Source organism: Canis lupus, chromosome 29 (genome assembly GCF_048164855.1).
Source record: "Canis lupus baileyi chromosome 29, mCanLup2.hap1, whole genome shotgun sequence".
In the NCBI taxonomy this organism is placed as follows: domain Eukaryota; kingdom Metazoa; phylum Chordata; class Mammalia; order Carnivora; family Canidae; genus Canis; species Canis lupus.
This window is the reverse complement of record NC_132866.1, coordinates 40,332-107,667: the sequence shown is the minus strand read 5'-3', so window position 1 is coordinate 107,667 and position 67,336 is coordinate 40,332. Positions and strand designations below refer to the sequence as shown.

Genomic DNA, 67,336 nt, shown 5'->3' with positions numbered 1-67,336 from the left:
ATGCCCTGCCCCGGAGGGCTGCGGTGCTCCAGCCCTTTACCATATCGGACTGCGCCTTGCAGTGAGCTTTCCCCCGGGCACCCCTCCTCTTATAGTGACTCTGGGAATCTGGAGGCTTCACTGCCCCTCCTGCAATTCTGCCTCATTTCCCAACTAAGCACTTTTCCATCAGCGCAAACTCTGGCATGGATTTTTTTAAAAAAATACTTTATTCATTTATTAATGAGAAACACATACACAGAGAGAGGCAGAGACACAGGAGAAGGAGAAGCAGGCTCCATGCAGGGAGCCCAACGTGGGATTCGATCCCGGGTTTCCAGGATCAGGCCCTGGGCTGAAGGCGGTGCCAAACTGCCGAGCCCCCCGGGCCACCCACTGGCACGGACTTTTAAAGTTCCCGCTTCCCCAGGGCTGGGCTTTCCTGCCCCGAGGCTCTCCTGCTCTGCTTTAGCCCTGCTAGTTGTGGTTCTCCTCCCCTACTTTAGTTCTTTTTTATTTTTTCCACCTTCCTACCTTGTTAGAAGTGAAACGTTTCTCTCTGGAGCATCCCAGCTGTTCTCTCTTTAAATCTTAGGTCGAATTCATAGGTGTTCAGGATGTTTTGAAAGTTATCTAGGAAAGTTTGTGGAGCCAGGTGAGTTGAGGACACCTATTCTGCCATCTTGCCTGGTCTCTGCCTCACACTTTCTTTTCAATGTGTCAACTACATTATTGAAGATAATGAAGGACCCAGTTGCTTCAGAGTCTTTGTTCTTGCTCTTCTCCTCTGCCGCCCCCCCACCCCCGCCAGTAGCTACCACAGCTGCTGGTCCTCCACAGGCATCAGGCCTTTTGGGGGACCCTTCTGTAGCCAAGCTCCCCAACTACTGGTGTGCTGGCATCTCCATTGGGGTTTTGGTGAGTTGAAGCTACACAAAAGGGCTGCTTCTTCCACCCAGAGGGGCTAATGCTTTTGCATGTCAGAAAACAGTGTTCCTTGCTCCCAGAATCTTAAACAGCAGCTCCCAGATAGAGTCAGAGCCAACTGACAGATAAGAGAACACACACGTATAGTCCCTAGTCCCCTTGATGTGGAAAGCAATCTTGGACCACGCTGGCTTGCTCTTTGGACATTGTGATGTTGTATGTTCTCTGCTTTTATTTAACTTGGAAAAGATTATTGGCTTTTGTCAAGGTCATTATTTTTAATCAAGAGTTCAAAGAGGGAGACAAACCATGAGAGACGCTTAACCATAGGAAACAAACAGGATTGCTGTAGGGGAGGGGGGTGGGGGGATAGGGTAAGTGCGTGATTGGCATGAAGGAGGATCGTGATGTGATGAGCACTGGGTGTTGTACGCAACTGATGAATTGTTAAAACTACATTTGAAACTAATGATGTACTATATGTTGGCAAGTTGAATTTAAATAAAAAAGGAATTCATTAAACATTAATTACTTATCTGCCCAAATTTCCATTTTGGTGTTCTCAATCCTTTCACCATACAAAATAAGAGGAAATTTCCAGGAGAGATTTCTTTCTGTCTCTCTCTCCCTCCCTCTCTCTTTTTAAAAGATTTTTAATTTTTATTTTTAAGTAATCTATCCACTCTGTGCAGGGCTTGAACTCATGACCCTGAGATCAAGAGTTGCATGCTCCACCAACTGAACCAGGCAGGCGCCCCTCCAGGAGACATTTCTGAAATTAACTGTCAAGCACATTTTCAACTCCATTCCTACTGCATTCCCTTCTTGCCTATCCAGAGCCTTTTGGGTGTCCTTTCTCCTCTATGGTCTAAGGATTTATGGCTACTGAGTTGCCTCTTAAAGAACTTCTGAGAGGGTGGGATCTGGGTGGCTCAGTCGGTTAAGTGACCAACTCTTGATTTTGGCTCAGGTCATAATCTCAAGGTCCTGAGATCAAGTCCTGCATTGGGCTCCATATTGAGCTCCATGTTCAGCGGGGAGTATGCTTGAAATTCTCCCTCTCTTCTCCCTCTGCCCCTCCCCTCTTGACACTGAGGCAGCCTGATAGAAGCTACTTTCCCCACAGAAATTGCCACTAAAGCAAGTGGTTTAATAGAAGGCAGTCAAGGAGCAGTACGACCTGACAAACATCTGAGAGGAGAGGCTCAGTGGGTAGTCAAAATACCTCCTCGTGGAGCCCACCCTCTCCCCATAATGCCTGGCTGAGCATAGGAGATTTTACATCACATGAACTAAAGTGGGGGTGAAGAACTGAGAGGCCTCAGGGGTACCCTGTGCAGAGGAAAGGCCATGTGAAGGGCAGCAAGAGGGCAGCGGTCTGCAAGCCAAGGAGAAACACCTCAAAAGGTGCCAGCCTGCAGGCATCATAGTCTTGGACTAGTAGCCTTTAGAACTGTGAGAAATAAATGTCTATTGTTACATCATTCAGTCTATGGTGCTTTGTTCCAGTGGCAAACTGGAAACTAATACAGATGGCATTCCTCCCCAAATCGATGTATGGATTTATTTTAAGTTCTACCAAAATATCAGTAACTGACAAAGTGAAAATTCGTATGGAAACCAAGGGACTCAGAATATCTAAAAAATATCTTCAAAAAGAACTATTTGGGGGAACTCATTTCTTGACCCAAAAACTTACTGCAAAGCTACAGTAATCCAGGCAGTGTGGCACTGGCATAAGGACAGACGTAGATTAATGGAATAGAATTTAAAATTCAGAAATAAATCCATACATCTACGGCCAATTGATTTTTGACAAGACAGTTGTCACTCTCAAGGCTTTCTCTGCTGCTGAATAGTCTTTTCAACAAGTGATGCTGGGGCAAAAGAATGAAATTGGAGACATATCTCATACCATGAAGAGCCTTACCTCAAAGTGGCTCATAGACTTTAAAGAAAACCTGACAGTAAGTCTGTGTGGCCTTAGTTTGGGAGTTGTTACTTGGATACAAACCAAAAGCACAAATGACGAAGAGAAATTAGATTAATCAGGCTTTATCAAAAGTTATACCTTCTGTGCTCAGAGAACATCACCAAGGAAGTAAAAAGCTCACAGAATGGGAAAGAATATTTGCAAATTGCATATCTGATGAGGGATTTGTATCCAGGATAAGTTACCAGGTACAACTCTTCCGAAGCACATCTTCCATCTGAGCTGTCAATGTTTGTGCTGGTTTTCCTGCGTAATATTTTCCTCTATGCCATTGGGAACATAGCAGGCAGCATTTATTTATTTATTATTTATTATTTGTTATTTATATTTGTATTTTATTTCAACTCCAATATTGTTGACATAGAGTGTAATATCAGTTTGAGGTGTACAGTGTCGTGATTTGATACGTGCACGCTTCACCCCAGCTCAAGTGCACACTTTCACCCCCCCACCTCCCCTCTGCTGACCGTCAGCGGCTTCTCTAGGGCTAACAGTCTATTTCTCGGTTTCTCTCTTTCTTTTTCCCTTTGCTCATTTTGCTTCTTAAATTCCACATATGAGTGAAACCGTATGGTGTTTGCCCTTCTCTGACTGACTTCACTTAGCATAATAGTCTCTGGCTGTATCCACATCATCGCAAATGGCAAGATCTCATTCTTCTTGATGAGTAATATCCCATTGTGTACACGGACCACATCTTCTTTGTCCATTCCTCACTTGATGGACACTTGGGCAGCTTCCAGACCTTGGCTATTATGTAATATCCACATCCTCGCCAACACTTGTTGTCTCCTGAGTTGTTGATTTTAGGCAGGCAGCCTCTTTAAAAAGAAGGCTCTGTTATTCTCCTATGACTTTATTTCAATTCCTACAGCTAATTGTGCAAGTGTTGAAGATGTGGCTCCCACCTGCAGTGAGAGGCCAGGCCAGCTTACAGGAAGTTGTTTTCAGTTAACTATAACCAAGGCACTTGTTTAATTTCCCTTTTAAGTATATTTATGAGGTTGATACACAGAATTAAGTAAGTGAAAAATAAATCTTTTTTTAAAGATTTTATTAATTTATTTGAAAGAGAGAGAGAGAGGACACGAGCAAGGGGGGCAGAAGCAGGTGGAGAAGCAGACTCCCCGCTGAGCAGAGATCCTGAGGTGGTGCTCCATCTCAGCACCCTGAGATCATGACCTGAGCCAAAGGGAGACACTCAACCACTGAGGCACCCAGTCGCCTTCAAAAGAAACATTTCACGAAATAAAGCAAAAATAAGAAATAAATAAAAGAATTGGCAACAGTTTTTCTTTCTTAATGGGGCTTAAAATAGGGAATCTACTTCTGTGGGGAGAGCCTGAGACTCTTTCTGCTTTATCCAGTTATGAATTGTTTGAATTTGTTACACAGAACATGTTTTACTTTCCTAATTAATCTTTATGAACAATTGTTTAACTTTAATAAAGCCTCTCCATATCATTTTACTAATGAGTTCTAACAACATTTCAAAGTCCAGATAATTTTATGACAGTTTAAAATATCTCAGACATGAAAAAAAGATGGAGAGCATTTCAATTGTTTCTTGAGTTAGCACAATTCTTATACAAGAACTTTTTTTTTCTTATACAAGAACTTAATAAAACATAAGAATCTGCAGCCCAATTTTATGTATGGATATAGATGCAAAACTATTAAAAATACTATTAATAGTTGAATCCATCAGCATGCGAAAAGAGAGTCAATCCACGAAAACACTGGCTGTGATGTAGGAATACGAGTGCTTTCACACGAGACCATGTCTTCATCCAGCACAATCCAACAGACCCAAGGAGAAAAGTCGTAAGATCCTCTCAGTTAAAAACCTATTTCATCATCTCAACACTCATTCTAGGTCCTCTTAGTTAACTAGAGAAACAGGAAAGCGGTTCTGGTGTGATGGAATCTTAGCCACAAACAACCAACAATAGATGTGATGGAAAGCCTGCAGAAGGACCTCACTGCTGCCAGACCAGCTCTGTCATCTCCATTTGTTAGCATTATCTTAGAAGGTCCAGGCAATTGAATAAGATGTAAGAGAAATAAAAAGGCTTTGCTTTGAAAAAGAAGTACTCAGAAATGTCGTGATATACCTATACAGGTATAAATATTATGCACATATACAGAGATGTATTCCTGTATTTAGAATCTGATGTTATTTGGGTGCCCACCAGCATTATGGGCGGAGGACCTAGAACGGTAGGGCCTGGCCCCACACCATAGTGGCACTCCTGTGAGCTCCAGGCTCACCTGCGCCTGCCCTCAGGCTCCCTCCTCAGCATGCACACCCTTGGGAAAGATGCACAGACACAGCCGTTCTTAGCCAATGGGAGCCATCAGGCCTGCTCTACCTCACACACATCCCGTCCTCAACCTCACTTGAATGAGAGCCCTTCCTCCGGCAGCAGCAACTGGGACAAGCAAAGAGGAGAAATGGTGCATAGACCCAATGTTGTCTCACCCCGGTGTGCCTGACAGGGCTGATTAAGAGGGTAAAGGATGCAGGGCAGCCCGGGGGGCTCAGCGGTTTAGCGCCGCCTTCAGCCCAGGGCCTGATCCTGGAGACCCTGGATCGAGTCCCACGTCGGGCTCCCTGCGTGAAGCCTGCTTCTCCCTCTGCCTGGGTCTCTGCCTCTCTCTCTCTGTGTCTTTATGAATAAATAAATAAAAAATCTTAAAAAAAAGACGGTAGAGGATCCAGACAGCTAAGTTTCCATCCTGAGGAGTGGACCCTGTCACCCCACACTAGCTCCTGGAAGGGAAGACAAGGTCAAGTGCAACTCATACATGGTCTACAACCCAACCAGCCTTGTGAGTTCCAGCTCAAGGGGTTCAGCACCAGATAGGAGCCAGGGCCTCCAAAACTTGTGCCAGAGAACCACATCCCTTCACAACACAGGACAGTTAACAAGTAAAACACAAGTAACATGGCAGCATTTCTAAATGTAGAACAATCAATAGATTGCCCATGTTGCTAATAATTTGAGAGAAAAAAAATGGGTTACAAATGGTATATGGGGTACAGCCTCATTTTCTTATAAATAAAAGTATAGAAGGTGGTTTTAACTTTTTCATCTTTCATTCTATTTTCCATGATACACAAAAATGTATTACTTACACGAAAGTACAAAATTACAACCTGAAATTAAGATCTTCCCTAATATCGGGCACCCGGGTAGCTCAGCGGTTTAGCGCTGCCTTCAGACCAGGGCCTGATCCTGGAGACCTGGGATCGAGTCCCATGTCGGGCTCCCTGCATGGAGCCTGCTTCTCCCTCTGCCTCTGCCTGTGTCTGTCTCTGTCTCTGTCTCTTCTCTGTCTCTCTCTCTCTCTGTCTTTCATGAATAAATAAATAAAATCTTAAAAAGATCTTCCCTAATATCACCAATTAGAAGACAGGATGAAAAACATTCTCTTCATTGTAAACACACAGAAAAAACTCTGTGAAATACCTAGAAACAACCCTAGCAGGTAGGTGGACGTTCCTGTGTGAAGGACTAACGTGAGGAGCCTGCGGAGCCTGCAGCATTTGTGGATAAATGAAGACAGGACATCACAAGAGGATAAGTCTGCTCAATTTAACTCATTGACTTAAAACAAATCCAGTAAATCCTAATGTAATTTTTAAAGAATTTGACAAAAATGATTCTAAAGAATAAGTATCCCCTAATTTTCTCCAACAAAATGTACCTCTTTGTCATAGTAGCATTTTCAGGGTTGGTTAACTTTTTTCTTTCTTTTCTTTCTTGCTCTGAATTTGCCAGTTGCTTTGACAAAGTGGAGTAGACTTCAGATGCCAGATCACCCTGTTCTGGCCCTATGGGTTTGGCTGCTGGTGATCAAGGCATCACCTGATCAGATGTCAAGAGACTTGCGCCACAAGATCCAGCACTGTGCCACGGAGATACTCATCAGCGCGTAATCGATGCTGCCGTATATAGATTCTGCCCCCAAACCACACCTGTAAACATAGCCTGAATCCTCCTGCCCAACCAATGTCTGTGTTCTGTGTTCTGACCTGTTGGTGATAGTCCCCTAGATGCTGTGTTTGCTGACTGGCATAGGTGCCAGCATCCAGTGTTGACAGACCCGGGCATCATAAAGTGTGCGATGGGATGGGGCTTCTCAGATGCAACCACTATAGGAACCAGCCTTTGAAATGAATGCCAACAGTGGCTAATAATAAACCAGTGTCTTGGGCCAGAGGAAAAGGAAGGCGGCATTGGTTGACTGGTCACCCTCCTTCCTGAAGGTGCATTATAAAAAGCTTTGCCTTTCTTTGGAGCATCCTCACAAGTCAGCAGTGACTCCAAAGACACCATGGCCGCCTTGGGCATCACAGTGGCCCTGCTGGTGTGGATGGCCACCTTAATGCTTATCTCTATCTGGAAGCAGATCTACAGCCGCTGGAAACTGCCCCCTGGCCCTTTTCCACTGCCCATCATTGGGAATATTCTGCAGGTGGATATCAAGAATGTTCCCAAATCTCTCGCCAAGGTAGGAGACATACTGTTGATTAGGGGAGGAGAATTCAGGGACTAGACATGGTTTGGGTGCATTTAATTCACTGTCAGACAAGTTGTTATTCAATATCGGCCTGTTATGAATGAACTGACTTAACAGTAGCATCCAAGAGTGATCTTAATGATATTTAGTAGTTGATACAGTGTGGGCATGGAGCCCCTGGCGGGGGGCGGGGGCATTGGCCATGGCTGACCTGGAAGCCTCTGCTTGAGCCACAGGTTAACTGCTCTGTCACTGGATGGCTTGGCGAGGCCACTGCAACGCAAGGAGGGCCATGCGTTCACAGCAGGCGCACACTGTAGATGCCAAAGGGCGGGATGAAAAGTGGTGTCAACCGACCTGTGTAGTCCCTCTGTCTACAATTGTTGTGAATAGCGAATGAACTACCAAATCTAAAAACTGAATGAATCACTAAATCTGTTACATGAGCAAAGAATGCCATCGGGCGCCCAGCAGGCATGGGAAGTGTTTGAGGTACAGGAGGTGCTGACAGTGCTTCACGCACCCTGGAGGATGGGCTCATGGAGGTCAGGACGGTGCTGGCTCAGTGTCCTCCTATAGCACCCTGGGGTCTGGGACTTTGCCTGCGGACGGCAGCAGGTGGGAGTGATGGGGCAGATATGGGCAGAGGGTTCTCAAGGGAGGGACAGGAGTCAGCCCACCAAGCTGTGTCCAGGAGCCCAGGTATGCTGGAGCCTCACTCCCTGCAGAAGGAAGTCTCTATGGGAAGGGTCTTCCCAAGTCGAGCTGGACAAAGATTATCTCTCCCCAGTTGCTTCTGAGTTCTCTCGGCCAACAACCGCTTTGGGGATCAGTGTAAAGCCTGGCCCACATCCTCCCTAAGTTCCCAGTGGTCTCACTTGTCTGCTTGCTGGTCTCTGCAGCTGGCAGAGCAGTACGGGCCAGTGTTCACCTTGTACCTGGGCTCCCAGCGCACAGTGGTCCTGCATGGCTACAAGGCGGTGAAGGAAGTTCTGCTTGACCACAAGAATGACCTTTCTGGCAGAGGAGAAGTCTTCGCATTCCAGTCGCACAAGGACAGAGGTGAGCCAGCTTTTCAGAGGACTCCTAGGATGGGGTCGGAGCCCAGGCCTGAAATACCAGGGGGTGGTAACCACTTAGTGCAACAAGACAGAAGGGTAGAGACACCCTCAACAATCCAGGTGCTCAGTACCCACTTTCCTGAAAGTTGCTATGGGTGTACCCGCACCCCCACTCTGACCAGCAGCACAGATGTGCGTGTAGAGAAATGCCACAGGGGCAGGTGAGCTGTGCTTTCTCCTGAAGACCTTCCAGCCTCCCGGGGCCTCCGTCTGGGGAGCTCTCCCCACCTCCAACCTCTCCTGCTCCTGGGTGTGGGTGCTCCGTGCTCTGAGGCCCCTCACCTAACATGCTGGGCCATCTGCTTGTCTGTGGGGCTTAGGTCAGCTGCACTTCTCATTCTACAACCAGGAGACCTCTATACTGGGATGGGTGGGGTGTTCAGACCAGGAAGGGGTGCCGGGCACAGCAGCCCCGCTCACAAGGGACTTCTACATGCTCTGGTCTGGCCAGTCTCGTCTCTCTCCTGCAGCCCATGCCTCCAGAGCCCTGGGTTCCCATATGGAGAGTATGCACTGTTACCTTATATTAGTGTTCACGTGGGTCTCTGAGCGTCGCCCAGACTCCCGACTCCAGCACCCACCTCCTGCATCTCCTGGGACATCCTGGAGCCCGTGGGGCACCTGCTCATAGCTCCTCCGGCTCAAAGCCCTGGGAGCTCACTGCTCACACTGCCTGCCCTCCGCCCTCATGTGCCTATTCTCCTCTACTGACTTACTATTGTTTTAGTGAGATTCCAAATCACGTTAGAAATAAAGCAGGGAAAAAAAAAAAGAAATAAAGCAGGGTCCCCCCTGCTCTAAAAAAAACCAGAAGCCTCTAGTTTTTTCTGAATTAACTTGGGTAAAAAAAATCTCTGGAAAATCTGTATCCAATGATGCAGAATTTTCAAATTGATGGGATTACAGCTGGGTCCACTGTTCTTACGGTGCTGTCCCCGTATTCCCGTCTACAGTCACAAGGTCATACCCCGTCATTATCAATGACATTGGATTTTCTTTCTTGGGCATTGTAAGTTTTTTTTACTTGTTTGGGGTTGCCAAGAGCAAAGTTAACTACCTCAGTCTTTGTCATTAACACAAGAGCAGGGGTTATGGGGTCAAGGAGCTCCAGCTGCTTCCAGGGAGCCCTTAACTGCCACGTCTGGTCCAAGCCACAGGCCCCTGAGGGCAGCTGGGCAGGGCCCACATTCACATTACATGCGTTGGACTCAAGGGGGCTTTATCCCCTCCTGCCTCTGGCTCCCAACTCCTATTTTCACACGTCCCACGTGGCCCAGATCCTGTCCGTGGGACACCTCCGGTTCCCCAGGCATAATGATGCCAGTGGCAATTAGCTCAACATCAAGCACAAGGGACTTGTGGGTGGATGGGGTGGATGGGGCGGATGGGGCGGATGGGGCTGATGGGGCACGGGTGCATGGTAAGTTCAATAAATTTCATTTCAGTGAATGTTTATGAGGCTCTGACCCAGAAGCGTTACTATCTCCATTTCAGCCTATTCTGGGTCCCAAAGTCTTGGCCCCTCTGGGATCGCCCTCTCTGAATCTCATTGTCTGCCTCTCTGTCTCCCTGTCTCTGTCTCTGTCTCTCAGTCTCTGTCTCCCTGTCTCTGTCTCCCGTCTCCCTGTCTCAATCTCTGTCTTAATGTCTATCTCTGTCTCAGATTCTGTGTCTCAGTCTCTCAGTCTCCGTGTCTCTGTCTCCCTGTCTCTCAGTCTCTGTCTCCCTGTCTCAGTCTCTCTGTCTCTCTGTCTTCTCACATTCTGTGGCATCTGCCACCTTCCCTTTGCTACACAACTCTTCCCTTTACCAACTTAAAGTTGTCGGCCTCCCTGTCGGCCCCGCAGTGGCCATGCCACAGCCATGCCAGGAGGTCCGGTGGGCACTCCCTTCTCTCGCGTCCCTGCCAGCCTCTCGGGTCCTCCGGCTGCGGCTCCCAGCCCACAGCTCCGGCCTCTGGCCTCTCGGGGGTCTGCACTCTGGTCCCCCTGCTTGTCTGGATCTGCGAGTCTGCGCAGCCCCGGGAGGTGGGACGTCAGTGGCCCCCACGGACACGAGGGGGTACGGTCACATGTGCCCTGGGTTCCCCCTTTGACAGCCAGGCCATGACCCGGCGTCCACCCGGCAGGCTCCGCGGGGCCCGTAGGAACCGGGGCTTGGCCTGCGCAGCCCTGCTCCCGGGACCCCGAGGCGTCCCCGTGGTGCAGCCTGGCCGTGGCCCGTCTGAGCAGGCCCGGGGCCGCGGTGCGCTCCCGCCCCATCAGGGCCGGGACCCGTCTACTCTCCGTCTCCTCGGCCTGCTTGGCTCCAGGGTGGGACCGACACCGAGTGTGTCCCGGCGGCCGCCCCGGGTCCCTGCCGCCCGCGGTAAGCCAGCCCCGCTGTCCCGTCCCCCAGGGATCACGTTCAACAATGGGCCCGGCTGGAAGGACACGCGGCGACTCTCCCTGAGCACCCTCCGGGACTACGGCATGGGGAAGCGCGGCAACGAGGAGCGGATCCAGAGGGAGATCCCCTTCCTGCTGGAGGCGCTCAGGGGCACCCGGGGTGCGTGTGGCCCAGGTCCCAGCTCTGCCAGGGGCAGCCCTGGAGTGCAAGGCCCCAGAGCCGTCATAGGTGGTGGCTCCCCGAGGGTGGCTCGACTCCACAGAGCCCGTCTGCAGCTCGGGGTCCTCTCCACAGCCCTCGTGTTCGCCCGGAGGAGCCGGGGAGTTGGGCACCCCCCGGGAGGCCCCACAAGCCTTTTAGGGTTGCGGCCGCGGGGAGGGCCCCAGGTGCGGGGCGGCCGGGCGGTGCGGGCCGCCCTGACCGCCCCGTCTTCCAGGCCAGCCCTTCGACCCCACCTTTCTCCTGGGCTTCGCCCCCTTCAACGTCATCGCTGACATCCTCTTCCACAAGCACTTTGACTACTCGGATCAGACTGGGCTGCGGATACAGAAGCTGTTCAACGAGAACTTCCACCTGCTCAGCACCGGCTGGCTCCAGGTGAGGCCCGAGGGCAGCAGGCCCGGCGGAGCCCGAGGTCAGCCAGGGCTGGCGCAAGGCCCGAGCCGGCTGCTGCTCCTGCAGACACCGGGGCCGCGGTGCCCCCTCGCCGGCCCCAGGAGGCCGCTTTGCCCTCTAAGCGGGGCCCTGCCAACGCGAGACCCCACACACGCGACCGCTGGTTTCCGAAAGATACCGTGAGCCAAAATGTTCCGTCGTGAAACCATATGACGCATCAGTTCACGCGGAGAAACAGTGGGCCCAGGACACCAACCCTGTTGCATCTGGAAACAAGTAGGGAAATTCCCCGTCTCTCTCTTTCTAGCTTTATAACATTTTCCCAAGCTATCTGCACTACCTGCCCGGAAGCCATAGAAAAGTCTTAAGAAATGTGGCTGAACTAAAGGATTACAGCTTAGAAAGGGTGAAGGAGCACCAGGAGTCGCTGGACCCCACCTGCTCCCGGGACTTCACTGACTGCTTGCTCCAGGAGCTGCAGAAGGTACGTGCATGCACTGCTCCCCGCAGCCGGGGAAACGTGGTGCCCTGCTGGCGGGGCGCGGGGTGCTTGTGTGCTCCGGGTCCCGGGGTGGCCCTGCTAACGCCCAGACGGTCCACATGGCCCGTGCCCACGCCCGGGACCTGCTCCACGCCGGCCTCACAGGTCCACAGCTGCTCCCAGAAGTGGGGACACACGGCTGGTCTCATTTGGGGAGAAGCCCTGCACACTCCTTGCCAGCATGTAGACCCCAAATTGTATGGGACTTGAGGGGTTTCCAGGCCTGTCCAGCATCATCTACCTGACAGCCCCCAGACCCCCACCCAGATGGTGAGGCTTCCCCTCTCTCTTTTGACATCTCTCGTGCCTCTAGAACAGGATGTGAATTCTCCACCTGGTTTCCCTGGATAACTCTGGGGGCTGAGAAGCTCTTCCGTTGGTGGGACTCCTCACTGCCCCTCCCGGGTGTCTGGCTTCCTGGTGACTCCCTGCCTGCTGGGACCCAGTGGTGCTGACTGGGGCATGGAGCTCACCTTGGGCTGCTGGAGGTCACGGTTCAGGGCCAGGGAGAGCCTCGCCCCCCAGGACTAACACCACCCCTAATCTTACAACTACCCCTAGCACTATGCCGACCCTTCCCCTACAATGTGCTACCCCTACCCCACCCTTAACTCTACTCCTAACCTACCTCTACCCATAACCATAACCTAACCCTGCCCTAACCTTACCCCAAACCCTGTGACTAACACTAACCCTGACCATACCCATAACCCAAGCCCTACCCCAACACCTACCCCACCCCTAAATCTACCCATACTCTAACCATTCCCCTAATCCTACCCCCACCCTAAACGTACCACTACACCAGGCCCTACTGCTAGCTCTACCCCACCCCTAAATATACCCCTACCCCTATCCTGCCCCTACCCCTAATCCTAGCCATATCCCTAACCCCACACATACCCTATGCCTACTCCTACCTATACCCTAACCCTAAGCCTACAATACCTACACCCCTACCCCTACACCTACTTCTTTTTTTTTTTTAAAGATTTTATTTATTTATTCATGAGAGACACAGAGAGAGAGACAGAGACAGAGACCCAGGCAGAGGGAGAAGCAGGCTTCCTGCAGGGAGCCCGACGCGGGACTCGATCCCAGGTCTCCAGGATCGCACCTGGGCTGAAGGTGGTGCTACACCGCTGAGCCACCCGGGCTGCCCCTACACCTACTTCTGTAGAAGGAGCACGGTTGCACAGCCTGGGGCAGCGCACAGTCCTGCCCGTGGCCAGCTCTCTGGGAGCCTTGCTTCCCCTAACAGTACTGCGGACATGGTCATGTCCCATGGGGTAGCCTCATGCACACCTGCCCCCTCCTCCCTGTGGAGCTGGCAGGGCTTCCAGTTCCTTTCTGCTGAGGGAGACGGTTCCCTCTCGTACACCTGAAGTCTCCTCTTACAGAGTCCCTGTCTGACTCTACTGCCTGCAGGAGAGATACGGTACGGAGCCTTGGTATACCTTGGACAACATTGCCGTGACCGTGGCTGACCTGTTCTTTGCGGGCACGGAGACCACCAGCACCACCCTGAGATACGGGCTCCTGATTCTCATGAAATACCCAGAGGTCGAAGGTAGGCCAGCTAACAAACAAGGGTCCCGGGGCCATGGCTGTCACACCCTGGCCGCTAGGCTGGAGCATCTGGGCTTTAACTTTCTGTCTGCAAAGTGGAAAGTGGCACGGGGACCACCGCAACCGCATGGATTCAGCGGACATGTTCTTGTGTAGGACGGGCACCGGCACTCTGGGACACCAGCCCCCCCCACGCCCCACTGACACACCTGATTGCAGAAAAGAAGAGCCAACAGCAGTGTGGAGACACGCACGGCGTCTGTGTTCTGCTCCATAATATAACCTATTTATGACAGTGACAGTAAGGGCTATCTCTTTTTTAAAAAGATTTTATTTATTTATTCCTGAGAGACACAAAGAGAGAAGCAGAGACACAGGCAGGCAGAGAAGCAGGCTCTATGCAGGGACCCTGGGGTCACGCCCTGGGCCACAGGCAGATGCTCAACCTTTGAGCCACCCAGCAGTCCCAATAATGTCTATCTCATCCCCAAACAAGACTTGGCCTCCTAGGCAGAACAGAGAGATGAGGCAGCATGGGGCTGAGGCCCTCGTGGCATAGTTTACCCTACTGGAAGAATAGGAACCAAGAGGGAACCCCGGGGACGAGTGCTCCAGGACTGCCCGCCAGCCTGGACGCCCTTCGTTCTTCCCCCGGGGCTCCTCCTCCCAGTGCCCTGGAGGAGGAGAAGGCCCTGGTGCCGCACGTGCAGGGGGTCACGGCCCGGAAGCACCTCCCGATGGCATGGGCCAAGGACAAGCAGTGTGAGGGCGTCGCTACTCGCAGGGGGATGAGCACCAACCTCCCAGGAAGGAGGAAAGAAAGGGAGCTGCTCCCGGGAATGAAGGCTCCTCCTGGCTGGTGTCCAGGCCCAGCCTCCCCGCTCCCCTGGGCTTGGCTCTGGGGGGCCCCATCACCCTGAGGTTCGCTTCCTGCCGCTGCTGCTGCTAATCTGGCTTCTGCTCTGTGCCAGGCTGGGGCTACACCCTTGAATATCCCGTGATCTTAAGGGCAGGTGTTCTAGGGCAGGAGGTAATTTCCCTGAGGGATGTGGAGTGTGACCTGCTCAGGAACAGGATCTGCTGCTTCTGACCCCAAAGCCACTGCTTTGTCTGTCTCACAGAATTGGGGGGAAGGAGCCAGAAGTCCCTGGAGATCTCTCACAGATCTGAGAGAACTTCTGACCAGTCTGTCGGGGGAATTGTACGCTGGACAAGTGTCTTACATGATTAATTAAGAGTAATTTCCAATATAGAGAAAAAGGTAGAAGATACATATGACTGACAGCCACACCACAGCCAAACTTAGCAAGCGTGAACGTTTGCAGTGCCTGCTCGGAGCTCGGGGCAGCAGGTTGCAGAGCCCGCCGACGCCCCTGTCGGGCCCCTGCCGCCCACCCCCAGACTTCTGCTGAGTGTCGTCTCGGTGCTCAACGTCACACGTTTCACATTTATTAAGTATCAGCACACCATGCACACGGGATGTGCTTACAGTTGTACACCTGGGAACCATGTGGCACATCATTTGCACGTCCCTCAACCTGCTATGAAGGCCCAGTGACTTGTCAAAGGCTGCTGGTGACCCCACCCAAAGAGAGGGATGTCCAGACCCCGCTCCCTCATTCCTCATGCAGAAGGCCACGTGCATCTGTTTCCGTCCTGCCGTCACCTCCACCTTCCCGGGCCTGCAGTGAAGCAGCCTGGGTATAACTCATACAGAGATTTCCCTCCAACTGAAATTCCTAAGACCCTTTCGTTCTTCTCTATTCCTGGCGTAATGACGAGAGTTGGATCAGCTAGAGGCTAACACGTGCTAGAGACTTGAGGCGTCTCGCGGCGACTGGCTCTCATTGGCATTTGTGGAGCAATGACCCCAGAATCCAATGTATCCAGGACCCCCCGCAGCACCGCTGGGAATGCTCTATAAGCTTGTGCTGGGTAGATGGGCGGGGGTGCTGAGCCACCCTGGAGTCCGTCCTCTGCATCTATTCTCTTGACAGAGAAACTTCATGAAGAAATCGACAGGGTGATCGGCCCAAGCCGAGTCCCTGCCATCAAGGACAGGCTGGAGATGCCCTACATGGATGCCGTGGTGCACGAGATTCAGCGATTCATCGACCTGCTGCCCTCCAACCTGCCCCATGTAGCAAACCAGGACACGATGTTCAGAGGATATGTCATCCCCAAGGTCAGCTGTGAGCTAGCGTGGACGCCCCACCCACCCACCCACTAGCCCACCAAAGGGCAGGATCCTTTGGTAGATGTGGCTGACTAGTGGGTCTAGTGGGTCCCAGGCCAGTGCTCCTGGCCCATGGAGCGGTACCTCCCTGGCACCTGGTGACCAAGATATGGGAAAAATCTGGAAGGGGGCCCCCGGGACAGCGCCTGGGGGTTATCATACTTCCCAACCCCAGAAACCAACAACAGTACCATCTAGCCTGTGAGCTTCTCTGATGAGATGAGAGCTCTCGTCACCGTTTTGACCTGACCCCTGACTGCCTTTCATGTAGCCCGTCAGCTAACTGCTTCCACCACCGGGTCCCAGGGGGAAGCCCGTGTTCTGTTACCTTGACTGGCTGACACGGGCCTCTGCTCCTCCTAGGGCACAGTGGTAATTCCCACACTGGACTCCGTCTTGTTTGACAAACAAGAATTCCCTGATCCAGAGAAGTTCAAGCCAGAGCACTTTCTGAATGAAAACGGAAAATTCAAATATAGTGACTACTTCAAGGCATTCTCCGCAGGTAAGAGGAGAGCAGGTGTAGGGAGCCGTCCCCAGGTCCTGCTCTCTGCCACGGTCAAGCACCTGCCCCGGGGACCCAAATTCTTCTCTGTTCACAGAGGTTAAATGACATCTTCCCACCAGCAGTCCTGGGGATGAGATGAATTATTCTTTCTGCGCAGCAGATACTTCTCCTCGTTCTAGTGCTAAAATGATCTAATAGGGCTTAGTGAAAATCTCTCAAAACCGTATTACCTGCTGGTCCTGGTGACGGAAGCCGTGGGCAGGCTCACGGGCGTTCTTATACTGAAGTGTGTTATGTGCTTCCCTTCAAGGGGCAGAGAGGGGTCAGTTCTGCTGTGGTTGGGCCCCCTCTGCTGCCACCACCACCCCCCCCCCCGTGACAGGGCTCTGTGTCTTGACCGCCTCAGAGCCTCAGCAGCACTGTTGTCGCTTCCAGGAAAGCGGGTGTGTGTTGGAGAAGGCCTGGCTCGCATGGAGCTCTTCCTGTTCTTGTCCGCCATTTTGCAGCACTTTAACCTGAAGTCTCTCGTCGACCCCAAGGATATTGACCTCAGTCCCTGCACAATCGGGTTTGCCAAGATCCCCCCCCATTACAAACTCTGTGTCGTTCCCCGCTCGGGCTGAAGACCCCCGGGCCCCAGGCTCTTTGGTGCAAACCTGGAGTCTTCCTGCTTCCGCATATCCCTTTAATGCCTCCAGGAAGACCCTCCCTGCACAGTCTGGTGGAGGCACTCAGGGTTTCACAGGGAATAAATTGGTCCTGAGATGCTGCTTTTCAGAGTCACACTCATCAGATGAAATTTGACAGCAACGTCCAAAAAAGATTGTGCAAAACTAATTAAACAAATTGAAACAAACTATGACCTAGTTGAGTCTGTGTTGGAGTCCCCGGAAACAAGGGCGACCACAGTAATGGAAACATGTCTCTTCCAGGAAGGTAGAACTGCCTGGTGCTTAGGGTTCACAAAAACGAATACAGATGCTATTTTGTTGGATTAGTTTGGAAAAGAGGAAAATAATATACCTTGAAGGCTTGTTAGCCACGTCGAAAACATATCCCGTGCCATCTGTGCCTCGGAAATGAGGTTGTTCCTTTGGGCTCACTTCTCAGTATCATTATGTGCTATATTTTAAGATTAAAATAGGTCTGAAAAGTCCACGTAGACATCCATTATTATCTCTTAATAAGATGCGACTTTTTACCTGGAACAAAAACTCTAGGCACATGGGGACCCCATGTGGGGTTAGGCAGAAATGAGGAAATGATTGGTCGCCTCCGTGAACTACACAAAGTTGTGGAACAGAAGAGGCATTTGGAACAAGAACTCGTTCCCCACCCCGCTGGCTCCCACCAAGGCCTCCTGTGTGCTCAGCCTGCGTGCTTGGACTGCCCATCGGTGAGATGGGCCTGATGGAGGCCCTGCTGCTGAAAAGAGTGTGAGGGCTGCACAGGTTAGGTATGCAGGGCCTCCGGAACACGTGTGGCACGCTCAGAGTCCTGCCTAAGTGTTCCTTAGTGAAGGGAGTAACGTTTCAAGGCCAGTCATGTAGCATCTTCCCATCTCTCTCTCTTACACACGTCTGGTGACAATGGCCCACCCAGATAGCACCAGATAATCTCCCGCTCTTAGGGTTCCTAACTAGTCACACATTCAAAGTCCCTTCCCCATGTAAGGTAGAGTCATCACGGGCTCCGGGGTGAGAGGATGTGCGTGCCGTCGTACCCGCAAGGCGGCACTAGCAAGAATCGACACTGACACCCCGGCTACCGCATTCTGAAAGCTGCCTGTCCTGCTCTTGCCCATGCCTACCCAGTGGTAATCCTGCTTCCAGCAGAAGAGTGTGAGAAAATGCCTTCTCATTTGCTTTGGGGATTTAAATTTGAGAGAATGTCCTAGGAAAATTCCAAAGTACTCAAATGTAATGAAGAACAGTTGGGAGGGACGCCTGGGTGGCTCCGTGGTTGAGGGTCTGCTTTGGCTCAGAGCATGACCCCGGGGTCCTGGGATCGGGTCCCACATCAGGCTCCCTGGGTGGAGCCTGCTTCTCCCTCTGCCTGTGTCTCTGCCTCTCTCTGTGTCTCTCATGAATAAATAAATAAAATCTTAAAAAAAAAAAAGGAACAGTTGGGAGGGAGGGTAGGGGCCACTTGAGTGTAAATGTTTAACTGATCCCAGGCAGCAGCCTTCGATTATCAACAGGCTTGAGTTGGCTTCTTGGTCAGCACATTCCAAAACTGCGTCCACGGGGTGGCTTCCTGGCCCAGCTCTTGAAGTCCTGCCGTGTGATCACGGGCAAGCATGGATACGAGGTAACACTACCTCAAGAGGTAGCCTGAGCTTAGAAAATCTTTGATCAATCTGAACCCCCTTTGGCAAAACAGGAAGAGAAAGGGCAGGGTGGACAGGCTCGGGAGGTGTCTCGGTCTCTTCTGTTGCTGTAGCGAAGTATCATTGGCTGGGAGTAACTGGCCACTGAAGGTGTGGGGGCTGGAAACCAGGATGCCAGCAGCGTGGGGTTCCGGTGAGGGCAGAGGGCTGCCCGGTTGCGGGTGGCTGACTTCTTACTGTGTCCTCACGTGGTAGAAAGAGAGCTAGCTGGTCTCTGGCCTCTTCTCCTAAGGACACTGGTCCCATTCGTGGCCTGATCACCTCCCAAAGGCCCCACCTCCTGGGATTAGGGCTTCAACATAGGAATCCTGGGGACACAGACATTCAGTCTAGAGCATTCCATTTCTCGCTTCCCAAGATTCGTGTCCTACCACCTGCAGGATACACTTAATCCATCCCAACAACCTCAAAGTCCTACTGCTTGCAGTTAGCATTTAAGTCCACAATCCCGTCTGGATTTGATTTGCTAATATTTTGTTGAGAATTTTTGCATCTATGTTAATAAGAGTAATTGGTCTGTAGTTTTCTCATAATGTGTTTGTCTGATTTGGGTATTTGAGTAATGAATATAATGTGTGAGGAAGCATTCCCTCTGCTTCTTCCTCTGAAAGAGATTATAGATAATCCATTCCTTAGAAGTTTGGTAGATTTCACCAGGGAGCCCATCTGGGCCTGGTGCTTTTGGATTTAGAACGTTATTAATTATTGATTTAATTTCTTTAATAGCGATAAGTCTATTCCTATCATTTATTTCCTCTTGTTTTAATTGGGCAGGTAGGGATTTCAAGGAATTTGTCCATGATTATGGTCATCTAGGTTACCATGTTTGTGACATAGACTTGTTCAGTATTCCTTGATTAACCTTTTAACTTCTATGGCATCTGTAGTGATCACCCCTCTTTCATTTTTGATATTATTTGCATCCTCTTACTTCTTTTCTTAGTTAGCCTGGCTGAAGGCTTATTGATTTTATTGGTCTTTTCAAGGAACTGATTTTGGTTTTGTTGATTTTCTCTGTTAATTTCCTCTTTTGAATTTTATTGCTTTCTGCTCTGATTCATATTATTTCTTTTCTTGGCTTACTTTGGATATAATAATTTTTTTAAGATTATTTATTTATTTATTCATGAGAGACACAGAGAGAGAGAGAGGCAGAGACACAGGCAGAGGGAGAAGCAGGCTCCATGCAGGGAGCCCGATGTGGGACCCGATCACACCCAGGGCTGAAGGTGGCGCTAAACTGCTGCATCACCCAGGCTGCCCTAGATATAATTTGGTCTTAGTTTTCTACTTTCTTAAGGTGGGAACTTAGATCACTCATTGTAGGTCTTCCTTCTTTTCTAATAGGTGCACTCAGTGCTGTCAATCACCCTCTATGTGGAGTTTTCACTACCTTTTGCAGATTTTGATGAATTGTGTCTTCAGTTTCATTTAGATTAAGATATTTCTAAATTTCTTTTGACTTCCTTTCAGACACCTGTATTATTTAGAAGTGTATTGTTTAATCTTCACGTATTTTGGGATTTTTCAGTTACTTTTCTGTTATTTATTTCTGCCTTAATTCTATTGTGATCTGAGAGCAGACATTGTATGAATTCTGTTCTTTGAAATATGTTAAGGTGTGGGGTGCTTGGGTGGGCTCAGTCAGTTGAGTGTCAGACTCTTGGTTTTGGCTCGGGTCATGGTCCTATGGGTTGTGAGATCCAGCTCACATCGGGCTCTGTACTCATCAGGAGTCTGCTTGAGATTCTCTCTCTCCTTCTCCCTCTGCCCCTCCCTCTGCTATCTCTCTCTCTCATAAATAAATAAATAAATAAATAAATAAATAAATAAATAAATTTTAAAAAATTAAAGTGGATTTCTTGTAGACAACATATAGTTGGGTCTTATTTTTTGATCATTGTGACAATCTGTCTTATTTGGTGTATTTTTACCACTGACATTCCAAGTGATACTTGATATACTTGGGTTAATATCTACCATATTTATTATGGTTTTCTATTCATTGCCCTTGTTCTTTGTTCCTATTTTTATATTCCACTCTTTTACTACCTTTTTTTTTGTTTTGATTGAGTATTTTTAAAAGATTGTATTTATTAATTTAACAGAGAGAGAGAGTGAGAGAGAGGGTGAGAGAGAGAGAGAGAGAGAGCGCACACACAAGCAGTGGGGAGTACAGAGGAAAAGGGAGAAGCAGACTCCCCACTGAGCAAGGAGCTCGATGTGGAACTCAGTCCCAGGACCCTGAGATTGTGAACTGAGCTGAAGGCAGATGCTTAACTGATTGAGCCACCTAGGCACACTGTTAATTGAGTATTTTATATGATTTCATTCTCTCTCCTTTCTTAGCTTATTACTTATACTTCTTTTTTCCAAGTTTTAAATTCCAGCTAGTTAACATACAGTGCAATGTTAATTTCAGGTATAGAATTTAGTGATTTATCACTCACATACAACACATACAACACCTGGTACTCATCATAACAGCACCTTTTTTAATGCCTATCACCTGTTTAACCCATTCCTCCCCACCTCATCTCTAGTAACCATCAGTTTGTTCTTTATAGTAAAGAATCTGTTTCTTGTATTGCCTCTCTTTTCTCCTCCTATTTTCATTTGTTTTTTTTTCTGAAATCCCACATATGAATGAAATCATATGATATTTGGTTTTCTCTGACTTATTTTTCTTAGCTCCATCCATGGTGTTGCAAATGGCAAGATTTCATTCTTTTTTATGGCTGAGTAATATTCCATTGTATGTATATACCATATTCTCTTTACCCACTCATTATTTGATGGATATTTGGGCTCTTTCCATAATTTGAATATTGCTTATTGTGCTGCTATAAAAAGTATATCCATTCATGATAAACCTTCAACAAAGTAGGGTTAATGGGGACATATATCAACATAATAAAGTCCATATATCAAAAACCGATAGCTAATAACCTCAATGGGGGAAAAGTGACAGCCAGGAACAAGATAGGAATGTCCACTCTTATTATTACTATGTAACATAGTACTGAAAGTTCCAGCCTCAGCAGTCAGACAGCAAAAAGAAATAAAAGGCAAAGAAATCTAAATTGGCCAAGAAGTTAAACTTTCACTATTAGAGATCACATGATACTATATATAGAAAACCCAAAAGATTTCACCAAAAATTTGCTAGAACTGACACAGGAATTCAGTAAAGTCACTGGATACAAAATTAATGTACAGAAATCTGTCACATTTCTCTATACCAGTAATGAAGAAAGAGGAAGAGAAATCAAGGAATCCCATTTGCAATTGCACCAAGTTATAAAATACCTAGGAATGAACCTAATCAAAGAGATAAAAGATCTGTACTATGAAAATTAAGATATGATTTACAATGGTTGTCCAGGATTTTGCATCTACAACTAATCCAAATCCTCTTTAAAGTAGTAGTATAGCACTTCACAGATAGCGTAAGTATAATATAAGAAAGTCCTAATTCCTTGTATTATCATTGTTCATTTCATTTACATGTAAGCATATATATGTAATATATATACATATATATTCTTCCTTACATTATATATAATTATATAGAGCCAAGTTTCTGATCTGTATTATTTTCATTTTAACATTTTCAGCAAGGTAGGTCTACTGGAAACAAATTCCCTCAATTTTTGTTTATATGAGAAAGTCTTTATTTCTCCTTCACTTTTGGAGGTTGATTTTGCAGGATATAGTATTCTAGGTTGGTGGGTTTTTCTCTCAAGTTAAGTATTTCATTCCACTCTCTTGTTCCTCTCATAGTTTCTGGGGAGAAAGTGGTTGTGATTCTTATCTCTGTTCTGCTATAGATAATAGTTTTTTTCCTCTGACTTTCTTGCAGGATTTTTTTCTTTATTTTTGATTTACTGCAGTTTGAATATGATATTCCTAGGTGTGCTGTTTTTGGCACTTATCCTGGTTGGTGTTTTCATATTTCTTATTGGTGTTTAACATTAGTTTGGGGAAATTCTCAGTTATTATTGTTTCAATGTTTCTTGTGGTCCTTTATCTCTTTTCTCTCCTTCTGGTCTTCCTGTTACATATAGGTTACATTTTCTGTAGTTGTCCTACATCCTTGGATATTCTGATACTTTTTTTTCATTCTTCATTCTCTTTGCTTTTTGATGATTCTATTGATATATTTTCTAGCTCATAGATTCTTTCTGCATCTGTGTCCAGTCACTCACGAGCGCATCAAAGGCATTCTTCATTTCTGTTACAGTGATAAATATATGTAGCATTTCTCTTTTGGTTCTTAGGATTTCCACCTCCCTGCTTACATCGCTCATGCATTCTTGTATACTGTCTACCCTATCCCTTAAGACCCTTAGCATATTAATTATAGTTGTTTTAAATTCCTGGATTGACAATTCCAATATCTCTCCATCTGGTTCTGATGCTATTTTGCATTCTCAGATTGTGATCTTGGTCTTTTGGTATGCCTTGTAATTTTTCTTGATTGCTGAATATGACACTCGGGTAAAGGGAACTGCAGTAAATAGGCCATTGTGTGGCAGTGAAGTATGGGGCAGGGGACATGTCCTACAGCCTATGATCAGGTCTCAGTCATTAGTAGGCCTATGCCTCAGGACTGTGACCCTAACAAGGGGTTCTAAGCTTCCCCTTCTCCCCCAGGTGGGACAGGGTGGTTAGATGCGGTTGGAGGTGGGCTGTTTCCCTTCCCAGGTCAATTGAACTCTAGTTAAGTAAGTGCCCCTGAGGGCAGGCCCTGTTAAGAAAAGGTGTGCTCTGATGTGTTTCAAATTGTACATTTATTTGCCATTCATTTCCCCTCCACCTTCCCCCCCTCCTTTACTCTGATATTTACTGTGGGAATCTGGTCAAGGTCCTGGAAACAAATCTCACAATATTGTAGGGACCCCTGTGAGTGGGTCCTTCTGGAGTTCACTCTGTGTTCTCTGCACAGTTCAAGTTTCCTGCCCCACATGGTCCCATGGCAGCTTCAGCTCGTGGGTCCTCCTCCTGTAAGTTGTGGCTCTGTGTTAACCCATCTGTCTCTTGGTGTTGGGGGCAGCAGCTTTCCCCATGTCCTACCCTCTCTCAGGAATGCAAGAAGAATGGTGCAGAAGACTTCTGATTCGAGTTCCACATATAAGGAACTAAGATGCCCCCACTCCATCCCAACAGCAAAAGAAAGCTGAGCAGAGTGAAAAGCAACCTTACGGGACCCCTGGGTGACTCAGTGGTTGAGCATCAGCTTTCAGCTCAGGGCATGATCCCAGAGTCTGGAGATCAAGTTCCACATCAGGCTCTTTGTGTGGAGCCTGCTTCTCCCTCTGCTTGTCTGTCTGTCTGTCTGTCTGTCATGAATAAATAAATAAAATCTTTAAAAAAAGAAAAAGCAACCTTAAAGGTTTGTCAGTTGTTGGTCTTTCAAAGAAGCAACTCTTGGCTTTAAAGATCTTTCATATCGTTTTTCTATTCTCTCTGTAATTTATCTCTAATCCTTATTATTCCCTTCCTCTGTTAGTATTGAATCTAGTGTGTTCTTATTTTTCTAGTTTCTTACAGTATAAATATAGGTTGTTGATTTGAAATCTTTTTTTATTGGAAGTATTTACAGCTATATATTTCCTGGCAGCAGGGCTGCTAGGCTTTCTGGTGAGCTCAGGCATCTAGGATCACACAGGCTTGCATGAGGCAGGGCATCAACGTGGCTTGGAAGCTGCTGTCAATCAGCAAAGATACATATTTAATAACTAGAGAGTTCCATTATAAGAAGAATACAACTTGCTCTTAGGACAGATTTAATTAAAACCAAATATATTGTTAAGTTGGAGAGGAGTTTTTTGAGGTTCTGTAGGGGTGAAATAAAAGGAGGCAGATGGCCTGTGTCCCCACTGGCCCAGAGCAAAGCTAACCCACTCAAGGTACAGCAACTCCACTAGGAAAGGAGTCCAATTGTCTCAAAGAAACTAGGGGAATGTGACTGGATAGGCCCAATTCAGAAATCACAAATGTTCCCACAGGGAGTGAGGCCATCGACCGGGGGTATTTCCTGCCTCACAGATGACCATAGCATGCTCCATCAGAGGAGCAGGGAGGAATCAGAGTGAGAAAGACCCTGTGTTCATGTATATGGACACACGCATGTGCATGTGTGTTTGTGTGTGTATAATGAGTACATACATGTGTGGGACATGAAAGTTGTATGTGTGTATATGATGAATGAAGTATGTGTTTGTGTATAAGCATGTGTGTGAGACATGAAACAGGCTCATGTACAGGTCATGATGAGAAGCAGGAGTGTGTGCAAGTGTGAGTGTGGGGTGAGAGTGATGGGCCAGATGGTGCATAAAGTTCCTGACAAGAACCCAGGGTACTTGCGAGCCTTCAGCCCTTGCCTGCACGGCCTTGGAGACCTGAGCTGGGATATGGTGGAAGTTGACTGGTGAGCCCGGAGGGCGCTGATGGTAATTGGTCACAGGAGACCCAACCCCCATGTCAGGCCACTGTGGCCCAAGGACACATGGGCTCACCTGCCCCTGAGCCCTGATGCAATCTCCAGCTTACCTGCAAACCTACTGAATGTGAATTTTCTGCCAAGACTTTCCCAAAGGAAGGACCGAGTGGACCGTCATACCTAGTAGTGATTTCTCTTGGCGAGGGTGGTCCAAAGTGAGAGCTGCTGTCCACACTGTTCTCTTGTAGGTGGGAACACCAGGCATTCTCAGGGACTGCTCACACTCTTCCCTGATTGGGGTCAGTTACAGCCCCGGTGTGAGTTCTCAGGAGTTGAGACATCCCAGTTCAGGACTCCCACGTGACGAAGCTCTCACCCTTGAAGCAAAACTGCCCAGTGCTCAAGCCCTGTGGGAGCCAACACAAGGGTCTTGCTAATTTGGCAACGGGGCCTTCAGTGTTTGGGCAGCAGCAGTGGGAACGCCTGGCTCAGGAGGAAGCCCCTCGGGATCTTTGGGGTAGAGAACTGGGTACCTCCACAGTGCTGCGTGGTGCTGGAAGACAAGAAGGCCAGGAGCGGGTTGGGCGAGCACCTGTTCCCGTGGCCGAGGCTGAGGGTGGCCGAGTGCCTGTGGCTCAGCTCCGGCTGCACCAGAAGGCTGCAGGTGGGGCGCTTCCCTGCTGGGGAAGTTGGGGCCTGGTCTTGGACCAGCTCCCTGGCACAGAGCAGAGGCAGGTGCACGAAGGCGCTCCCCACCTCCCCTGGGGGTGTGTCAGGGTCCCGCGGCCCAGGGAAAGCTGACAGAGGTCACCTGCCGGCCTGGGAGCAGGTGCTCATCCAGCAGCGCACCTGCATCCCGGGAGGGCTCGGACCACGGCGGTGCAGGAAGAAGAGGGGCATTGACGCGGGGGGGGTGCTGAGGGGGCTAGAGGGGCTGGGGGGCGGGGCCTGGGAGCCTCTTGCTCACACTTGCTGGAGTTGCCTCACCTGTTTCCCACACACAAGACGAGTTCACCCCCCAATTTCACAACCCCTCTCAAAGTCCATAACTGTTGTTTCTGCCAAACACAAATATTTGTTATAAAGTCCACTTTTATTTACAGAGAGCGCATTGGTCAGGGCAGAGGAAACCACCGCCACTGCCCCTGCGAGGGCCGCTGGGACCAAGCGCCCTGGTTCCAGACCCAGAAACACAGAACTCTCTTTAAGTTTCCTTGTGATGTCCATAAAATCATGCCAGTCATTCTTTTCTTAAGTGGGAGAAAGACTAAAAGCAGTGATTTTGTGTTGTGGGATGAAGAATAAACTTATTCCGGGGCACCTAGGGGGCCAGTTGCTGAGCACCCACTCTTGGTTTTGGCTCAGGTCCTGATCGCAGGATCTTCAGGTCCAGGCACATGAGGCCCCCCACCAGGGCTGAGTCTGCTGGAGACTCTCTCTCCCTTTCCCTCTGCCCCCCCCCCAAATAAATAAATCTTTTTAAAAAGCTTGTTCCAAAAAAGATGTATTTGAGTTATTCTACAGAGCAAGGAATGTGATGACATCACATGAATGAACGTGGGGTGAAGAACTGAGGGCCAGAACCCCCGTGACCTCCACCCACTGGGCTGGACGCTTGGCCTGTGGCCAGAGTCCCCAAGGAGCCCCACCAGAGGTCAGCGACGCCAGGTTGGGAGTGTGTCTTGTGGAAATAATCCTCCTCCAAGGAACATGATACACACCCTTTGACCCCACTGTTCCTGTTTTGGGAACCACAGAAACAACAGAATATTAAAATTACATGAAAGAACCCTCAAGACAGCCTCCTTAATTGTGGGCAAAAAGCAAACAGGAAAACTGGAAAGGACGCAAATATACCTTCTCAGGGGAATGGTTTATTGTGTGTGGTGTATGTTGATGCAAAAATGAAGAAACCTAAAAAGAGGAGGAGTTTTACGGGAGCCCAAGTGAGGCCAGCTGCCTGGGGCACAGGATCTCCACGAGAAGAGGGTCTCAGGGAGGATATTGGTGCAGGGTTGTGCGTGTCGTTCCCGTACAACAGTTAGAAGTCATCAGACAAAGGATGCTTTAGAGAGTCGCAGACCTCACCTTGGGCTTCAGGTGTGAGCCAAACCACACAAGATGCAGGGCGCGTGGCTTTAATTTTATGGGAACAAAGAGCTTTCTCCCTTTTGTTTATCTTTGTGTTTGGAATGCCCCCTTTCAGTTATACTTTGAACAACACAGATGTACACAGTGTGCCGGCCAGAAATAGAGCCATGGTTTGAGACATTGCTGAGTCGCTTTGACCTTGGTTAATGTTCTAGTATAACTTCCTGAGGCCCATAAACATTAGAAGTTGAAAATTTCCTTTATCTTATCATGTATCCCACCATGGAATATTGTGCAGCATTAAAAGGAATGATCAGAAGCTACATCTATCGATCTCAAAGAGGATGCCCAAGGAATAGCTGCTGAGAGAATAAAAACCAAGTAGGCCAGGGGCACCTGGGTGACACAGTCAGTTAAGTGTTTGCTTTCGGCTCGGGTCATGATCTCAGGGTCCTGGGACTGAGCCTCAAGTCGGGCTCCTTGCTCAGTGGGAGCCTTCTTCTCCCTCTTCCTCTAAGTGAGCTTGTGCTTTCTCTGAAATAAATAAATAAATAAATAAATAAATAAATAAATAAATATTGATTAGACTTTTATTTTAAAAGATTGTATTTATTTATTCATGAGACACACACAGAGAGAGAGAGGCACAGACACAGGCAGCGGGAGAAGCAGGCTCCATGCAGGGAGCCCGATGTGGGACTCGATCCTGGGTCTCCAGGATCACACCCTGGGCCAAAGACAGGTGCTAAACCGCTGAGCCACCTAGGGATCCCCCCAAAAAATCTTTAAAACAAAAAACAAGTAGAAGAGCAGATGGCAGGACTCTTTTTTGTTCTGACAGAGAGAGAGAGAGAGAGAGAGAGAGAACAAATGGGGGGAGCAGCAGGCAGAGGGAGAAGCAGACTCCTCGCTGAGCAGGGAACCCCATGCAGGGCTCTATGAGGGACTCGATCTCAGGACCCTGAGATCATGACCTGAGCCGAAGGCAGATACTTAACCGAGTGAGCCCCCAGGATCCTGGCAAGGCCAGCAGCACTGGCTCCCCCACCCCACGTGCAGGCACCCAAACGTGCAGCCAAAAGGAGCAATGCGTGGCTGGCTGCCGACCCAGGGACTTGGCGGGAGTGAGTCTGGAGGAGAGGTGGCGGGGGGTAGTGACTTTCTTCACATACCTGTGTATTGTTTCCCCAGTGAAAATGAGGATTTGCTTAAAAAATGAACTTTAATTTGTAATGCCAGAAAAGGAATAGCTCATCATTACTTCTCATCCTGACATGAAATTTGACAAACTGACACCTAACTTGGGGAACACGTTCACTAAGTTAATGTGCATATTATTTGGGCAGATGAAGATGCTACTGCTTTTTTGGAAAATTGACTTTATCATAAAGATCTTGAAAAAGCAATAAGGCAAACATCTCATTAGAAAAATGGGCAAATAACAGTTCAAATATTACAAATAGCCCGTAAACCTAAAAAATACTAATTGTTTAATCTTGTGGATAACTAAGTAAGTGCCAGTGGAAATGAGGAGGCAGCCCACCGTGGGATGGAGAGAAGGAATAGTCAGGCAAGTGTGGAAGATGCCTGAGATGGAGGACGCCGGGACGGTTACAAAACGCGCCTGCCTAGTGGAGGTGTGGGCAGCTGGACCCCATCCCAGGGGCCAAGGGTAAGTGGACAGTTCGCTCACTGTCCTCAATTCCATGGTTTCTGTCCAAATACAGCAAGTCATCGAAGTTAATGTACAATCACCACCTAAGACATGAGAGGAGGTCTGCCTGGTGAGCGTGAGGAGAGGCTTGGGCTGAAGGTGCAGGTGAGTCCCCAGAAGAGACAGGAGGGGCATCATCGCAGGCCAAGGGAAGGGCAGGGGAGATGCCCGGAGGCCACACTGTGGGCTGTTCCTGGAGCTGGGCGCTCGGACTCCCCACAGGGCAGGAAGGCAAGGCCGCAAGCTAGGGGGTCTCAGAGGTCTTTCTAAGGCTTTTAGGCTTTACCCTTAGGTAAATTCCGGGGACCCATTGAGGGTTCAGCAGGTGAATGACCTGCCTGATCTATGTCTTTCAGGGAGATTCTGACGGCTTTGTCCTCAATGGACTGAACAGGGAAGGGGTGATGCAGGGGCTCAGTGGGAAGGGAGGAGGTGCCACATGTGGGGACACCACCAATGCCCAGGAGGGAGAAGATGGGATGAGAGGTGGTTGGGAAGAGGAGGGGGCTAGGGGATCCAGTTAAAGACCCTCTTCCACCGCCAGCTCTGTATATGCTGGAGCAAGAGACACCCAAATTCTCCCTTCCTATCCTGGGAGAAGAGCCAAACTGACGACTAGGTTGGTGGTGGGGGCGGGAAACAAAGGGACAAGGGGAACCCTGCTGGGGACAGTATAGACTCTGAACTAAGTGACTTCAAAGATGCCAAACCTGTCACATTTCTAAACAGGCTCAAGGGAGTGTGTGGGGCTCCTGTATACTTGGTTTGCAATCACAACACACTGTCTTCAACAGCTGACACCACGAGTGGCTGACAGTCCGAGTGCCAGCCCCACGGCCCACACGGGGCAGTGACATGGCTCTGCTCGGTCTGCCCACCTTCCTGGTGGCTTGTGTGGCTTTCCTGCTGTTCATCTTTGTGTGGAGAAGAGGAGGCACTCGCGGGCGTTTGCTCCCACCGGGCCCGCCTCCTCTTCCCATCATTGGGAACATCCTGCAGGTGAACCTCTGGGACCTGCCCAACTCTCTCTCCAGGGTAAGGCCTCTCAGGTATGGCCAGCTAACACCGGGGCGGGTGTTGATTCCTTCCTACTTCCTGTTCGTTCCATCCTTTTGAGGAGAGCAAGAATGGTGACCCCTCAAGAATGGCTCCATTTTAACTAACGGCCTCTGAGGCCCCCCGACAGGTCTCTCCCTAGAGAAGGCCCTTCCAGCTGGACTCTGATATGTGACCATAACATACGGAGCGCCTGTTGAGTGAGGAGCGTGTCCGCGGCACAGTGCGGTCATTGCCCAATCTGTACCCCATCGTTGTGACTCGATGTGCCCCCATCCATCTGGCTTTCCAGCTGTACCTTGGGATCGCACCATCGTGACTTGCCAGCACGTTGGTCCCACTGCCCTGCCCTGTGTCAGCCCAGTGCCGTGTAGTCTCAGATGCCAGGATCACGGGCATCCACTCAGGAAAGGCTAGGAGGGCTGTTGGGGAATCAGGATCCTCAGACAGCAGTGGATTCTGACTTGAGTGAGGGACACAGAGGTGGGTGGGTGTGTCCTAGACTGCCTCTAGAAGCTTCTGCAGGGCCCTCATGGAGTCCTTCGTCTCCACTTTCCCCAATGCCCACGTGGGCACCTTCCCGGCTGGCATTCCATGCCTAGTCATGTGCTTCTCTCCCTGGCAATCAGCTGTGGTCCCCTCTCCCTGCCCCGAGTCTGTGCCTCTGCTGGGCCAGGCTTGGGAGGACTCAGGTGGCCCTACTCATGGGTCCCTAAGCTCTCGAAGCCCCCTCACACCACGGAACTCACGGGCACTGCCCTGACCGGCATGAAGCTGCACCTCTGCCCCTGCCGCCTCTCCTGCCTTCCATGTCTGGAAGGGGTGCTTGTATTCTCAGTTACCCTGACTCCCCCCCACCACCACATCCCAGCCACCAGCAAACCCCTCTCTCTACCTTGGGAAGACACAGGGAACCCAGCGTTCTCTTTCTACCTGGATCAATTCAACAGTGTCCTGCCCACAGATGGCCTCCTTCCATTCCGTTCGCACTCCAGGCAGAGAGGCCCTAAAGGAGGTGGCCCACCCCCCTCAGCAGCTCGTGCCCCTCATAGGACCTGGCCCTTCCACTCCCCCCACCCTCTAACCCCCCGCCCCACCTTGCACACCCTCCTGCCCTCCGCTGCCCTCTGTGGCCACTGGCCTCCTCAATCCTTCCCACCCCAGGCACCCGTGATCCTCAGGGCTTCGCGGATCCCTCTGCAGGACATACTGTTCTTGCAGATCCCCACCTGGCTGCCATTCCCTTATTTCTTGGTGGTGACAGCGCTGCCTTCCAAGGAGACGTTCCCCAGTGGCCTCTCAAGGATGAGACCACGCCCCGGCCTTCCACCCCATCCTCACTGGTGTCTCCCTCTGCATGTCTGCACGCTAGCAGAGTCCAGACTTGAGCATCACGTCTCACCCACTAGAAAGCTTATCAAAGACAGTAATTTTCCCGCTGGGCCCTGTCTTTTCCCAGTCGAGACACCATGTAGTACTAGGATTTGTCCAACGCTTAGTAAGTGGTTTGTTCCCTCCAGTAAAGGAAGGGATTAGGGCAAAGGCACAAGAGCTCAAGAGGCTGGAGTATGACTCACCCCACCCCCAGGACTGCAGCCCCGAGTCTTGGCCGGGGTTCATTAAGGGAGGGTGCTGGCCACGCATCGGGGCTGCTTCTCTTCTACCTGGGCCTGCGCAGCTAGGAGCCGGGCCAGTTGCTCAGGTGTGCCTTGCCACTCTCCCCAGCTGGCTGAGCAGTACGGCTCTGTGTACTCACTGCGCCTGGGCGCCCATCCGGTCGTCGTGCTGCATGGATACCAGGCTCTGAAGGAAGCCCTGTGCGGCCAGGCAGTCAACTTTGAAGGCAGAGGGAAGTTCCCCATCATGGATAATGCCCTCAGAGGATATGGTATGTCTCCAACCAGAGCGTGGGCCAGCCCCCTTCCCTCTGGGCCTCAGATCTGCCTGATGCTGTGGTTCACAGCCCTTCCCGGGGTTGGGGTGCTGGGGGTGTGGCAGGTACCCCAGTTACTCCATCACAGCTCTGCCCAGCCCATGCCACCCACGTACCCTTCCCCCTTTTTCATTCCCCTCCATCTCTTGTTCCAGAATATGTGGCTTTTTGAAGGGGTGGGGGCCGTAGGAAGGTAGAGCATCACACAGTGATTTGTGCCAGTTACTGCAAGTGTGAGCGACAGGTCTTCATCTTCACAAGGACTGAAATGTCTAATTGCTTGCAGAGTTGCTGTGCCAGGGGATGGCAGGCACCGTGCTAGATTTTCTGTGGACTGGAGGGTTGGCCAGGAAGGGCTCTGCAGTGAGCAAGAGCACAGGGAGCAGAGGCCCATCTCGGTTCTCCCTTTGTGCTTTGTGAGGCACCACCCTAGAGGGAGCGAGGGGGCGTGGGGGTGTTTTCTGAGTCCTCGTACCCAGGGGTGTCCTCCTGCCTTCATGGCTGACTGGTGGCTGGTGAGCAGAAGATCTGGAATGGATACCGTCTTTTGTGTCCAAGGCTGGGGGTGCCAGTGACCCTCCCGCCCCCCTGCTGTCCCTATTTCTGTAGTAGGAAAGATTTCCTTGCCCTCCCTCGGGTCACCAGCTTAGTCTTAAGCCTTGTGTCTGTTACTTGGAGAGTGCTTGAACCATTTAATATAACAGTTGTTACCACCTTTCCTGGGGTTAGTACAAAGTCGCAATCGTATAGCTCAGAGGGCACCTGTGCGGCCCACCTGTGCGGCCACCACTCAGATGAAGGAGCGAACACCCCAGACCATGGAGTCCCCGCTTGCCTTCCCCCCAAACACATTACTCCGCCTTTCCCCAGTTAACACATACCCTGACACTGAACACCATATTTCAATTTTCCTACTTTAGAGCTGTATAGACATGGCATACACAGTAGTTACTCTGTAGGATCCGGCCTCTTCCCTTCGGAAGTGTGCTTCTGCGCTGCCTGCATGTTGTGGTTGCCGGGCTCAGGCCAGCTCTGTCGCTGTGCGGCGCTCTACCGTTTGGACATCATTTATCTTTTCCACTGTTAGTGGACATTGGGTTGGGGGTCATGGCCCATGCTGCTGCTGGGAACACACCTGAACACGTCTCCTGCTGTCGTGGGTCTGTATCTACTTAGGCAGAAACTACACCAGCTGTGGCGAGTCATTTTATTCCTGGATCTGTTTCCAAAAAACGAACAAGGGTCCTGTGAACTATTGGAATCAAGTTACTTCTGCCTAAAATACATCCTTTAATATTTATTTACTGCAGTCTTCCATGACAAATTCTTTCTGATTACATTTGCCTCAACCTGCCTTAATTTTATCTTCATTTTTGAAAGAGGTTTCAACTGAATCAGAATTTTGGTTAGTGGCGATTTCTTCTCATTCTTTTAAAGATGCCATTCCTTGTATCTGGTGTCTATTATTTTTGTGCAAAATTACAGTTCATAGTGTCATCCTTTAGAGCATGGTGTGTATTTATCCCCCTTGGATGGTTTTGTTTGTATGTATCCTGTTTCTGCATTTTTACAATTTAAATACAATTTCCTGACATATAGTACATCATTATTTTCAGATGTAGTGTTCAGTAATTCATCAGTTTCGTATAACACCCTGTTATCTAACATCATGTGCCCTCCTTGATGCCGGTCACCCAGGTACCCCATCCCCCCACCCCCGCCCCTCCAGCGAAACCTCAGTTTTTTCCCAAAGTCAAGAGTCTCTCATGGTATGCCTTCCTCTCTGATTTCCCCATTCAGTTTTCCCTCCTTTCCCCTATGATCCTGTTTTCTTTCTTAAATCCCACATATGAGTGAAACCGTATAATTGTCCTTCTCCGATTGACTTATTTCACTCAGCATAATACCCTCCAGTTCCATCCACGATGATGTAAATGGTTAGATTTCATCCTTCCTGATGGTTGAATAATATTCTATTGTGTATATAGACCGCATCATCTCTATCCATGGTCTCTGAAGGACACCGAGGCTCCTCCCGCAGTGTGGCTACTGTGGACACTGCTGCTGTGAACTCTGGGGTGCAGGTGTCCCAGCGTTTCATTACATCAGTATCTTTGGGGTAAATCCCCAGCAGTGCAATTGCCAGGTCGTAGGGCAGGTCTATTTTTACCTCTTTGAGGAACCTCCACACAGTTTTCCAGAAGGGCTGCACCAGGTCACGTTCCCACCAACAGTGCAGGAGGGTCCCCTTCCTCCACATCCTCTCCAACATGTGTGGTTTCCTGTCTTGTTAATTTTCCTCATTCTCGCTGGTGTGAGGTGGGATCTCAGTGTGGGTTTGATCTGTATTTCCCTGATGGCCAGGGATGCGGAGCATGTTTTCATGTGCTTGGGAGCCATGTGAGGGTCTTCTCTGGAGAAATGTCTGTTCACGTCTTCTGCCCATTACTGACTGGATTGTATGTGTCTTAGATGTTGAGTTTAAGAAGTTCTTTTATAGATCCTGGATACCAGCCCTTTATCTGATGTGTCATTTCCAAATATCTTCTTCCATTCTGTAGGTTGCCTTTTAGTTTTGTCAACCCTTTGCTGTGCAGAAGTTTCTTTTTATATCTTGATTAAGTCACAATAGTTCATTTTTGCCTTTGTTTCCCTTGCCTTTAGAGATGTGACTTGTAGAAGTTGCTGCAGCCGAGGTCAAAAAGGTTGCTGCCTATGTTATCCCCTAAGATTTTGATGGATTACTGTCTCACATTTAGATATTTCAACCATTTTGAGTTTATCTTTGTGTCTGGTATAAGAGAATGGTCCAGTTTCATTCTTCTGCATGTGACTCTCCAATTTTCCCAGCACCATTTCTTGAAGAGACTGTCTTTTTTCCAGTGGATGGTCTTTCCTGCTTTGTGGAATATTAGTTGACCATAGACGTGAAGGTCTATGTCTGGGTTCTCTATTCTGTTCAATTGATCTATGTGTCTGTTTTGTACCAGTGCCACGCTGTTTTGATGATCACAGCTTTGTAATATAGCTTGAAGTCAGGCATTGCGATGCTCCCAGCTTTGGCTGTTCCTCCCCCCAACATTCCCCTGGCTATTTGGGGTCTTTTCTGGTTCCATGCAAATCTTAGGATTATTTGTTCCAACTCTGTGAAGAAAGTCCATGGTATTTTGATAGGGGTTGCATTGATTGTGTAGATTGCTCTGGGTAGCATGACATTTTCACAATATTTGTTCTTCCAACCCATGAGCATGGAATGTTTTCCCATCTCTTTATGTCTTCCTTAATTTCTTTCAGTGTTCTGTAATTTTTAGAGTACAGATCCTTTACCTCTTTGGTTAGGTTTATTGCTAGGTATCTTATGCTTTTGGGGGCAATTGTAAATGGGATCAGTTCCTTAATTTCTCTTTCTTCAGCCTCATTGTTAGTGTGTAGATATGCCACTGATTTCCGTGCATTGACTTTGTATCCTGCCACATTGCTGAATTCCTTTATGTGTTCTAGCAATTTTAGGGTGGAGTATTTTGGATTTTCCATATACAATAACCTGTCATCCACAAAGAGTGAGAGTTTGACTTCTTCACCAATTTGAATGCCTTTTTTTCCTTTTTGCTGTCTGATTGCTGAGGCTAGGACTTCTAGTACTATGTTGAATAGCAGTGCTGAGAGTGGACATCCCTGTTGTGTTCCTGACCTTAGGGGAAAAGCTCTGTTTTTCCCTCATTGAGCATGATATTCCCTGTGGGGTTTTTGTAGATGGCTTTTATGATATTAAGGTATGTTCTGTCTATCCCTACTCTTTGAAGAGTTTTAATCAAGAAAGGATGGTGTCTATTGTCAAATGATTTTTCTGCATCAATCAAGAGGATCATATGGTACTTGGCTTTTCTTTTATTAATGTTCTATCATGTTATTGATTTGTGAATGTTGAACCAGCCTTGCATCCCAGGGATAAATCCCATTTGGTCATGGTGAATAATCTTCTTAGTGTACTGTTGGAAACTATTAATAGTATTTTGGTTAGTATTTTGACATTTATGTTCATCAGGGATATTGGTCTGTAATTCTTCTTTTTGATGGGGTCTTCATCTGTTTTGGGGATCAAGGTATTGCTGGCCTCATAGAACAAGTTTGGAAGTTTTCCTTCCATTTGTATTTTTTGAAACAGATTCAATAGAATAAGTATTATTAATTCTTGAAAGGTTTGGTAGAGTTCCTCTGGGAAGCCAACTAGCCCTGGACTCTTGGTTTTTGGGAAGTTTTTTTTGGGGGGGGAGGTTTTTGATGACTGCTTCAATTTCCTTGCTGGTTATTGGTCTGTTCAGGTTTTATATTATTTCCTGTTTCAGTTTTGATAATTTATAAGTTTCCAGGAATGTATCTATTTTTCCCATTTGCTTAATTTGTTGGCATGTAGTTGCTCATAATATGTTCTTTCTTCATAATATGTTCTTAAAATTGTTTGTATTTCCTTGGTGTTGATCATGAGCTCTCCTATTTCATTCATGATTTTATTAATTTAAGTCCTTTCTCTTTTATTTTTGATAAGTCTGGGCAGGGGTTTATTTATCTTATTAATTATTTTAAAGAACAAGCTCCTAATTTCTGTTTGATCTGTTTTACTGTTCTTCTGGTTGACCCATTCATTCACTAGGATGCTCTGTAACGTCCAAGTGTTTGAGTTTCTTCCAAATTTCTTATGATTGATTTCAAGTTTCAAAGTGTTGTGGCCTGAAAATATGCAAGGAATAATCCCAATCTTTTGGTACCAGTTGAGATCTGATATGTAACCCGGTAAATCTATTCTGGAGAAAGTTATATGTTCTGTTGAGAAGATTATGTATTCTGTTGCTTTAGTGTAGAATGTTCTGTATAGATCTGTGAAGTCCATCTGGCCCAGTGTGTCATTCAAAGCCCCTGTTTCTTCTTGCTCTTCTGCTGATGATCTGACCATTGCTGTGAGTGGGGTGATGAAGTCCCCTACTGTCAATGTATTATTATCTATATGTTTCTTTACTTTGGTTATTAATTGGTTGATATAATTGGCTGCTCCTATATTTATAATTGTTAGATATTATATTTTTATTGGATACACCCTTTAAAATGATATAGCGTTCTTCTTCATTTCTTACTATAGTCTTTGGTTTGAAATACAATTTATCTGAAGTGAGGATTGCTACCCTAGCTTTCTTTTGAGGTCCACTTGCATGGCAAATGGTTCTCCACCCCCTTATTTTCAGTCTGAAGGTCTCATTAGGTCTAAAATGCGTCTCTGTATACAGCATATGGATGGATCTTGCTTTTAAAATCCGATCTGATACCCTGTGTCTTTTAATTGGAGAATTAGCCATTTACATTCAGAGTAACTATTGAAAGATATGAATTTAGAGTCATTGTATTACTTGTAATGTCCCTGTTTATGCAGATTGTCTGTTTCTTTCTGGTCCATATCACTCTTAGGCTTTCGCTTCCCTTACAGGGTCCCCCTTAATATTTCTTGCAGAGTGGATTTGGTGGTCACATATTCTTTCGGTTTCTGTCTATCCTGGAAGCTCTTTATCTCTCCTTCTATTCTGAATGATAGTCTTGCTGGATGAAGTATTCTTGGCTGCATGTTTTTCTCATTTAGGACCCTGAATATATCACACCAGCCCTTTCTGGCCTGCCTGGTCTCTGTGGAGATGTCTGCTGCCAATCTAATATTTCTCTCTCTGTATGTTAGGAATCTCTTATCTTGAGCTGCTTTCAGGATTTTCTCTTTACCTCTGAAGTTTTCATTATTATATCCCAGGGTGCTGATCTGTTTTTGTTGATTTTGGGAGGGGTCCTCTCTATGTCTTGGATATGAATGCCTGTTTCCTTCCCCAGATTAGAGAAGTTCTCAGCTATGATTTGCTCAAATATGCCTTCTGGTTCTCTCTCTTTCTCTCTCTCTCTCTGCATTCCAATAATTTTGATGTTCTTTTTCTTTGGCACCACTTATCTCTCAGAGGCTCTCCTCATGAGCTATTTGGTTGTTTTTCTCTCTTTTCCTTGGTTTCTTTCTTTTCTATCAACTTGTCTTCTATGTTACTTTCTCTTCTTCCTCACTCTCCCTAACTGTTAGAGCATTCAGTTTAGATTGCATTACAGTTAGAGTATTTATAATTTTGGCTTGATTAGATCTCATTTCTGCACTAGGATATTCTCTAGAGTCTTTATGCTTTTTTCAAGCCCAACTAGTAACTTTCTAATTGTTATCCTGAATTCCATCTCTGACATTTTACTTAAATTCATATCCTTTAGATCTGTGACAGAGAGTATTACTTCTGGTTCTTCCTTTTGTGGCCCGGGCAGGGAAAGCTTTCAGCAGCTTGTGTGCGCACAACTCAGCCTCTCCTTGAGGAAGCAGAGGGTTGCCCCATTTCTGTCCGTCACTGGGCCCTGGCACAGACGGCGTTTGCCTGGTAGAGTGCATAGTTGTCTCTCCCAGAAGAAGGCCGAGGTTTGCTTCATTCCAGGCCTTTGCAGGGACCCAACATGAACAGTGGTCATCCAACCTGGCCTTAGTTCTTAGTTTATGGCAAAGTGAGTTGACCTCAACCCACTTCCTGCTCCAATGCTGGGGAACTCTGCTGACTCACGAACCTCTGTCCTTTCTGGGGTTCCCTCTTGAGACCCTACCATCTCTGTTGTGATTCTGCCCCACTTCACCACTGAGCACCTTTCAGGCAAGGAATTGTCTCACAGGAGCAGATGTCTAAAGGTCCTGATTTTGAGCTCCAGGTCTCTATCAGCTGCTCTATCCTGCAGCCAGCTTACACAGACTCCCTCCCCCAGCATTTATCTTCCCATATGTCCCCTCCGTCTCTCTTCTCCGCGCTCTACTTTGCAAAAAGTGATCACTTTTCCATTTGTAGAGTTACAGCCATTCTTCCTTTACATCTCAGGTTGAATCCATAGGTGTTCAGGATGGTTTGATAGTTTTCTAGCTAAACAGACCAGATGAAACAAGGACCCCTACTCTCTGCCATCTTGCCTCCTCCCGGTTTCTGCATTTTTAAAGTACGTGTGTTAGTTTGAGAAAGTTCTGTCATCATACAGACAAGCATTTCTCCCATAATATTCTTTCCCTGTTACTCACCAATAATACATGTTATCTGAAAACTTTCTTAAATTCTTTCAGGATTTTCAGTATCTTTAACTTCTGTTGTTTGACCTGTTTTCTTCTAAGTTTCCAGCTCACAAGTTCTCTCTTCGGTTGTGTGTAAATGTGAGTATTAACTTTAGTTATTCTATTTTTCAGTTTGAAAACTTGATGTTCTATGATTTGTTTTCAATCTCTAACAAATTCTTAATCATGTTTTTAACACTGACCTACTCAGAGTTAATAACGTCTCTGATTTTGCCACCAGATGGAGCTCCAGCCGGTCTCTGTGACCTGTACTTTCGTGGCTGTGCTCATCTATTGGGATGCCTACTAATTTTGTACTAGGTTCCAGACAACTTATCTTAAAAATTGCAGGGATAATTTCAGGCTTGAGTAATGGCATCTTCGTACAGAGAAGATTTACTGCTTCCTTGAAGCAGGTAGGGCAACAGCACCAGGGGCACCCTAGCCCTGCACCAGCAGGTGGCTTCAAGCTGGGCTGTGGACCTGTTGGGTTGATCTATCTCCAGGTCAGTCTCACTCCTGGGTGCAGCCCCAGATGGTTACCGAAGATGCTCTCCTTGGCAGGCTTGACTCTTGCTTCTAGGACCTTCCCAGTGTTCAACAGGTCTGCTTGGTTTTTGTCTCTCACTTGTGCTTCTATTGGAAAGCAACCCCCACAGTTCCTCATTCCCTTGTTGGCTCCATACTGCTTTCCTACTGGTCCTTATGAACCATACATATGTTTATGTAGCACCTAGTCTATCTTATCTCAGCAGAAGGGATTGATTAGAATCACCTAGCCCATCACTGTCAGAAGAAGATAAGATGCTGTAAGTTTTTAATTCTTACAAACTCTCTTCTGTCCTGGCTGCCTCTTTTTACTACTTATTGTTTTGGTCATAGTGCCAAGATCCTATTGAATTGGTCTAAGACATTAATTAGAATTCCTGGAATTATCAGAAATATCTTTGTTGCCCCCATTGATGGATATGGGTAACTAGTGTGAGCTCACATCCTCTCATGCTGGTATTTCCTGACAATCCTGTGGCAGAACTGACTTCAGATTTGTACAGCTGGATGTGGCACTTTCCTATAGGACAAAGAGAGAGAAGCAGACAACTGGGTTTTTGACAAGAGCCAAACTGGGATGAGTCTGAGAGTAAAGCCCTTCAGATGAGCTGCCTCCAGGAAGAACTGACATTCTGTGGACTCTAAAAAATCTACTTTCTAGCATCAGCCTGGGGTAGAAAAGGAAAAGTTGATGATGCTCTGGTCCTCTGAAAGTTCTCAAGGAAGCCCCATAGTATCAAGTGTCCATCATGTGCCAGGGCCCCTCTGCCTGCCCTCTGGTGACCAGACTCCTGTCCTTGGTTCTTCCCTCAGGAATTGTGTTCAGCCATGGTGAGCGGTGGAAGCAAATGCGTCGGTTTACCCTCATGACCCTGCGGAACTTTGGGATGGGGAAGAGGAGCATTGAGGACCGCATCCAGGAGGAAGCCCAGCACCTGATGCAGGCCCTCTCACACACACAGGGTTGGTCGGCATGCACCGCCAGCCAGATATCTGGGGGGAGTTAGGGCCACCTCCCCTTGCTTCCCTGAGCCCAGCACTACACCGCTGGGACCACCTTCCCTGTTTTCTATTTGGAAAGTGTAGACCATTCATGAAAGTTTTCCTTGATGTTTGTAATCTTCCCTCTTATCAGCTCAGCCCGTAGACCCTACCTTCATCTTTGCTTGTGCTCCTTGCAACATGATCTTCTCCATCCTCTTTAATGAGCGCCTTGACTACCAAGACAAGGAATTGCAGCAGCTGATTATGTTGCTGAATGAAAACATTTCCATAGCAAGCTCTTTCTGGACACAGGTGAAGTCAATGGTCCCTGGTTGTGGGATTGCCTGCCTTTGGTCCCAGGGGTGAGCAGAGTGCAGAGTCCCAGCCTGGGCAGCAGGGAGGCAGCCGTGCGGAGTGTACATGGGGAGACAGAACACAGCTGAGGGCCCATGAGGGGCAGTCAGGCTTTCCTGTGCCAGTATGTCTCTTCTGAGATGCCCTCAAGCTTCCCTGGCTCTTGCTAATGCAGGCAGGAGCCCACCCTGAGATCCTGCACCCAGAAACAAGAAGGGGCTGCAGAGGGTAGGGTCCCGTGGAACAGAGATGCTTCAGGACCACACAACCCTCTCTTGGTGTTTGATTCCTGGTGATAGAATGGGGATGTGGCTTTTCCTTACAGCTCTACAATTTGTGGCCATCATTCATTCACTATCTTCCTGGGAGACACCAGAAATTTTTTAAAAACATTCAGAATATAAAAAATTTCATTTTGGAGAAAGTGGCACAGCATCAAGAGACTCTGAAGCCTGAGCAGCCCCGGGACTACACTGACTGCTTCCTCGACAGGATGGAGGAGGTATGTGTGACGGCTGTGTGGCCCTTGGAGCACAGATGTGTTCTTCTGGGTTCCAGGCACTCAGGTCCAGGCCTGTCAACCAATCCCTGTCTGGAAGCCCCTGGGCCTCTGCTGTGTGTTTCCCAACCTTCTTGTTCACATGTGGAGCACATACCCTTCCCTCATTAACTGATGGATGGCTGAGTATGTGCACCTGTTGGCAAAGTGGCCCAAGTGCCACTGTTTGCCCTGAGGAGCTCACTGGCTGATCCTACAACTGTGGGCAAACTGGCTGATATGCAGAGTGACAGTTGCTGCCATCACTACTTTGGGGGCTCAGGTCACCTTATTCTAATGCCTGGACAGAGCCCACCTGGACAGATGATAAGTGCCTTGGGGGATACTGCGAGTATGCTTGTCTGTGTGTGAGTCCATGCACACGAACAGGTGTGTCATGTGCATGTGTTTATACACAAGCAGGTCCTGTTGTTTTTACCTTCAAGGCTGTCAAAAGTGAAACATCCTAAGATATATTTTCCACTATGCAAAATTTTAGAAATAATTTCTTTGCCAATTACAAATTATGTATCAAATGAAAATCACTTGGCAAAAAAAGACATAAAAATAACCATTCGTATACACAGTAAATATTCAACTTCCTAAGGGCTTATTACCATTTCTAACCTGCATCTGTCTGTACCTAGTAGTGAACTTATGAAATCATGTACTGATCACTCCATTATCTACAGGAAAAACACAATCCATATTCTGAATTTAACTTGGAGAACCTAGTAGCTGTTGGCTTTAATCTGTTCAGTGCTGGCACTGAGACAGTCACAAACACCCTGCGGCTGGCGCTGCTGATCCTGCTGAAGCACCCTGAGGTGGAGGGTGAGTGAGCATTTGGGCTGGGGTGGGGGCAACACGGGGAAGAAGATGGCATCCCAACTCTTCAACAGTTATTTCTTCCAGGTAATTTTTTCATGTACTAGCTTTCCCTGATTTAAAAGTTAATTAACACGGGTCCATCCTATAAAAATTGGAAAATACAGAAAATTACGTAGACAAATTTTAAAAAATTCACTAAGTAGTTCTATCATTCAGATATAAGTGTATATTTGCATTGGACAGTCTCCTTCCTTCTTTTTTTAAAAAATATTTTATATTTATTTGTGAGAGACACAGAGAGGCAGAGACATAGGCAGAGGGAGAAGTAGGCTCCTCACAGGGATCCCGATGTGGGACTCCATCCCAGGACCCCCTGAGCCAAGGGCAAATGCTTAACCGCTGAGCCACCCAGGGGTCCCGACAGTCTCCTTCCTAACCCTCTTTCTGTGTGCACATACACATTTCACAAGCAATCAGAATTTTACTGTATTGAACCTTATTTTTTCACTTAGTAATACATCATGGGCTTGTTTACACATTATTAGGAATTCTTATAAAATATTATTTTAAATTAGCATGTAATTATTCATACTGAAGCATACTATAATTTAACTAATTCATTATTTGTGAGAATTTCAATTGTTTTACATTTTTTGCTATGACACATAATTTGAAAAAGATCATTGTACCAAAAATTTTATATGCCTTTGATCATGGCTTTAGGATAAATTTTTAGAAATTATTTAGAATAACTAAAATAACTTTTGATCATTTTTAAAAAGATTTTATTGAGACATGAGAGACACAGAGAGAGAGAGGCAGAGACACAGGCAGAGGGAAAAGCAGGCTCCGTGCAGGGAGCCCGACGTGGGACTCGATCCCGGGTCTCCAGGATCATGCTTGGGCTGAAGGTGGCGCTAAACCACTGAGTTAGGCTGCCCAACTTTTGATCATTATTCCCAAATTTTGATATGTCCTTGGAAACCCCTGTATATACTGCCTTATACAAGCAGGCAATAAATAAACTGAAATATTTAATCACAATGAAGATGATATCAAATGACATAAATAATTTTTTGATCAGTGAAAGAGGAAGGAATTAGTTTCTGAATCTCAAACTTCATTTCACACACGAGGGTCGGCATGTGACATGCCTGTTGCACATGTGCCGCACATTGGCTGTGTGGCTCAGGACAAACGTGCATTCTCAGTTCAGTCTCCCTCTTGGTACAAAGCAACACAAAGTGAGAGCTGAGGGCCCCTCTCTAGTGCTTCTGTGGTTCTCTGGAGCTATTTCATGAAATTAGAATAGCTGTCTCTTGAGAGCTTTAAGGAAATCAACACTTTCTTCACTTAGAAAGTTTTGTTCCAAAAGCATTGTGTGGTTACAGTAAAACAGCCTTGGTTTCCATCCTGGCTCCACAATAGGATAGCCTCCATGAGGTCACTTGATGTCTCTGAATTGTAGTTGTTGCCTCTTAAAAACAAGAATATTTGGGCACCTGGGTAGCTCAGTAGGTGAAGTGTCTGCTTTCAGCTCAGGTCATGATCCCAGGGGGGACCTGCTCATGACCCCTGCTCCACGGGGAGCCTGCTTCTCTCTCTGCCCATGCTCACTCTCTTTCTCTTTCAAATAAGTAAATAAAATGTTTTTTAAAAAACAAGATTAAAACCTACCCTAGAGTGTTGTTGAGAGGAACAGGTTTCTAGCTGATTGTCTAGTACACTTAGTAAGTATCTTTCCCACCACTTCTCATAAATGTTCAGAATACTGGTTGCTAGTGACATCTTAGATGGTCTTCCGGAGTCAGAATTGTCTGCAGTATAGCTTGCAAATATCTGTGTGGAACTGAATGGTTGTAACCCTGCCCTTTTAGTTCTCATAAAGAACAAGTGAAGGATTCAGGCTAACAGGATCATCTCATGGGGGGTCCTGGGCACATCCTGCATTATGGGCAATTTCAGGCAAATCAAACATGTTTCTACCACAGTTTCAAACAGCATGACTTATAGAAGTGAATGCTTTCCTTTGTGAATTTGTAGAATTGAGTTTCTGGACCCCTGTAGCCCAGTTTCAGATGACATTTCAGGATGTCATCTGGATGGCTTATGAGTGACACTGTTGTTTCATGCAGGTAAAATTCACGAGGAAATTGACAGAGTGGTGGGCCGGGACCGGGTCCCCTGCATGAACGACAGGGCCCAGATGCCTTACACAGATGCCGTGGTGCATGAGGTCCAGAGATACATCAATCTCATCCCCTCTAATCTGCCTCATGCTGTGACTCAGGACACCAAGTTCAGACAGTTCTACATTCCTAAGGTCAGTCATCTTTCTTTACATTCTTGTATTATGACAATTAAGTGCCTGATTTTTTATTTTATGGGAAGTGGGTTTCTATTAGCCCCATTTGCTGACTCTGTGTAAGTAAAAACTTTACCAAAAAATTACTTGTTTTCTTAAGAGGCATTTTAATAATCATGATCAAAAAATTTTTTATATCTTAAGAAAAGGTAGGAGAAAAAAATATTTTGGGCAGTTTTTATTCCAGAGATTTCACAATTTCCAATAGAGTTTGCACTTGAATAGTAGTTAAATAAAGCTCCACTAGAAATGCTTGTGCAATATACCTAAGGAAGACAAAAGGAATATTGAAAGAGAGAAAGGACAGATTCGAGTTTAATGAGTGAATATTACAATTAGAAGGTAGAGAAAGAATAACAGTGCAGACTCTAAGAGAGCACAAATGAGGTCATAATACCAAAAAGAAACTAATGATAGAAAAAAAATAAAATCTAGATTTGGGAGAAAAATGGTAAAATAGCAAACCTCTAGAGAGACTGATAAAGAACAAAAGAGTGTGAGGGAATAGATCAAATAATCAGTTAAGAACAGAAATTCTCATGGAAATTGGAATATATTTGGATTTAAACAATAGTAAGATATAAAGGGATAATTACATGGGCAGCAAGAAGAGAATTGGAAAGAAAATGTATGCTGCACAGCTCTCTTTTTTATTTAGGAACAAATATAATATTTTAGTGATAAAAATTTATGATCTTAAACTCATATGATAGAAAATATGGGTTACATACATCAGCAATAGTGAAACACAAATTATTTTATGTTTATTTAAAGAACGTCCACTTAAAATGGACTCAAAATTATAGGAAATGAAGTCATAGGAATTAATCTAACAAGATCTCTGCAAGACATTTGTGGAGAGAATTAACAAGCTATTGAAGGGCATAAAGAAGACCTAAATAAATAGAGTTATTCTTAATATATTAGTAGAGAAAAAATAACACCAAGGTGATATTTTTCCCATATTAATCTATAAAGTCATATAAAACTTTGAACTATGTTTTCTTTTTTTTTGATTTTTTTTTATTTTTTATTGGTGTTCAATTTACTAACATACAGAATAACCCCCAGTGCCCGTCACCCATTCACTCCCACCTCCCGCCCTCCTCCCCTTCTACCACCCCTAGTTCGTTTCCCAGAGTTAGCAGTCTTTACGTTCTGTCTCCCTTTCTGATATTTCCCACACATTTCTTCTCCCTTCCCTTATATTCCCTTTCACTATTATTTATATTCCCCAAATGAATGAGAACATAGAATGTTTGTCCTTCACCGACTGACTTACTTCACTCAGCATAATACCCTCCAGTTCCATCCACGTTGAAGCAAATGGTGGGTATTTGTCATTTCTAATAGCTGAGTAATATTCCATTGTATACATAAACCACATCTTCTTTCCATTCATCTTTCGTTGGACACCGAGGCTCCTTCCACAGTTTGGCTATCGTGGCCATTGCTGCTATAAACATCGGGGTGCAGGTGTCCCGGTGTTTCACTGCATCTGTATCTTTGGGGTAAATCCCCAGTAGTGCAATTGCTGGGTCGTAGGGCAGGTCTATTTTTAACTCTTTGAGGAACCTCCACACAGTTTTCCAGAGTGGCTGCACCAGTTCACATTCCCACCAACAGTGTAAGAGGGTTCCCTTTTCTCCGCATCCCCTCCAACATTTGTTGTTTCCTGCCTTGTTAATTTGCCCCATTCTCACCGGTGTGAGGTGGTATCTCATTGTGGTTTTGATTTGTATTTCCCTGATGGCAAGTGATGCAGAGCATTTTCTCATATGCATGTTGGCCATGTCTATGTCTTCCTCTGTGAGATTTCTCTTCATGTCTTTTGCCCATTTCATGATTGGATTGTTTGTTTCTTTGGTGTTGAGTTTAATAAGTTCTTTATAGATCTTGGAAACTAGCCCTTTATCTGATATGTCATTTGCAAATATCTTCTCCCATTCTGTAGGTTGTCTTTGAGTTTTGTTGACTGTATCCTTTGCTGTGCAAAAGCTTCTTATCTTGATGAAGTCCCAATAGTTCATTTTTGCTTTTGTTTCTTTTGCCTTCGTGGATGTATCTTGCAAGAAGTTACTGTGGCTGAGTTCAAAAAGGGTGTTGCCTGTGTTCTTCTCTAGGATTTTGATGGAATCTTGTCTCACATTTAGATCTTTCATCCATTTTGAGTTTATCTTTGTGTATGGTGAAAGAGAGTGGTCTAGTTTCATTCTTCTGCATGTGGATGTCCAATTTTCCCAGCACCATTTATTGAAGAGACTGTCTTTCTTCCAATGGATAGTCTTTCCTCCTTTATCGAATATTAGTTGACCTGAACTATGTTTTCTATGGAACACAACAAGAAGATCCTAGATTCATATAGAATGGAAACATGCCAAGAAAAGTCATATACATTTTTAAAAGGTGAGTGATAATATTAAATTAATGTCAGTGGATATTGTGATTGTTTCAAATAGTGGGGATTCCCCCCAGGGAACAGAGTAGGGAGCCTAGAAAGAGACCTAGACAGGTGTGTGTGATGAGGGGATATTGTAAATTAGGGACAGAAAAGACTGTTCAGTAAATGACGATAGAAAAAAATCCCTATGAAGTCCCTACCTCAAACCACAGAAAAGGTATTTCTGGAAATATTGAGCACTTTCATGCAAGAAGTAAATTAATTGGGGATCCCTAGGTGGCTCAGTGGTTTGGCGCCTGCCTTTGGCCCAGGGCCTGATCCTGGACTCCTGGGATCGAGTTCCACGTCGGGCTTCCTGCATGGAGCCTGCTTCTCCCTCTGCCTCTCTCTCCCTCTCTCTCTGTGTCTATCATGAATAAATAAATAAATAAAATCTAAAAAAAAAAGAAGTAAATTAATTCATTTATAATAACAGGAGAATATTTTTATGATATTGGGGCAGGAAAATTCTTCTCAAACGCAATGGAAATGGCACAATCTTGAAGAAAAGCATGGCCAAATGTGATTTCATTAAAAGGGAAAATGTTCTGTAGAACAAACACAACACAAGGCCAGAGCTAAGCTAAAGATCATGAACAAATACCTGTAGTGCATATAACTGATAAATAAATAACTGCTAAATTATGTAAAGAACTCCCCAAATCATAAGGAAATAAAACACAGAACAAAGAACAAATGAACAAAAGATAAAACTAAGAGAATCACAGACCAGAACACCTAGAAAGTCAATATGTGTATGGAAAGATATTCAAGCAAACTAGCAAGTGCAAATTAAAACTGTAATTATAGTCTATAATACTCTAGGTAACTTAAAAAAATTTTATTACCAAGTACTGGTAAAAACGTGGGTGACTCACATGGATAGAGGCTTTGAGAGATCCTAGCAGCTAGGGGCCAGAGATTTGAGCCCCATGGGCAAGAACGGTGTACTGGTCCATGTGGGGCAGCAGCTAGACCTGACCCCAGCATGAAGACCATGCGCTCTATGAGACCCAGAAAATTCCTCTCACAAGCCAACAAGCACAATGGAGAATCATCACTGCCAAGGATTCTGGGTAAGGACAAAGCCCAGTCCTATGCCATGCCTAGGTTTAGACACAAAAGTTTCACTGCTATTAGGGGGCAGAATTCACAAACCAAACAGTGAATACACACACACACACACACACGTGCGCGCACGCACACACATCCTGTACACAAGTGTCTCCAGCAGCATTCTTTATGGCAGCCAAAAAAATGGCAACAACTCGAATGTCCAAAACTCACAAATAGATTAAAAAGAAGTCTATCTGTACAATGGAGTATTATTCAGTCATAAAAAGAAATGATGTACCAATTCATTTTACAACACATGTAAACCTTAAAAGTAATATGCTAAATGAGAAAAACAAGATCAAAGGATGTGTTTTGTATGATCCCATTTATATGAAATGTCCAGATTAGGAAATCCTTTGAGCCAGATATTAGACTAGTGTTTATCAGGTTTGGGAGTCAAAGGGAATGGGGAATGACTACTAATGCAGTATGGGGGTTTCTTTGGTGTGAATAAAATGTTTAAAAGTAGGCAATGGTTACACAACTGTGGATATGCTAAAACCACTGCACTGTATGCTTTAAAGGATTAAATTTTATGATATGTAACTTATATCCCAATAAAGCTGTTATTTAAATACATAAGCAGTTGTTTTAAATGTTAAAGGATAATAGTTGGACTAAACAGCATAATGGATCTATTATGCACAGCTGAAGTGAGAAATAAAGTGCTGACGGATCTGGGGAAGATTATCAAGGATCCACTGCAGGGAAATAAAGAGAAATAAGATAGGAGAGACAGAGTCTGAGACAGGGAGACGGGAAAGGCAAATTGCAACATGATGATGAGATTTACAAAATAAAGAATAAAGAGAAGGTAGAAAAGACAATACTTAAAAAGAAAGCATATTTTGTGACTTACATTTTTTTTCAAAAAACAGGCCTACACCTCATCCTCACTTGCATAGCCATCAAATTCACAGTCCTCATCACTTCATGTTTCTTCAAGCTCAGGCTCCTCCTAAAGTGTTGTGTTTTACAATTGCATGTTTACATACACAATCTGCACCATCATATGTTCACATCTTCCCTCAGCAAAATATAAGTATCATCTACTCAGCTGCGATGGTTTTCTTTATGAACCACAATGGTCTTCTCTTTCTGTTCTGTCCTCATTGTTTTGCTCCCGTTTGTAACCCCTTAATAAACAATTCTGCTTTTCATTAAAAAGTATCAGACAGAAAATTTCTTGGATTTACCACTGCTGTAGACAGGTTCACAAAATTTCCCTCTCTCAGTAGTTTTTTTCTGTTATCATTTTTCAAGCTTTGCGCTGGCTCTGGGAACCAGCTCCTGTGAGGGTGAAGGCAGATCCAAGGATGTGTGTCTTAGAGTCTGTGTTTACGTGGTGGCAAAGGCGGGAACCCCGAGGGTCTATTTCATATTCACGCCCTGGATCAGAGAGTCCTACCCATTTGCTTGGACACTTCAGCATCAACTGCCACCTGACTCCCCCAGTGTGTCATGTGTCCCTGAACTATTCCTCCTGCAGATGCAGGGAAAGCCGCAGATCCAGTGTCATGATGGAGCCATTCCCCACAGAGTCACCTGCGTCACTTGTCATCCCACCTTCCACCAACTGACACTGGGCTCTCTGGAAAGAAGTGCCTCAGTTAACCATCAGATTTTCTTGGTTTTAGGGCACAACTGTGTTCCCATTGCTCTCCTCTGTTTTGTACGACAGTAAAGAGTTTACGAACCCACAAAGGTTTGATCCGAACCATTTTCTGGATGAAAATGGCAGCTTTCAGAAGAGTGACTTCTTCGTGCCTTTCTCTATTGGTAAATAAAACTCCACATTTCCGGCCATCTATCAATTTAATTCATTAAAATGGAATCACAGATAAATCAATTCAGTATATTTTAAAATATAGTTTGTAATAAAATGATTGTGGAAATGATTGTGAAATGATTTTCACTTGCCCCTGAAATACATGGCCATCTACAATAAAAACAATGTAAAAATCGAATTTTTCTTGTGCGCATGTGAAAATAATCTCTAGATGATGAAAGAGGCCACCCTCCAGCTCAACATGAACTTTTCTGAAAATGGTATTTCTGTCACTTCCCTCTGGTACCTGGAGATGATCACTGGGAGGCTTCCCATCCTGTCATCCTGACAGGTGACCAGGTTCCAGCCATCTTTGGAGGGCAAAGAACAAAAAGAACTCTGGACGATAAAATTTCCATTTTCCTTTGTCAGTCTTCACAAAAGTCAATTAATGAAATGATTTTTGCTTCCAGGAAAACGGGCATGTCTTGGAGAAAGTCTTGCTCGAATGGAGGTATTTTTATTCCTGACCACCACTCTGCAGAATTTTACCTTAAAGCCTGCTGTTGATCAAAGGGAGCTGAACATTGACCCTATGTGTAATGGATTATTGAGCATACGTCAGTCTTTCAAGCTCTGCTTCTTACCCAGATTGAAATAAAAGACAAACCAGAGGAAAGCAGAACAGTCTCGGCCCACCTGTGGCCACCAGCATCTCTGGTTAAAATCCCCGCAAGATCTATTTCCTCAACGCGATCAGAACTCACATAGAGTAGATGCCCGCTGGATACTAAGTAAGTGCTGGCGCCAATGACTTCAGTCCTATGTATGACAGGTTTTAACTGGGTGTGACCGTCATCCACAGGCCTTTTTATAACATGGAAGATATTTGCTGGCATGAGTTCCCCTCACTGAACGAGAGCTGTTAGGAAAATATGAGTTCCACTTCCACCAAGCTGTAGAAAGCTCAAGAGTGTTGTCCTCCTGACAAGAAAGAGCCAGACAAAGCACCGGTCAAAGTGGCCTTACCTGAAATCCCAGGCGGGGCAGAACTCTGCAAGGGGGGAGGAGAGGAAGCCGTCACCTGGACAGGGAGAAGTCTGCCCCAATGTTAATGAATTGCCAGAGCCCAAGTCTGGGCAGGAAGAGCTGGGGGGCTTGGACAGGAAAGAGAAGGGGCCTTCATTCGCTCGCCATAAGCTCGCAGGACAGATGGGGTCGGCCGAAGCTGGTGGGGGGGGCGGGGGGCAGCGCTTTCCCTCTCAGCGATGCGGACAGGCCTGAGGGCCTGAGTGCGGGGGGGGGGGGGGGGGGGGGGCCTGGAGAAACCACCACCCACCTGACCTTTGTTCCTCACTGACAAGAAAGCCTTAAGCTGTTGGGGAAGGGCAGGCAAGGACCAGGGCTGCTGGGGACAAACAGGAAGCAAAGTCCTGAGCCCCTGAGGGCAGGTAGGAAGCTCTACCGCAGGCTGAGGGGGATGTGTGAGGCAGACATCCCGCCCCCCCCCCCCCCCCCCCCCCCGCCAGGCAGGCTGGGCAGCAGAGGAGGGCGGGACAGGAGCATCCTGCCCAGGTGCGAGAGCCTGCACAGGGCTGAGGGTCAGCAGGACAGACAGGAGCATCCTGCCCAGGTGCGAGAGCCTGCACAGGGCTGAGGGTCAGCAGGACACAGAGGGTCCCCTGCCCCTCACAGTGAGCCCAGAACCCGTCGGCAGCCATCTGCTGCGCGACAGAGGCAAGAACAATGGAGAAGTGGCTGAAAGCTGAGTGTGGACACCTGGGTTGAGAAAGGCATCCCGGCACCCCAGCCTCTGCCCTGTGCCCAAGGCAGTGAGATGACTCCCTTGGAGAAATGTGAAGTCTTGGCATAAAAGAAGTAATGATAACAACAAATCCCAAATTTAGCTCAACTCTTGTCTGGATTGTTTCAACTTTCCACATCAATGGCCTGACAGAATAACAGTCATGCCGGTTTCCAGGATAATTATGATTTACCTCAGTTTTTCCTGCACCCACATGGTGTTCAGCATTGAATTTTAAAAATTATACACACAAAATAGCAAGGAAAAAAACTACCACAATCAAGAAATGAAGAAATCAATAGGATCAGTTAACAGATGACAGAGATTTTGGATCTCCCAGACGAGGACCTTAAAATCTTCATGATTAGTGTGTTCAAGGAGCTAGTGGAAGGTGGAAAACATGCATGAGAAGATGGAAGAGCAGAGTGATGGGAAGTATAAAAACAGAATCGGGGAAATTGCTAGAAATAAACATCATGACATCAGCAATGAAAACCCTTACATCCAGGATCCCTGGGTGGCACAGAGGTTTGGCGCCTGCCTTTGGCCCAGGGCACGATCCTGGAGACCCGGGATCGAATCCCACATCGGGCTCCCGGTGCATGGAGCCTGCTTCTCCCTCTGCCTATGTCTCTGCCTCTCTCTCTTTCTCTCTCTGTGACTATCATAAATAAATAAAAAAATTAAAAAAAAAAGAAAAAAAGAAAACCCTTATATCCGCATCAGTTGACTCGGTGGAGGAGAGACCTGTGGTTAGTACCTGGTATGCTCTAAGAATACTGGATCCTTTTCACATCCCCATACTTAATGTCTTCATCCTATAACAAAGTCTGATAATGTTCAAGTTAATTTACTAGAATATGGTGTTTTTTTTTTAAATTGTTTTATGACTTTAAAAGCATATGGGGGGCGGTGCCTGGGTGGCTCAGTCGGTTAAGCTCCTGACTCTTGGTTTCAGCTCAGGTCATGATCTCAGGGTCGTGGGAGCGAGCCCCATGTCAGGCTCTGCACTCAGCGGGGAGTCTGCTTCTCCCACCCCCTCTGCCCTCCCCCCACTCGTGTACACACACACTCTCTCAAAATAAATAAAATCTTCAAAAAATAAAGTAAAAGCATACTGATGAAGAAACGGTTCAAGTGGGTCAAAGGTATAAACTTCCAGACATAAAATAAATACATGGTGGGACATAATGTACAGAATGGTGACTGTAGTTAGTAACACCATGTTGCAATAAGACAGATGTCAAAAGTTGTTGTCATTAAAAAAATGAAGTATATGCAGTGAAACTAGTAACTTGGAAGGCCAAAAAAAATGAAACCTAAATTTTGTAAACATGAGTGTATTCAGCCTTCAGAGGGAATCTGAGAACTTACGGTTTCTGCGTACCGTCCTGGATGTCCCCAGCACCACTGTGGCTTGTCTTCATCAGCTCTGTGATGCCGGATTCATACACAGAGCCAAGGCAGAGGCAGATGACAGGTAAAGATGGGATTTTTGAGCTCAGGGGCAGGGGCTAAAGTAGGGGTCAGAGATGAGGGTGAGAGTATAGGGCTGAGGGCAAGACTGAGGTCCGGCTTCAAGGATCCAGGGTTCACCCTAAGAGTTTGGGTTGTGTCCCAGGCTTGTTCTCAAGATGCTCTTTGAGGCCACGTTCCATCGCCCACGCTGCCTGACTCGCTGCACACCCGGTCCCCGCCCGTGATTCCCACACTCTCGGGAGCCAAGCTCACCGAGGACAGAGCAGCACGGAGAACCCCAGGGCTCGGCCACCATGCCTTCTTGTCATGCCCCAGGGAAGCTGCTGGGAATGTCCAACCCTAATCTGAGAAACGAGGGCAAACACCTGGTGAACAGCTGGCGAGCGTCTGCCCAAAGCTCAGGCCGGAGACCTCAAGGCCTCATGGAGAAGCCTGGCACCCCTGCCCCCCTGTGGACGTGCCCTCCGGGCCAGCTGTGCCCTGCCCTGCGGAGGTGGGGACACAGGCTGCCTGGGGTCTTGCTTCCCTGAGCCTCTGCTGTCCTCGGCCGCGGGCACCTGTCTGCCCGTCTGGGGTCTCCCGGGTCATGGCAGGTCTCGCTTCCCCGAGCCTCTGTCCTTGGCCGCGGGCACCTGCCTGCCTGTCTGGGGTCTCCCGGGTTGTGGCAGGTCTCGCTTCCCCGAGCCTCTGCTGTCCTCGGCCGCGGGCACCTGCCTGCCCATCTGGGCCCTTGCGCAGGGCCGCACAGGGGAGGGAGGTTCCCAGGGCGCTGCCAGGGCGGCGGGCACACCGAGGGCAGCCTGGGTCCAGCGCGGCCGCCCCGTGTCTCCCCAGAGCAGGCTCTGGGGAGCCGGGGGGTGACGTCCAGCCTAGGAGCCCGGGGACCCTGCCCAGTGCCCATGTGGAAACAGGCTGTGCGGCCCTTCCCTGGGCATCGGGAATAATGGGGAACACGCCCGCTTGTGGTTCAAGGGCTGAAGAGTGTGGCAGCCGGTGCCTGTCCGGGTCCCCAGCGGGAGCCAGGCCTCTCCGCCACCCTTGCAGAGGGTGGGCAAGCAGCCGAGCAGGGCGCTCGCAGGCACACGGTGTACCTGGCTTCACGCGGTCACACTCGCAGATGCTACACCTGTGCACTTGCTCTGTGGCAAGGCCCCACGGAGCCAGCCTTTGGTCCCATTTTTCCAATAGCAAATGTTCACTTTATGTCTCTGTGTCACATTTTGGTCATTTTCATAGTATTTCAAACTTCCTCATTCTTATATTTCCTTGGTGATCGGTGATCATGTGATCTTTGATGTTACTACTGACCCCCTCCCCTACTCCCCGACACAAGCAGGGGATGGAAAGTCGGCCAGGGGAAGCCCCTACTGTCCCCCTGGGTGTTCACGGAGGAGTCACACGTCTCTCACTTTGAGTCACAAGCTGGAAACGGTTCAGCCGCCCGAGGGAAGCCACCGAGACCGACGCCTCGTGAGCCCAACACCCGGCTTTGGAAGCAGAGGAACCGCCCCTGAAGGAGTGACCCCACGTCACAGGCCTGGAGCCTGGTCACTGGGCCCGAGCAGAGGTGCGAGTGAGGCTCCAGCTTCCGCAGCGCCTCCCTCCTGTCCCCCTTCCACCAGCAGCCTCCCAACTCCCCTCGCTCTACCCCCCCCCCCGCCCCCTCCCGAAGACCCCAGACGCTCCGGGCTGTCATCGCTAATGCTGCACTGGCCTCCCTGGCTCCCTGCCTGTCTCTGCCTCCCCTGCGTCTCTCAACTCCTGCTGCGACTCTAATCCCCGCGGCGGGGCCTTCCGCCCCGCCCCTCCCCTCCCCTCCCCTCCCCTCCCCTCCCCGCCTGGACTCGGCAGTCTCCGCCCCTCCCGGCCCCTCCCGGCCCCTCCCCCGCCCCGCCCTCGGCCCCCTCCCCTCCCCCTCCCCTCCCCCTCCCCCCTCCCCTCCCCTCCCCGCCTGAACTCGGCCGTCTCCGCCCCTCCCGGCCCCTCCTTGCCCATCCCCCGCCCCGCCCCTCCCGGCCCCTCCCCTTCCCGCCCCCGCCCCCCTCCCTGCTGGGACTGGGCAGTCTCTGCCCCTCCCGGCCCCGCCCCTTCCCGCCCCTCCCCGCCCTGCCCCGCCCCGTCCCGCCCCTCCCCTCCCCTCCCCTCCCGGAGCCGGCCGGCCCTCCCCACCCCTCCCCTCCCGGCCCCTCCCCACCCCTCCCCGCCCCGGACTCGGCCGTCTCCGTCCCGCCCCTCCCGGCCCCTCCCCCGCCCCGCCCCTCTTCTCCCGGCCCTTCCCCGCCCTGCCCCGCCCCGTCCCGCCCCTCCCGGCCCCTCCCCCGCCCCGCCCCTCCCCGCCCGGCCCGCCCGGCCCCTCCCCGCCCCTCCCCCCCTCCCGCCGGGACTCGGCCGCCTCCGCTGGGTTCTGCAGGAGCTCCGTTCTCTCTCTGGATCCCTTTGAGTTTAGGGTTCGGAAGGCGGTGCCCCGTCCTCCCCCCGCTCTGCCCCATGCTGCAGCCTGCAGCCGTGTAGCCCCTTACTGTCCCTCTTTCTCTGCTCGCAGAGGTTGCTCATGTTTCCGTGCGCGGAGCTGCCTTGTCCCAGATGCTGGCGAAGGGCACGGGGGCACGCCCCGCAGAGCTTGCGAGGTCACCTGGGTCTGAGCCCAGACCCTGGGAGGGCGAGGACGGCTCGCCGCTGGGGCCTGTCCGCCCGCTTACCTTCGGGGGCCCCACTAACGCGGAAATGCCGCGGGGTGGCCAGGGGCCAAGGACCCCGACGTCGGCGCGGGGACTCTGGTCTCCGACTGGGACCCCAGAAGGCTGAAGGGATACACCTGTGTTGCCTCCGCCATCCCGACCGTGGGGATTTCTTACAGCAGCCGCAGGAAACCAGAGCTCCTCGCACTTCACACCCCGGACTTGTGGCGCGGCTGTTCCCAACCGCGAGCGCTGGTTTCTGCGGAGCCGTCGGATCTTCGGACAAACACACCGTCCTGGTGATGATATTGATCCCGCTGGGTGATTGTGTTGGGGTTGCTGTTTGGGCCCCACTCCGGGGAGGAGAGAGGGTCAGTGCTTTGGCTAGAGTTACCACTTTCTTCTTGACTTGAGTAGGACTTGTTGTCTTGCTTGGGTTTCTTGCTTCCTTTGTTTTGTATTCCTCCCTCCCCCTCGAAAAGAGCTGAGATAGGAGTTTGTGTTCGCGGTTGATTTGGGAAGTGATGGCAAAAAGCAACAATGAAGAAGTGCAGAAAACACGACAGGGGAGGAGGAGAAGCAGGAAAGTATGTGTTGCTGAGCTGGTGACCACTGTGAACAAGCTGACATTCATCCTGTGGGGCATTTTGTAAAAAGCTAGTCCATGTATCTCAGCTGACCCACTGAGGCATGAGAAGCGAGACTCCTTGAACTCCTCATGCAGTGGATGAAGGAGCTCCCTTAGCTTTGGAAAAAACCTCGAGGTTGAATCATGTGGAGACAAGGTGGAGACTTGGGCTGAGGCTCTGTGTGAGAGGGATGATCTCCCCCTCTACAACCAGGCTGAGGGATGTAGCCAAGGGCACCAATGGATCATGCTTGGTGCTGTATAGACACTTCCATACCCCATACTGAGGCTCCTTTTGCTTGACTTTTCAAGGCAGTGGCTGGCAGCAAACTAAAATAAAACATAATAGGATGGTTGGTGTTAAAAGCCACAGTTCCGCTGATTCTAGGGGCCCCAAGACTGTAATTGGCATTTATTATGTCCTCTATGGCTCTTGTAAATTTTATTTTTTACTTTATATTTTTTAATTGAAGTTCGATTTGCCAACATATAGTATAACACCCAGTGCTCATCCTGTCAAGTGCCCCCTTCAATGCCTGTAACCTAGTCACCTCTCCCCTCACCAGCTTCCCTTTCCACTACCCCGTGTTCATTTCCTAGAGTTAGAGGAGTCTCTCATGTTCTGTTTTCCTCACTGATATTTCCCACTCATTTTCTCTCCTTTCCCCTAATATCTTTCACTATTTCTTATACTTAATATCTCTAAAAACTCATACTGTCCCAGAATGCATATATTTACAAATACTAGAACAAAAATTTGTTTAATGTTTCTTTATATTTTTTCTGTATTATCTACTAAATTGTATAGTGTATCATGGTGGCTTTTTCCCCCAATTGCTTGTTGAACTTTTATAATATAAACAGTTCTTCAGGTTATTATCAGGTGTAGTTTTCAGCATTTGCTAGAATTTTACCCACTTAATAAACATGTGGATGACTATTACAGAATTTAAAGTTTTTAAAATTATAGTAACCCAGAGCATGCTAGCACCTGCAAAACTTTAAAGCACATAAATATACTATGACTCATTCATATAACACTGACAATTGGTTGAGCTTAATCTTGTTTGTTAACCCGTGTGTCATTACTCTGTGGAAACTGCAGAGTTCACAAGTCACTGAGCGTCCAGGTTTGAAAATTATATGATTCCTGGAGGGGCTTTCAGCACAATAGTGTGAGGAACTCCACTGACCTGCTCCCTATCCAAACTGTAAAAGTTGTAAAACAAAACAAAACAACCATTTAAAGTCTGAGGAATGTCTATGTCTTCCTCTGTGAGATTTCTGTTCATGTCTTTTGCCCATTTCATGATTGGATTGTTTGTTTCTTTGCTGTTGAGTTTAATAAGTTCTTTATAGATCTTGGAAACTAGCCCTTTATCTGATACGTCATTTGCAAATATCTTCTCCCATTCTGTAGGTTGTCTTTTAGTATTTTTGACTGTATCCTCTGCTGTGAAAAAGCTTCTTATCTTGATGAAGTCCCAATAGTTCATTTTTGCTTTTGTTTCTTTTGCCATGGTAGATGTATCTTGCAAGAAGTTGCTGTGGCCGAGTTCAAAAAGGGTGTTGCCTGTGTTCTCCTCTAGAATTTTGATGGAATCTTGTCTCACGTTTAGATCTTTCATCCATTTTGAATTTATCTTTGTATAAACTCTCTGGTGAAAGAGAGTGGTCTAGTTTCATTCTTCTGCATGTGGATGTCCAATTTTCCCAGCACCATTTGTTGAAGAGACTGTCTTTCTTCCAGTGGATAGTCTTTCCTCCTTTATCGAATATTAGTTGACCGTAAAGTTGAGGGTCCACTTCTGGATTCTCTATTCTGTTCCATTGATCTATGGGCCAACAAGCACATGAGAAAATGCTCCGCATCACTGGCCATCAGGGAAATACAAATCAAAACCACAATGAGATACCACCACACAAGTGAGAATGGGGAAAATTAACAAGGCAGGAAACCACAAATGTTGGAGAGGATGCAGAGAAAAGGGAACCCTCTTACACTGTTGGTGGGAATGTGAAATGGTGCGGCCACTCTGGAAAACTGTGTGGAGATTCCTCAAAGAGTTAAAAGTAGACCTGCCCTATGACCCAGTGCAATTGCTGGGGATTTACCCCAAAGATACAGATGCAATGAAACGCCGGGACACCTGCACCCTGATGTTTATAGCAGCAATGTCCACAATAGCCAAACTGTGGAAGGAGCCTCAGTGTCCATCGAAAGATGAATGGATAAAGAAGATGTGGTTTATGTATACAATGGGATATTACTCAGCCATTAGAAATGACAAATACCCACCATTTGCTTTGACGTGGATGGACCTGGAGGATATTATGCTGAGTGAAATAAGTCAATCAGAGAAGGACAAACATTATATGGTCTCATTCATTTGGGGAATATAAATAATAGTGAAACGGAATAGAGGGGAAGGGAGAAGAAATGGGTAGGAAATAGCAGAAAGGGAGACAGAACATGAAAGACTCCTAACTCTGGGAAACAAACTAGGGGTGGTGGAAGGGGAGGATGGCGGGGGGGTGGGGATGACTGGGTGGTGGGCACTGGGGGACAATTGACGGGATGAGCACTGGGTGTTACTCTGTATGTTGGCAAATTGAACACCAATAAAAAATAAATTTATTATTAAAAAAATAAAAAAATAAAGTCTGAGGAATTAGTTCCAAGGATATATAGTCAGTGAAGACATTTTAACTGGCTAGGAACTCACTGAACTACAATTAAGATAAACACGAAGAAATCCACAGACACATCACTATAAAAATGCTGAATCTTAATGCCAAGGAAGAAATCTTAGGAGAAGGAAAATAGAAAAATGAAACCCTTTATACTTAAAAAGGAAACTTTTTACAATGTAAGGAAACTCCAAAAAGATTAACAATGAACTCAGCAGAAACAATAGAGGTCAGAGGAACTGATATAACATTCAAATTGCTCAAAGGAAAAAACTGTCAACCAAGAATCCTATATCTATCAAAACTATTTTTCAAAAATGAAGATGAAAGAAAGACATGCTCATATAAACAAAACTGAGAAAATTTGTTGCTAGCAGACCTGCTTTACAAGAAATATAAAGAGAAATTATTCAAGATGAAAGTAAATGACCCCAGAGAGTACTTTGAATATATGTCCCCCAAAAGTGGGGACAGGCACTAGGAAAGGTAATTGGAAAACTATAAAAGAAAGTATAAATGAACATTTTTTTCTATTTTCTTCGTTTAACTGATTTAAAAGCACTGTATAAAACAGTATGTATATAATGTATTTTTGGGCCTGTAATGCATGAAAATATATTTGCCTATAGCAGTATAATGGAGGTCAGTGGGAGAGAAGATGTATTGTGATAAGAAAATGCCTCCAGATGGAAAATTGAGTCTCTAAGAATAAATGAAGAGAACCATAAGTAATAAATAAGCGTAATACATAAATCTGTAAGTAAATACTTGCTCTTTTCTCAATGTCTTTAAAAATATAAAGTTATATTATGTAAGAATTATAACAAAACTTTGTTTAGTTTGTAGTATTTATAGATGTAATATGTATTACAATAGTACCTCAAAAAAAAGGGTGAGATGGATATAGAGATATATAGAAATAGTGTTTTTATATATAACTACAACTAAGTAAGTTGGTATGAATCTAAATCTGATCCTGATAAGTTAAGGTGTATACAGTAAACCAAAGATCACTAAGGAAACAGCTATAAAACATAGATAGTGAAAAAAATCAATGAAGTTATGTAAATGCTACATATAAAAACATTATTTTTTTTTTTTGCAAAAGAAAGCAGGAGAGATAGAGGAATGAAAAAAGATATGAGAGGGGATCCCTGGGTGGCTCAGTGTTTCAGTGCCTGCCTTTTTCCCAGGGCGTGATCCTGGAGTCCTGGGATCCAGTCCCGCATCAGGCTCCCGGCATGGAGACTGCTTCTCCCTCTGCCTGTGTCTCTGCATCTCTCTCTCTCTATCATGAGTAAATAAATAAAATCTTTAAAAAAAAGAAAAGAAAAAAGATATGAGAAGCATAGAAAAAAGTAAAATTGCAAGTAAAAACCCAAATATATCAATAAGAACATTAAGTATGAATGGATTAAAGAATCCAATCATAAAGTATAGATTGTCAGACTTGATAAATAACAAGATGTATGTCTATGTTGGATACAGGAGTCATATTTCAGATTCAAAGATAAAATGTATTAAAAAGGTTAGGAAAGTAAATATAACTCGAACAAAAATCCACAAGAATATCATACTAAAGTGGTCATACTAATCTTAGACAGAATAGACTTTAAAACAAAAAAAAAATATTAAGAGATGAAGAGGGTCATTTTATAATGAAAAATTGTCGGGCCATGAGGAAGACGTAGCAATTATAAACATATAGGCACCTAATGACAGAGTACCAAAATACATGTAAGAAAAACGGACAGAAATAAAGGGAGAAATAGAAAATTCAGTGACAATTGTTGGAGACTTCCATACCTCATTAATAATGAATAGAATAACTAGGCAAAAGAATAACCAAAACATAGAGTCAAACAACATTATAAACAAACATGTCCAGAACAATCCATTCATTAAAAGCAGAATAAACATTCTTCTCAACTGCCCATAAACATTCCTCAAGAAAAACTATACACTAAGCCACAAAACAAACCAGAATGTATATAAAATCATAGAAATAATACAAAGCATATTCTCCAATCACAATTAAGTGGTATTCATAATTAAAAACAAAGTAGAAAGGGAAACTCACAAATATTTTGGAAATTAACAAACCTCAAAATTACTATTTGTCAAAGAAATCAAAAAGGAAATTAGAAGGCATACTGAAATATCTGAAAATTAGGATCCAACCTATTAAGATTCATGGGAGGCAACTACAACAGTACTTGGGTGCTAGTTTATTCCAATGAAAGTCTATATGACCAAAGAAAAGAGATTTTGAATTAATAATGGAATCTTCCACCTTAAGACACTTGAAAAAAGAAAAGATATCTGATCAAAAGCAAGTAGAGGATGGAAATAAAGTTTAGAACAAAAGGAAACAAAACAGAGAATAGAAAAACAAAAGAAAAAAAAATCAAAGAATCCAAAAGCAGGTTCTTTGAAAAGATCAACAAAACTGACAAACAATAGGTAAATTGACCAAAAAATAGAGAGAAGACTCAACTTGGTAAAATGAAAGATGAGACACTACTACAGGCCTTACAGAAATTAAACAGTTTTAAAGGAATTATATGAACAATTGACACCCCTAAATTAGATAATTTAGATGACATGGATAAGTTCATAAAATACCTAAAATACCAAAACTGACTTAAGAAAAAACACGTGAATGAATCTGTAACAACCAAAGAGATTGAATTAGTAACTTAAAAGTTCACACCAAGAAATGCCCAGGTCTAGAACTTCACTGATGAATTAGCAAACATTTGAATGTTTGGGAGGGACCTAAAGGATCTTCAAATATCTCACAAATAGGTGTTTAAAAGAGAACTGTGAGATCGAGGAGACTGAGGAAGGAGGGCTAGGGATTCCAGAGTCTGAGAAAAGAAAGGAATGGGAAAGTAAAGGCTGAGGTTCCTGGGTCTGCATACTATAGCCAACGGGCAATTGCAGGATCATAAAAGATACATGAATTGCACAGTGGAGGTCATCGTTTAGGAAAAGGGAAAACCAGAGATAAGTCACATAGGTCATGGGCCAGACCATCAACCACCATCCCTACCACTGAAGTCCACATCAACCCAATCACAAAAACCCATTGTATCCCTCTTTCTAGAATGCAGCAGTGACAGCAAAAAGCAGTGTGTTGAATTTGTTTACTGTGTCACAGAAACTAGGGAGTTCCGGGAAGCCCATGTTTAAATCCAACTCCCAGGAAAATAAAGACTCTGATAAAATTTATGAATGGAGAAATTATTGGAGTTTCTTGGCAAGTAATTACTAGACACTGGAAATGTAAATTTTCTCTGCTTGGAGGGCACTAAGTCTATGACCCAATTATTTTATTCCTGTATATACACTAGAGGAAGTTTTCCAACAGTGGAATAGCAACCTTCGATGGCTTAGAAGTTATTTCAGTGGGTGAGAATAGCATCTATTTATGAGGCTGCTTCATGCCGGCTAAGAAGGCACTTGAACGAGTATCTACTTAATGGGTTCATAGGGTATTGGTGTCCAGTGTTTAGACGAACTGCTCCATGAAGTTGCTGCCTCCGCATTCATTTTGTGTGGTCAGGGGGCATGCTGGGACCTCATACTAACACTAGCCCTGCCCTAGATAACAATCTGCAGAGGCTCAATGCCGATGTGCTGTTCTGCAGCAGGCCTTCCTGGTCCTGCCAGAACCTTCACCTCCTAATTCCCTTAGGTAAGGGACCCCATGGACCATACCAAAACTCCACTCTTTTAGGTTCGAAGCGACCCATGTGGACTTGGCTTTGGAACTCCAAACAAGTCAAGGGAGGATGATAAGGAAGGCCTGTGCTCCAGGTTCTACTGAACTTCTTCTGCCCGCACCCCGTCTTGTCCTCGCCTTGGGTCCCCTTGAAGCATGAGGTACAGTTCCTCCAACCTGTGAGTAATGAACTTCTCTATTTCACTTTCCAGTGTAGGCTTTTAATGAACATTGGTTCGCCAAACCAAACCTCACGATGTGTTTTAAAAATATTAGTCTAACAAAGTAACAAGAGCTGCCGTATCTGCTTTTAAAGTTCTTTAATAAAATGCAGACATGGTGCTATTTCACTATTCATGCTTTAGGAAGCAAGTGGAAAAAAATACCCCAGTGAATTCTAGAACTATATTATCATTGTACGACTAACAAAGCTGACATTTCATGTGATGGAATATTTCCGCTATATCAGAATTTTACCATTTTACCAGGACTTCACAACTAACCAGAACCCCGTTTCCGCCACGTGGGTAGAGACCCCGTCACACCCCCACGCGTCACTTCCCAAGCTGCTAAGGGACGCAGCGCAGAGGCTTGTGGGAAATGTAGTCCGCGAGGGGTTTCCCGCGCGGGACTCTGGGAGTCTTCCGGGGTCCTCCCGCGCACTGCGGCCCCGCGCCTCTTCCGCCCGGAAGTTCCGCTCCCCGCCGGGTCCCGGCGCCGTGGGTCCGCTGCCGCCGAGGGCTCTGGCTTGTGCTCCGCGTCCCCGAAGGTCGGTGCGAGCGCGGATGGCGACGGCGGGCCCTGGGCCTGGCGGCTCGGGACCTGGGCCCGCGTGGTGCGGCGGCCGGGCGCGTGGGCGGTGGAGCGGAGCGCGGGGGCCGCTGGCCGGGTCGGCCCGACTCGCAGGGGGCGTCGGGGGCGGCTAGCTGCGGGCTCCCAGCGCCGCTCGGCCCGGGACGGGAGCCCGACCTGGGCGCCGCCCGCCGCGGAGCAGAGGCGCAGGAGCCCCGGGGCACGAGCTGGGAGGTCGCACCCGCCGTCGGAGCCCCGGGCCGGGCGGAGCCGGGCGGGCCCAGGCCTGGGAGGTGCCCGGCGGCCCGAGCGGCAGAAGCCGCGTGCCCGGCTCGCGACGCCCCCTTCGCGTTTCCCTCCCCGAAGCCTCCGAGCCGGTGCCCGGAACGTCGGCCCCACGGGGCGGCCGGGCTCGTCGCTCCTGCCGCCCCGAGGCCAGGGCACGTGCTTGCTTCTGACGTCGTTTCCGATAATGCAGCCAACGTAGAGCAGCCGCTCCCGAGAAGGACTCGCCGGAAACGTGCGCATCCCGTTGCCGCGTGGCTTTGCCCGCCTCGTGTGCTCCGGGCCCCGTGTGCTCCGGCCCCGTGTGCGCCGGGCCCCGTGTGCGCCGGGCCCCGTGTGCCCCCGGCCCCGTGTGCTCCGGGCCCCGTGTGCTCCGGGCCCCGTGTGCTCCGGGCCTCGTGTGCGCCGGGTCCCCTGTGCGTTGGGGCCCCGTGTGCTTCAGGCGTCTGTAATCCGGGCCCCATGTGCTCTAGGCCTTGTGTGCATTGGGCCTCGTGTGCCCCGGGCTCCGTGTGCTCCAGGCCTCGTGTGCCCCAGGCGTCCGTAATCCGGGGGCTTCACCCTGAGCGCCAGGGATCTGTGAAGGCCATAAATTCCTCGGCACAACGTCAGGACCCCGTTTTGCGTTTTCAAGTGTGTAAAATGGGAGAATGCGACTGCATTACCTTCCCGGCTAGACTGCTGTTTAGGGCACAGATACAGCGCAGCTCGTGCCTAATGGGGGTCAGCAGAGGCCCCTGGCGGAGCAAAGGACACAGTCGTCTGAGATGCGGCCGGGCTCCGGGTGACTCCGTGGCCTCTCACCTCCAGCAGCCTCACTGAAGTCCACCGAGTGCACCTTCCTTAGCTGTTCACAAGTTCTGGGTGTGGTTGTCAGCTTCTGGTGATGGTACATCTAATTCAACTTGGCCCTGTGTAATTTTACTAAGAACATACTGAGTTTGGGGGTTTAGATGTATCCCTCTAGCACGGGCTGGGTGACAGGCCAACCACATTTAGCGACTGTAAGCAGCAGTCCTCTTATTTTGTTGAAGTCCCGTGGCTCCGCACCTGGGGCTAGGGTCACATGATCAGGTCCTGTGCTAGTGTTTGCCTGGTTCACGATGGAGGCCGTAGTCCTCTGGTGCCATGACTAAGCTTGGTGGTTGGTGGTTGGTGGAAGAGGACTTTGTTTACTGTTTTTGGTGGTTCGTACTGGCTGTTGGCCAAGCCATGTGTCCCTACTAGGTGAGCCCCAGGTGTCTTCCAAGATGATAGTGGTCCAAGGAGGTAGGTAAGCTCTCGTGGAAAAGTGCCCTTCATCCTGTGTTGGGGTCACGTGTGCTGAGGTGCCCTAGATGAAAGCAAGTCAGAAGGTAAAGCCCAGGTCAGTGTTGGAGGTGATGAATACATGGGAACAAGTTGTTGAGAACCACAACAGACCGCACCGTGTACATTACATATATCTTTTCCTATAAAGTCATAAGCCAAAAGTGTTGTGTGACAGGATGGTAATTTCTGTGAAGATGAGGTATTTAAAACACAGGTGTCCTCACAGAGACACCACTGTGAAGCCCTGCGTGTAATGTCTCTATTAATAGGAGCATGGCTAAACAACCATTATTTTAATAAACATATTCAAAATCTTTTTTTTAAAGAATTTATTTAGTTATTCATGAGACACACAGAGAGAGGCAAAGACACAGGCAGAGGGAGAAGCAGGCTCCCTGCAGCGAGCCCGATGTGGGACTTGATCCCAAGACCTAAGATCTCGCCCTGAGCCGAAGGCAGATGCTCAACCACTGAGCCACCCAGGAGTCCCATATCTTCAAAATCTTAAATTGATTCTTACTGTTACTGTCAATAAGTCAGTGGGAAATATGTGTTTTAATTAACTAAGGCTATACCGTATGTGTAAATTCATGGGTTTGTGGGTATTCCTCCAATAGGGTCTTTCCTGCCCTTTTTCCAGGTGTAAAATACTCTTGTCCCAGAGAAGGCTGGCGGGCTCTCTCAGTCCCCTCTCAAGCTCTCTCACTCTCTCTCTCTCTGTCAGTTGTCTTTTCTAGCTGCTGTGTAGAGAGCTTCCAACCAGTGAATCCAGGATCTGGGAGCAAGCCACAGCAGTCTTGTCATGACTCTAGTCCATTCGCCTTCTCTCCCAGCTATTTTTCCAGAGTCCTCTGCTTTTCCAAGAGCAACAGAAGATGAATACATCTCTGGTGAGTGGTTTGTGTGTTTATTTGTTTGGTGGTCCCTCAGTTTGTTTTACGTGGTGCTTGATGAGGAAGGGGTCATCCTTTAAATAGAAAAGTAAAAATAAGTGAAAATGCATCTTCAGGAAGATACACAAAAACACGATAAAGGTGCCACATGGATATGGGCAGGTTATGTGACCTTAGAGTCATCCAAGGTGAATACACATTGGTCTCTGGTCTTTCTGATGCTGTGGCATCAGACACACATTGGTTATGTCTTTTAGGAGAGAGCGTGCCATGTTGTCATGGGACATGAAAACTTGCGGGCACAGAAGTCTGAAGTGGTGTCTTTGTTGGTCACACGGATGAGGTAGTGGACAGTGTTGCACTACCAATCTGGAAATAAACACTCCAGGACTCTGCAGTGGTGATGGCTACTGGTGCAAAAACACAACTTGCCTAATAAGGTTTGCTAAAATAGCATCCCAGACAACTTTTGGAAGGCCCTTCTCGATCCACGGCTGGCCCTTGGGATGTCTGCAGGACTGAGTCAACTGCAGGTCCTTTAAATCACTCTCCACATGTATCTCTCAGCCAGTCCGTCTGTGTAGGTTATGCATCAGACTGTTCAGAGTTGTGTTTTCTGACAAAGAGTTCCACGCCCCGTTTGTACCTTAACCTCTGCGGTGCCATCTTAATTCATGTCTTCTAAATGAAGAGGTAACCTACAGCCTGCATATCAACCCAGATTATAGTTCATTTCAGTGACTGTGCTGTAGGCTTTGCCTTCCTTGCATCATCTGTGGCAGTGAAACTACTGTCTGGGATCTTCTCCTAGATATATTTTTTAAAGATTTTATTTATTTATTCATGAGAGACAGAGGGGGGGGGGCAGAGACACAGGCAGAGGGAAAAGTGGGCTCCTCGAGGGGAGCCCAATGTGGGACT

The 67,336-nt window shown here is 47.3% G+C and overlaps 3 protein-coding genes across 4 annotated transcripts in view; all 3 read left to right on the top strand.

The window, feature by feature from the left end:
* Positions 1 to 7,197: 7,197 nt before the first annotated feature.
* On the top strand, positions 7,198 to 17,260 carry CYP2E1 (cytochrome P450 family 2 subfamily E member 1). The gene is made up of 9 exons (XM_072804762.1): positions 7,198 to 7,417; positions 8,329 to 8,488; positions 10,945 to 11,094; positions 11,372 to 11,532; positions 11,858 to 12,034; positions 13,520 to 13,661; positions 15,658 to 15,845; positions 16,260 to 16,401; positions 16,840 to 17,260. Exons 1-9 carry the CDS (start codon positions 7,241 to 7,243, stop codon positions 17,025 to 17,027), a joined length of 1,485 nt encoding a protein of 494 aa, XP_072660863.1. The 5' UTR covers positions 7,198 to 7,240; the 3' UTR covers positions 17,028 to 17,260.
* Positions 17,261 to 18,674: 1,414 nt separating this feature from the next.
* On the top strand, positions 18,675 to 52,780 carry LOC140620645 (cytochrome P450 2C23-like). Of its 2 annotated transcripts, XM_072804760.1 has the most exons (11): positions 18,675 to 18,714; positions 29,057 to 29,148; positions 29,838 to 30,078; positions 31,825 to 31,987; positions 40,545 to 40,694; positions 40,867 to 41,027; positions 41,395 to 41,571; positions 42,300 to 42,441; positions 44,574 to 44,761; positions 49,997 to 50,138; positions 50,601 to 52,780. In XM_072804760.1, the coding sequence occupies exons 3-11, from the start codon at positions 29,899 to 29,901 to the stop codon at positions 50,786 to 50,788; spliced, it is 1,491 nt and encodes a 496-aa protein (XP_072660861.1). In that variant the 5' UTR covers positions 18,675 to 18,714; positions 29,057 to 29,148; positions 29,838 to 29,898; the 3' UTR covers positions 50,789 to 52,780. The 2 variants fall into 2 exon arrangements, with proteins under 2 accessions (XP_072660861.1, XP_072660862.1); XM_072804761.1 differs by lacking the exons at positions 18,675 to 18,714; positions 29,057 to 29,148 and adding an exon at positions 29,165 to 29,274.
* Positions 52,781 to 63,749: 10,969 nt separating this feature from the next.
* LOC140620643 (zinc finger protein 717-like) overlaps positions 63,750 to 67,336 on the top strand; it is a 9,312-nt gene continuing 5,725 nt past the window's right edge. Inside the window, exons 1-2 of the mRNA XM_072804755.1 lie at positions 63,750 to 63,903; positions 66,247 to 66,412. Of these exons, the coding sequence (XP_072660856.1) occupies positions 66,398 to 66,412 (15 nt within the window). The 5' untranslated portion in view covers positions 63,750 to 63,903; positions 66,247 to 66,397. The remainder of the gene's footprint in view (positions 63,904 to 66,246; positions 66,413 to 67,336) is intronic.

Coding starts and splice junctions, on each gene's coding strand:
- CYP2E1 (XM_072804762.1), top strand. CDS start 7,241: ATGGCCGCCTTGGGCATCACAGTGGCCCTGCTGGTGTGGATGGCCACC. Junction 11,095..11,371: donor GGCGCTCAGGGGCACCCGGG/GTGCGTGTGGCC, acceptor CCCGTCTTCCAG/GCCAGCCCTTCGACCCCACC. Junction 15,846..16,259: donor GAGGATATGTCATCCCCAAG/GTCAGCTGTGAG, acceptor TGCTCCTCCTAG/GGCACAGTGGTAATTCCCAC.
- LOC140620645 (XM_072804760.1), top strand. CDS start 29,899: ATGGCTCTGCTCGGTCTGCCCACCTTCCTGGTGGCTTGTGTGGCTTTC. Junction 41,572..42,299: donor TCCTCGACAGGATGGAGGAG/GTATGTGTGACG, acceptor CATTATCTACAG/GAAAAACACAATCCATATTC. Junction 42,442..44,573: donor GAAGCACCCTGAGGTGGAGG/GTGAGTGAGCAT, acceptor TGTTTCATGCAG/GTAAAATTCACGAGGAAATT.